The following is a 71111-nucleotide window of genomic DNA, read 5'->3' as shown; positions in this document are numbered from 1 at the left end:
TTGACACTCCACGCTGTAGTCATATAAGACTGTATGGAGGCAATTGCACAGAGACCAGAGACAAAAACCTCCTTCCTATGCTGTTACCAAGAAGATCAACAAGTTGCTGAACACAGATGACAAGGCAATAAAGCTTAGGTGTGGAGTTTTAAAAAACAAAAAGGAGAGGCAGGTGAGGATTCAGCCCTCTCCTAACCTGAACACTACGTGTGCTTAGACACCCTGAGTGAAATAGAGTGTTTCTTGCCAATGAGTGGTATGGCACAATGGAGTGCCATACCAAGAAATATCAGCTGGTCTGGGGGCAGATTTAAGAAGTACAGCAAGAGTGTGAGTTTCTCATGTTTCAGCCCCACGAAGCGGGGAAGAGAAGGAGGAAAAGGAGAAGGAGGGAGGGAAATTGATTCATTTCACTAAGCTTGGCAGGCTGGGTCCTGCTAAAGGGGCAACAGTGGAAGGAAGAAGCATTTAGCAGCCAGAAGAGGGACAAGTTGTGTCAACCGCATATAGTCTATAGTGCTGGACTGAACCATCTGCAGATTTTATGGATATTCAAGCTTTGCAACAAGCAGATGGAATTTGAGTTCTCTTAACCTTTGAGGAATGAGAACTAAGCTCTCACTACATCAAATTTGCAATAAGCTAAGGATACCTACATAAAAGTTGCTGCAATTGTATTTAGATGGAATTACTAAACAGTAACTTGGGTTTTTGCATTTGAGATTTAGGGTTGTGAAGGCCAGACTGCCAATGTGCCAGATTTTTTCCTTGACACGTGTAAGCAGTGTTTCAGATGTCGTTAATGTGGTTAATGGTCCTATAAACTTTTAGCTCGTATTAATAAGACTTGACTATAACAAACAAAAGCTATAGGAACACAGTGAAATACATGGACTGGATTTTGGACTGTTACTATTAACAGAAAGTACTAAATGCACTAAAAGTATCACAGATTTGCTGTTTTGTAGATCTGAAGTTTGGATTCATCATGTATCTTTTCATACAGAAAGGTCTCTTAGCAGCTGAATATATGCTTTGGAGGACAAAACTTTAGATAAACATAGGATAAACATTCTTCCCCAAGATGATAACAAAAGCCAAATAGTCCATAAAATAAAATCTGAAAAAACCCATTGTTGATAAAATACAGTGAGAAAATATTTCACATGTAAGTTTTAAAAAAAACCTTATCTCAAGTATATAATCTAAATTTTAACTTTGCCAGAAGTTTGTTGATTCCACAAGTTGTATGAAATTTTCATATTGCGTGGTCTGTGGCATCTGCCACAGTTTTCTTCCCAGAAATATTTTTCTAAATAAATTAAAAAGTATCTAATCAGAAGTAATTTCTAAATAACCTGTTTGCATTAGGTATGCCATTTAATAATGTCACTTAATAATGACATACCTAATATCATTATTAGGTTCCTCTCTTTTCATGGTTAACTTCAACATTTGCCCTTTTCATCCTACAGAAAGAAATCCAAATTTCACAGAACTTGTCTCCATTGATAAGGAGAATAGTCTCTGGTCAAATCAATTACAAAGAGAATCAAAATGTAGTACAACAAAATATCAAAACCTATGAAACATGGTAAATGAACAGTATGAGTACCATGGCAAGAACCTCCTGAGGAACTGGTTCTGTTAGGTCTCTGTACTGGTTACCTCCACTGTTTATCATCCTTATCATCCTGCTAAAACACCTTCATATAATGTACAGCTTTATTCCACTTAAAATCATTTCTCTAGAGGTTTACCGGTTGTCTGTGTGGTGAACTGAACACACGTACGCCACTCCTAGCAGAGAAAAGCTATTGCAGGTGCTTCAGACGCAAACCCGAACCAATTAATCTCTTCTGCTTTCTCAAAGCAAAGAGATCAGTTTCTGCGAGTTCCAAGAGATTGTCTTGTTTTCTACAGCCAATTCACCACCAAAAGCCAAATTTATGTTCTCCTTTTGGTTGCATCAGTCGTTAATTTACTTCCCCACCAATACTCACTTATTAGTTTATCTGCCCCAAAGTTTTTCTTGATAAAAACATTCACCAAACACAGTTCAACATATTCCACAAATAAAACAGGTTTAGTTAAGCCTTTGTTTACAAAAAAAAATTCCATTTAAAATAAGATCCATTCTTCTTAAGTCTTAAAAAATAAATGTTAGTCAGAACAATAGTACTAAGCATGAACCTATATAAGAGAGAGTAATATTATAAAACTTAAGGTTATTGAATTTTTTTCTCTTCGAAATAAAAATTATAGCTAAAGTTTCTGAACTTTGTATACAAGATATATATCTCTGCCATTTTTATGCACAGAAGAAAAAATTCTTTAGATGCCTGTTCACTCTTCTATGTGTTATTTTTGACCCTATTTAACTCATTTCAGCAAAATTGCAAGTCAAAAACATAGGGGAAACTCGTGTGCAAACATATTGCACCGGAGGGAATAAATATTCACTTGTCCTACCCACATTCATTCTCTTTTACCTGTCACTCACGTAGAAAAAAGTTTCTGCTCAGGTTCTTCAATGTTTTTCAGGCAAATAAATGGTCACTGAATCCTTTAGAAGACCATACCACAAACTACCTTAATCTAAGAAGAGAAAGTGCAATAAACTACAGGACTTACACGATTTTCTGTCCCATCGAAGTGAAGGTTAGAGCAGTCACTTATTTCTGTGCAAGAGAAACATATCTGAGCCCAGTTACCTCCCAAGAAATAGTTGGGAAAACCTCCTCACTGCCTTTATCATCTCGGTTTCCCCTTTCAGCAATCCCTCGCCACTCTGGCAGTACTCTTCCTTCAGGGACTGTGTTATTTGTACATGGGGGGTGTTGAGGGAGGTGTCTATTTAGCCATCAGAGTAACTGATGTGATTATACAAGGTCTCCTGGGAAAGGACGTAACTTCAGTAAGCAAAGCTGGGCAGGCTCCAAGCCGAGCATTTCTTTAAGATATTGTTCCATCCCTGGATTTCTGAGTGTCTTTCACAGAAAATCAGGACTGAAGCAGAACAAAATGGATGGAAAACATGGGAGCAAATGTATTTGTCAGCCTCACAGTGAGACCTCTCTGTTCTATAACAGGTTTTTTATAAAATGCTTTGGCCTTTATTTTTTATTTGACTGTTTCAGTTTCAGTTCTCTGCTTTAGTAAAATCAGAAAACATACGCTGCTGAATCTATAAATTATACTGAATGACTATGACTGAAGCTGGGTAGAGGCAGGAAAACTGATGACTGTTACCTCTCTGTATCTGTACATGTATATAAGGGGTGGGGTATAGGCACATATACATAAATAAAATGCCAATGCACATATATGATTCAGATTAATGATATATATAATGATATTCACAAAGAGTACGTGAGGAGCCTGCAAGAGTTCAATCACTCCTGAAACGTGCAACTCCTCCATGGCCGAAGCCACTGTTGGATAGGATAGGAGAGAGCCCTCACCTGTGACAGGGCACATACTGAAGCTGACTGCATGGTAAATTTCTGTCCATAAAAGTAAATTTTCTTATGCTTCAAAAACAGGGGGGGAAAAGAGGAGTCCTCTTCCTCAAGGAGGGACCCATGCCTCTCCTGCAGGAGAACCAGGATGTCTCTTACTGGGTGCACTCATTTCTCCATGTGGTTTTGCTTAGGGACAGAGAGTGTGATCTCGCTTATCTCCAAAGGATCCCGAGTGTTGTATTTCTGAATTAGTCAGGCTGATTAACTTTTTAAGGCAGAAGAAAGGCATTTTCTTTGCATTCAGTATTGGCTGTACAAGAAAAAAGTTTCATCCTCAGACACTAAAGAGGGAAGTTAAGGCTGATACATTAGTTTCAGATTATACTTCACTTTCAGGACATCTAATATTTCATCTAATTAAATGGAATGAATGAGAGGAAGGAAAGACAACTGACCCCTAGATGGAATATGAGATGGTACCTCTGCAGCATGAGGATGCGTTAAAAATGTGAGCTCTGTTTTGACCTGGAAGATCTGGGTGCTGGATCCTTCCCTACACTAAATACAATCAGGACCAATAAAACAATTTTTTAACCCATCCATATGCTGTCCTTGGCAGCTTTGGTTGAAGTGGAAAAGAGATTTTCAAGGAAAGTAGTGTTACAATATACTGAGACAAATGTTATTTTATTTTCTGTTGAATTTGGGTTAGTTGCCAATCTCCTTCTATCATTAAAGTTACTTCCTTTCAAGCATGTAGGACTCTGAGAAATGGGAGAAAGAAGTCATGATGGTGTGCCAGGTCCCTAATTTTGATGTGTTGGTGGAACATTGCTGTCTTTTGGCAGAAGCTTTGGTTCATTAGGCTCTAAATTTAATGACAGTGTTGCTGTAGCAAGTTAAACTCTGTCTTCAATGCTTTGGACAGGGCACTGCACAGAAGGTTTAATTTCATGGGAAGAAGCACATTTGTAATGATCAAGAAGACTATCCACAAATGAAATTAGGAAATCTCATGGCAGGTTTAAACACATAAAAGATTTATTAATCCACCTGGCTTCACAATTGTCACCGCTACCACCCTTTCAAGTAACATCACTTACAGAAAGTAGCATGTTCAGACAGTGACATGAATCTCAGACTTCATGACACAAATTCAGTTCATATTATCTTTTGTTCCCTGTAAGCTATCGGTCTGTCATCCACTTTGCGGAGGACATAGAGGCAAGAAGGAATTATTGTCATTTGCGCCTGAAGAAAGCAGGAATGGCAGCTCACGTTTATCTCGGACTTGCCCAGGTCCTTGCACTAACCTTGAGATGGGCAAGTTACTTGCCAGCTCTGGCCCAGACTGAATCAGAGGTAAGTTTAGCTCTCAGTAATTAAAAATATCCCAGGGTCTTTTCAAATGACACTTTCTTTTACAGGTTGCATCGAAGGTATATTCCTTGTGTGCACTGGGTTATCCAAGCCTATTGACTACTCATGGCAAAGAGATAACTGACTCAGTTCTAGCAGTCAACCAGTTTTACCCCAGCGATTGTTTGAGAAAGTAGGTGTCTTGCATCATCTGCGCTGCAAAGTGGCTCTGGGTCACAACTCCCTGTGTAGCCTCCAAAGAGCGGCAAATACCTGAATGATGCAGAAATGTTGAATTGCAGTAGCCAAACAAAATGCATGTCCTGCCTGACCAACCTGATCTTCTATGACCAGGTGACCCACCTGGTGGATGAGGGAGAGGCTGTGGATGTTGTTTGCCTGGACTTTAATAAAGCCTTTGACACTGTCTCCCACAGCATTCTCCTAGAAAATCTGGTGGCTCATGGCTTGGACTGGTGTACTCTTTGCTGGGTAAAATACTGGCTGGATGGCCGAGCCCAGAGAGTGGTGGTGAATGGAGCTGAATCCAGTTGGTGGCTGGTCATGAGTGGGGTTCCCCAGGGCTGTTTTGGGGACATTCTTGTTTAATATCTTTATCGGTGACCTGGACAAGGGGATTGAGTGCACCCTCAGTAAGTTTGCAGATAACACTAAGTTGGGCGGGAGTGTTGATCTGCTCAGGGGTAGGAAGGATCTACAGAGGGACCTGGACAGGCTGGATCAATGGGCCGAGGCCAGTTGTATGAGGTTTAACAAGTTTTAGGTCCTGCACTTGGGTCACAACAACCCCATGCAATGCTACAGGCCTGGGGCGGAGGGGCTGGAAAGTGCCTGGCAGAGAAGGCCCTGGGGGTGCTGGCTGACAGCCGGCTGAGCATGAGCCAGCAGTGCCCAGGTGGCCAAGGAGGCCACCAGTACCTGGGCTTGTGTCAGCACTGGTGTGGCCAGCAGGAGCCGGGCAGGGATGGGGCCCCTGTGCTCGGCACTGGGGAGGCCCCACCTCGAACACTGGGTTCAGTTTTGGGTCCCTCAGGACAGGAAGGACATCGAGGTGCTGGCGCGTGTCCAGAGAAGGGCAGTGGAGCTGGGGAAGGGTTTGGAGAACAAGTCTGATGGGGAGAGGTTGAAGGAACTGGGTTGTTTCATCTGGAAAGAGGAGGCTGAGGGAAGACCTCATCGCTCTCTACAAGTACCTGAAAGGAGGTTGTAGCGAGGTGGGGGTTTGGTCTCTTCTCCCAACTCATTAATGATAGAATGAGAGGAAATGGCTTCAAGCTGCATCGGGGGGGTTTAGATTGGATATTAGGAAAAGTGTCTTCCCTGAAGGAGCGATCAGGCACTAGCACAGGCTGCCCAGAGAGGTGGGGGAGTCACCATCCCTGGGGGTATTCAAAAAATATGTAGACACAGCCTACAGGGCATGGTTTAGGAGACATGGGGGTGCTGAGTTGGGGGTTGGACTTGATGATCCTAGAGGTCTTTTCCAACCTTAATGATTCTGTGATTTTACGTTTACTTGAAGGTGAGAGAAGCAGATGTCTAGGCTCCATTGACTGTGTTGATGAAATCTCCCCTGAGTATAAACAGGAACTTAGACATGTCCCAGCTTCTTTTAAATGCATGGGGAGAAAATAAAGATTCCTGCTGGACAGGGATGAGGCACCTTTGGCAGTGAGTTTTCCTTTCCTGTCCAAAGTTAAATTCTTATTTCACCTGCTGTACTCACAAGGCTGTTTGAGTCCCCACTCCTCCATCAGTAGGAAAAGTGAAGAACCTCCAACCTCAGCAAATTCAAGTTAATAAGAGCAGCTGGAGGGAAATAAACCTCAAGCTAAAAGAAATTTGAAAAAGTAGAAATGTAAGTGCTGCTATGAAAAAATCTCAACCTTGCTAAATGAAGAGCCAGAAAGCATTCCCCAATTGTAAAGAAAACATATGGAAATAGTCTATTAAATGCCTAGGTATTTAGAGGAAAAATGTATAGAGGTATTTAAAAAGCTGAGCAATATCTGCATTTGCAAATGATACAGAAATGGCTTAATGCAAGTGGGCAAATATTTGATGTTCATGGATATTGGAACTTAAGAAAAATTAATACTTAAAGGCAAGTGTAACATATTCATGTGATGTATGTTTGCTATTAGAAAAATAGAATATTCATTAAATGTAAAGTAATTCAATCTACAATAAAGCCGAACAATCAGCTTAAAGTGAGATTCAAATTGCCTTTCAGTTTTACCTTCACAGTGTAGCAATAACTTTGGGGTAAGGAACGGTTACTTAAAAATAGTACAGAACAATTACATTTCTTAGCTTTTTTAAAAATAACCACCAACTTATTTCTATAAGTTTCCTGACGATGCTGTAATTGGTATGTGCGTACATAACTATCTGTTATGATAAATTATGCTGGTTTATAGCAATTTAAGAAATAATGAATGGAAGGTAGATTGTGAAAAATTATATATCAGGGGCAGCAATCAGCCAGTATCCATCCAGGTTTTTACATACATTTTATTGCTATAGTAACAGGGACACAATAGCGAATACAATGGCAGCTTTAATTGGGAGAAAGCAGATGAGTTGCACAAGTGCAATCATTTTTGCATATATTTCTGGAACCTCATAGCATCACCAGATTTAGTAAAGATTAATTTCTGGTCCTTTCTGAGAAGTTAGATACGGTTTGGAAACCTTAACTGTAAATTCCTTTCGCATTTCACTATCACCTTTTTTCAAGGATACAGCGTGGGTTTTCATTTTGTAACTGATCCTGGTTTTTCATTTCATAAAGATGCAACGATCAAAACCACTTCAACTGCAGAATGTGGGAGAAAGGAGATGAAAGCTAAATAGAAAATCTTAATATCTAATGTGTAAAATAAACCCGAACTCTTCATCAGCCAAAGGAAAAACATCAGCGTTGTGACAACTTTTCTTCACTGTTGCTGACAATAGTTCATGTTAAAATTGTTCGGCAGATTTCGGATATACAATGCAGAATTATATAGTTATTAATCAAAAGAAATCCTACATACCCTGAGCAGCTTACCTACAACTTAAATAATAAATGATAGGTTTTCAACTGCAAGTATTTTGATTTCTAAAGCCAAGCAGCACAGACTGGAAAAAAAAAATTGCAACTTCTGTGTATGTGCTATTTCAGTATAACGATTTCAGTCAATTTAGAATTGCTTAACTGATATGGCTTTAAACAGATAAATTAAGGACCATATCACCCATTTTAGGCTTTCTCTTTCCTGTAAAGAAATCACTGTGATGAGATTTATCTCATAAGATTTCCATTTTTGGAGGGGTGTTGTTGATTTTTTTCTGTCAGTGAATTTGAGGTATGGAGAGTAACCTCCGCAATGTGTAACTGCCAGCTCAGGAGCTGTGTTCGTCTGCACGATGTCCCTGTGACTTTACAAAGCTAGCACCTTTTCAGAGGTTTGGTTTTTTTTTTTAATAACACTTTTACACTACAATGGAGACTGAGAGCTTCTGGTCAAGAGGGGAAACCCCCATAAATTGCTGTTTATGGGACGAGTATTAACATATGTGGGATTCGTAGCCCAGTCTGACCGAGGAAATGATGCTGCAGAGAGCTTTTAGTGATTTATGAAGGCCTTTTACGGCAGAGATTAGAATAGCTTTTCTAATATATTACATTGCTGCTTTATTTTAAAAGAATGGCTGAAGCCATTTTCTGATCCACGTAATAGCGAAGCCTAAATGGTATAAAGTAGTTAATTGGCATCTTTGTCAAAATAAAGACCCAGTATAAAGGAATCTAATTTCCTTTTATCAGAGAATGAAATTATAAAAAAAAAATCATGATGATGTAAAATTCAGACTCTTTTGAATGGATAATTGGTATTACAGAGTAACAGGAAATTGCTTTCTTTGTAAGTGTGTATTAAAATCATTCTGTTACGTACAGTAATCTTCAGCTTTCTAAATGGTCCGATGCACATTTCAATCAGGAAAATTTGCTTATCATCTGCTCAAATGGAAAAATATGGATTGCTCTTTTCTCTCTCCTCAGTGGTCTGTCAAAATAATGCTAAGAGAATTAGGGCAGTGAGGTAAATCAAGGTAGAAAATTAATATTCTTAATATTATTTCATCAAGCAGCATTAAGTATATCTAGAGATTTCCCGCACTGTATCAGACACTGGATATTTACTCTTTGAGAAACTTTTTTTATCCATTCTATTTCTGTTTTTTATGAAGAAGCAAAACACAAAAACCTGATTATCTGATGTAAATCAGAGGCAACTTTAGTTAGTTGAAGATATCACACCCTGGAATGAAGGTCCAGGCTGGTAAGAATAAACTATAGCCTTCAGGACCAGCCAATTTTAAGGACCTATACAGAGAGTACAAGTGGATAAGATATTTAATACATAATAAGATGACTGACTAAAGCATCTGTTTGGCAGCAGATGGTGATTTAGAGGCTGTATTATTGATCAGATTGGAATAGCAGAAAAAAATGAGTGTCAAATACTGTTTAGAAAATGACATCTTCTATTTGCAAAATAGTTGAAAGAAGATCTAAGCTGAACGATCCCTGACGGCTCGTTATGCCAGCTCTGCACTTTGAACTGCATCCTTTACTCCTTCCACCTCATCTGGAACAGAGGAGTTTGTCACTGCCTGCTATCTTCAACAGTTTTTGGCAGGAATTTTCACTTTTTCCTTTGTAATCTTGATAATTCTGTGTCTATTATATGTCTCTGTGAAGTCTTTGGCATCGCCACCTGTTATTTTGCGGTTTCCTGCCTGATGATGGTCCCTCTGGCTCTTGTAATGTCTGGTAGGAAAGAACTGAGCATACAGGGTTTTTTTTTTCCAATTTTTGTACATTTTCAGTTGATCTTGAAACTTCTTACATAACAGAAGGAGTGTGAGAAGAGGCGAACTTCATAACCAAGGCACCAGTTCACTACCACAAGGCTTTTCACAGAACCATAGAATCGTTACGGTTGGAAAAGACCCTTAAGGTCATCGAGTCCAACCGCTAACCCATCACTGCCAAGCCCACCACTAAACCATATCCTCAAGCACCACGTCTGCCCTTCTTTTAAATACCCCCAGGGATGGAGGCTCCACCACCTCCCTGGGCAGCCTGTTCCAATGTTTGACAGCCCTTTCGGTGAAGAAGTTTTTCCTAATATCCAACCTTAACTTCCCCTGGCGCAGCTTGAGGCCATTTCCTCTCGTCCTATCGCTTGTTACTGGGGAGAAGAGACCAACCCCCACCTCGCTACAGCCTCCTTTCAGGTAGTTGTAGAGAGCGATAAGGTCTCCCCTCAGCCCCCTCTCCTCCAGGCTAAACAACCCCAGCTCCCTTGGCCGCTCCCTATCAGACTTGTTCTCTAAACCCTTCACCAACTTTTCGACCTGGTATCTCAAGATAGTTGAAGAGCCTTAATCCTGCTGGTTTGGGTTGAGCATGTTCATTCCAGGTGAGATGTCTAAATCCTCAGACTGCCAGCCCAAATACCTGCTTTTTTGTATGGTCTACCATTAAATCTGGGAACAGCAGCAGAAACGATTTGGGGAAGGAAGAGTTTTATATGCAAGGAGCCACCATTAATCATAGGATAACTATATTGTTATTTGCATATTGAGAAATTGTTGTGTTCTTTGGGCCAAAAAGTAATTTAATTTAATGATATTAAAATCAATTAATTACCTTTTTAAAAATACGGGAATGCTTTCTTTCATTAAATTATTTTTTTAAAGGTTATGCTCATGCAGAAATTCAGATCTTTTAAATATCAGGTATCAAGAACTTTCTTTAAAGAACAACAGGAAATGACTAATACAAATATACAGTGAAGCCATTTGGTCATATACACAAAGGAATCTTCCTCCAGCTCTTTAATGGACTAATGCATGCTGAGTTGTAATGGGGCTAATTTGCTCAACACCTACTTAAGGAGAAGACGCTGGGGTGCCTGATTTTTCCCCTCTCTAGGGTCTGAAAAAGCAATATATTGCCTACATGAAAGCATCTGTGACACTTTGATAGATACAGTGAGCTGCAGCCAATGCATAATTGGACAATGCTAAGAGAAGTGTCTAAATTGCCTCTCAGAAGAAATGCTTTAAAAGTCCATCAAATTCAACAAACAGAACAGAAATATCTAGGATTTGTTTCATCACTCATCTCACCCTCGTCTTTCAAAGCTAAAACTAGAGCTTTGAATCTGTGGAAACTGGAACATGTGATTGGAAGGTCAAAGGAATCTTCTCCTGCTATTGAAATGTGTTACGTTCTGAGCATCTGCGCTTTGTCTCCCACAAGTATTTTTGTGTCAAAATAATATAAAGGCCAGAGGAAGTAATCATCTGAAACAACATCAGTGTCTCACCTGTGTTAGTCAACCAAATATTTATTGCAACACATGAGCTTCATTATCCTCCAAAAGGGAAACTTCAAGCAATGTCTACTGCAGTTGGCCCTTGTAATGTATCATAAACATGCAAGTGTATTTGCACATATAAATCCATAAATTAGGGGTTTTTTTTCAAGTAAGTCAAATGTCCTGTAACTGGGGCCATGCTTTTATGTTATTTTATGGGTAATTTCATTTCTTATTTACTTACAAGAATACAAATGTTTTCTGGGTACCAGACATAGAACACATAGAGCACAAGATATTTAGAGGCTGGTTTAATTCTCCTGTCTTAACCATAATGTTTTTATCATGCAGCTTCTTGCAATACATAAAGAACATGCAAAGAAATGAAAGTTGAAAAGCAAAAAAGATGGGAAGAGAAAAGGCAAGAGGGAAAAGGAAGGAAGTGCTTGTATCTGTCCACAAGTTTCATACAGCTTTTTATTCAGTTACTGAAACTGGATTCACTTTCTTTTTTCAGTGAGGGAGGTTGACTTTTGACATAAAGGATCTTTTCTTTTGCAAACAGAATCATCAGTTCATAAGATCAGAACTGGTGCATCGGGTAGAGATTATTTTTTAAGGTAGTAAAATCCGACCTTTTTCACACACACACAAAAAAGGCTTTATAGCAACCTTTACTTTGGTAGGTTAAAAGCTTTTATTTGTGAGGTGTTTGGCCCATGAGCACTCTTTGGCTTAGAATTCAAGAAAAAGCTAAAGGGATAATGTTAATAGCTGGGTCTGATTACATAAAAAAATGTTATACTGCTGAGATTTATGGGAACATGCAAGCATGCTTCCGCTCTTCACTTACAGCACCGGGCAACCGTAGGACTGTCTTCGCTTATTAATTGGGGTAGATATACCACATATCATCCATTTGCTAAGTGTTTGGGAAGGACAGACCTTCTTATAAGATTTCCAGGGATTTACTTCTCTTCCTGGTGTCTGAGGCCAGCCAGAGGCCTTTCTGTCTACTGTGGTAAAGGGCTCGGGAATTCAACTTTGCGTTAAGTAGGACTGGCACCAGCAAAAGGCCAGTAGTGTTATAGACCCAGTAAATACCTTTACGCTCTTCAACACCACAGAAAGATGGAATAAGATGAAAGATAGAATAACTCCATCCTTATAAGAAGGATGGAATGGCCTTTGGTTATGGAGAGAAGCAGTTTTACTAAACGACCTTTAGAAAGCCAGAAAGTGTCTTGTGAGGAAATGCCTTATTACTTCATTTACAGTGAACCTCTTTGCTTAAATCTATGAAATGTGGGCACTGTTTAAGCACTGGCCAAAAAGCCAGACTTGAACCATTGCATTTTCCGATGAGACTGGCTCACTGGACAGTGATGCTTGTTATGACATGAGTTGGGCAATGATGCGGCACTTGGAAATGAAAGCCTCTGCCAATCAAGGCCACGGGTTCTTTGCTACAGCTGGATGTAGTATTCAAATCCACTAATCAGCATCATCAAATCAGGAAATGGGGAGGCAGGTTTCACTTCACTTCTTATCTATTATTCATGGTATGCTGTGAAACACTGTGAAGTTAATTTAATTGCACTGCAATTAAAATACCTGCTTCTGTATACATAGATAAACATACAAAATTTATAACCTTAAATGAAGATGGCTGTTGTCACTGTCTCTATAATCATTAAGGTGAGTGAATGGGTTCTAAAATTGTATTTTTTTCTTTTACCATTGCCCCATTTTTAACAAACAGAAAAGCCTTTCTCTAAATGCTTGCTTATTTATATTCTTGACTCTGGGTAATTGCAGCAAGAGCAGCCATGCCTTGTTGGCAGAGTCCAATAGCCTTGACCAGATTCTTTTAGATACTCCACTGCATGGAGGCTGTGACGTTTAAAGTCAAATTTACTTATTTTCAAAGATATTTGATGTTACACGGGATTTTTGATTGAGCAGAGTGATTCATAACATGCTGAAATCATGATACACATAAATGTAAGGTTATACTTAGTAAAATATAGCACTTGCGACATACAATTCAATCCCAATACCAACGTCATCTCCATTACCCTCTCTACAATACATTCACCATCACGATGCTGGGCATCCCCAGTCACTGGGAAGAAGTACGGGGGTTGAAGCAGCTCAAGCCCGGTGCTCTCTGAAATTCCTTCCTTAGTTGCTCAGTTTTTACACTCTCTCTTGGGCTGAAGCACATATACGCTCCCCCCATGCTGTTCTCGCTAACTCAAGGAGGGAATTGGGGTTGTTTAGCCTGGAGAAGAGGAGGCTGAGGGGGGACCTTCTCGCTCTCCCCAACTACCTGAAAGGAGGCTGTAGCGAGGTGGGGGTTGGTCTCTTCTCCCCAGTAACAAGCGATAGGACGAGAGGAAATGGCCTCAGGCTGCGCCAGGGGAAGTTAAGGTTGGATATTAGGAAAAACTTCTTCACCGAAAGGGCTGTCAAACATTGGAACAGGCTGCCCAGGGAGGTGGTGGAGCCTCCATCCCTGGGGGTATTTAAAAGAAGGGCAGACGTGGTGCTTGAGGATATGGTTTAGTGGTGGGCTTGGCAGTGATGGGTTAGCGGTTGGACTCGACGACCTTAAGGGTCTTTTCCAACCTTAACGATTCTATGATTCTATGATGATTCTAAGGAGACATTCCCTTTTAATGAATGGAGGGAGAAACATTTATACCACCAGCCGATCCACTCAGCTGTTGATAGGCAATTACCTGAAGCAAAGGCCACCCCCCAGCCCCCTTTGTGTTGTGATAAAGTCGGCTTTCTTTGCAACAGTTTGTGGTCAGTCACACTCTATGTTATTCCCCGAGCTTTGTGGGCACATCGTCCTTGCCCATCTCCTCTGAGCCCTTCTCCGGTGGAGGGTGTTATTGGGCAGTCATACAGGAAGAAAATACCTTTGCCCTGGACTGAAAATGGGGTGAATGTAGAAAATTGAGTTGGGCAATATCAGTTTAACAAACAACAAGCTTCTCTTTTGGCAGCCACTTATATCTATGTGTGTCACCATGCACATAATGAAATAATACGACTTAATGAAACAAAATAAGACTGAGGTAAATTTTTATTTTAAAAACAACTCTTTTATTTGAGATGGTATTCAGCTGAAGGAGAATTTCAGTTTAGGAATTTTAAGCATTTATCAGTTTAAGCATGTTTCAGTTTGAAGCTGCAGGCTGTAAACGGATCAGAACATATAGTGCAAACATACTTTTAGATCCAGTATTCTCAAATAAATACCAACTAGTCACATGAGCAGCAGAATTAACAACACCTTAGTTTTTCCTATGACTTTGTATTTTGCTGGTGGATTCCCAGGTGAGTATGAAAGTGCAGCTTGCATTGACTTTATCCGTATTTGTACATTAATACCCTCTCTTTCCTATCTGGACTTTTGGGGTATTTGCCATCTGGATCACTGGCTGTTTGTTAAGGGATGAGCCCCCCGCTCAGGGGAAAGTAAGAGAACCTGCTACCCATTATATCTGATGTTCTCACAGCCATCGGATATTCTGCCTTTTGCACAGCTGGCAGACAAAACAATTTACAGGAGGAAGCTGAAGGGAAGTAGGGTGGACGTAGTGGACATAAGCACAAATTTTATATTGAATGGGATGTCAGAGAGCCTGAGAAATGAGTGATGGGCACCACAAATATGTAGGGAGGAACTGGGTGCCATTCTCCAAAGGTGCTGTGGTTGGGTCTTGTCGTTGCTATTTGGATTAAAATTTACTGTTGTTTCACTGAAAAGGGGGAGAACTTTCCTACAGATGCTGTTCAGAGGGCGGGGCGGGGGGAGGGGGGAGCAGCAGCAGGCAGTATTCTGGTGAATTTCTGTGTACAGATATTGAAGAACCTGACTTCTTACACAAACAAGATTTCTGGCATCAGCAGTTACAGGCTTCACTAGCAGCAGCAGCAAACAACATATCGAGTGAAGGACAAAAGGATGCCTTTCTATTTGCCTCATTATGTCTGTGTTATTACTCCAGCCATAGCCACACAGAAATAAACCTACCTGAAGTAGTGGCATGAAATCTTTGCTGATAAATTCTGCAGAGCATGCTCAGACTGGTAGCATAGGAGGACCATCATTAAAATACTATCTCCAGTTCTACTCTCCTCATTTCAAGAAGGGTATGTATATATAAAAGAAAATTTACATAAGAATTGGTCTTTCCAGTGACTACTTTAATTTATCTTTGCGGGCAAATTCTAACCAATGTTTGGGCAGCAAGGAGGGTGCCTGTTGTCTTAAGTCTAACCTGTGAACCGCTGACCTTTGAACGCTCCTGCATAAGCCCGTCTTCCCTGAAACCTGGAGATAAGAGAAAACCTCATTGCCCTCAATCTGCCCAGACCTCCAGCAGCTCTGCATTAAGGTAATGACTATTATCAAAATCAGCTTGGCCTATCTTGCCTTAGCTCCATGGAACCATGAAGCAGATAACTGCAAAGGATTTGCCCAAACAGCTATATTTTCCTGAGGGGTTGCCAAAACATCTCTATTGATCTTTCAGAAGTCTCTGTAAATCAATAAAACCACTTACTAAGTTGATGCCTTCAAGTATTTTCTCTGGAATTGGCAGGGCAAAAAGCCTAAACTTGTGCCACCACATTCAGCTCTGAAACCACTCAATATCTTTATCTAAATCTTTATAATGGCTGGGCGTACTGAAGAAACTCTTAGAAAGAAACCTGACATGATGCTGTAGAAGTTACAGAGGGCTCATCATTTGGTTCCCAGGGGTGGACAGATCAGAAATCTCTTGTTGATTTGCACTCATTTGTCACGCTATCGTACAGAATGACTAGAACCGTGTACCTGAAATAATACTGGTTGGTATAAACTCAGACTCACAGATCATACAAACAGCTGTTGATTAATGTGGGTAAGTCCTGTTTAGCCATAATATTTAAGTTTGAAAAGTGTGCGGCTACTGTTATAGATTCAGAATAATTTAGATTGGAAGGGACATCTGACGTTCAACCAATCCAACTTAAGGCAGATCCACCTTCAAAGTAGATTCAAGTTTGGAGCTAGATCAGGCTGGTCAGTATCTTGTCCAGCCAAATTTTGAACTTCTCCAAGGACAAAGATGGCACAACATCTCTGTCGATTCATTCCAAAGTTTATCCACCCTCACTACAGACTTTTTTCCTAACGTCTAATTACCATTTCCCTTGTTGGAACTTGTGCCTGTTGACTCCTATCTATATCACAGAATCACAGAATCACAGAATGGTGGAGGTTGGCAGGGACCTCTGGAGCTCACCCCGTCCCACCCCCTGCTTGAGCAGGCACCCCCAGAGCAGGGGCACAGGGCCGCGTCCAGGCGGGGGGTGAATGTCTCCAGGGAAGGGACCCCACAGCCTCCCTGGGCAGCCTGTGCCCCTGCTCTGGCACCCGCACAGGGAAGGGGGTTTTCCTCATATTGAGGTGGAATTTCCCATGTTCCAGCTTGTGCCCGTTGCCCCTTGGCCTGGTGTTGGGCACTATTGAAAAGAGCCCAGTCCCATCATCCTGACACCCTCCCTTTAGATATTTATAGGTATTGATGAGATCCCCCCTCAGCCTTCTCTTCTCCAGGCTGAACAAACCCAAGTGTCTCAGCCTTTCCTCATATGGGAGATGCTCCAGTACCCCGAGCATCTTGGTAGCTCTGTGCTGAGTACCGCCAGCTCTCGCTCTGTACACCTGAGTTAGGCTCTCACTTCTCAACACGCATTGGGTAGCTGAAGTCAAAAGTAAGATCCACACTTCCACCTTCCCTTCTTAAGACTGAACAAATCAATCAAAATCAATCTTTCAGCTTTTCCTCATGTGTCATGTGCTCCAACATCCTGGTTGCCCTCTGCCGTACTTCCTCCAACGTCTCTTGTTCTGAGGCATTCAAAACCGGACAATGCACCAATTGCATTTAATTTGCAACAGATCACAGAATCACAGAATGCTTTAGGTTGGGAGGGACCGTTAGAGGCCATCCAGTCCAACCCCCCTGCAGTGAGCAGGGACATCTTCGGCTAGATCAGGTTGCTCAGAGTCCCATCCTGCCTGGCCTTGAATGTTTCCAGGGATGGGGCATCAACCACCTCTCTGGGTGTGGAATTTGATACTTAATCATTTATGACTACCACTTGGTAGCAGAGCATTGGAAAGCTGTGGTTGAACTAGTAAAACATGAGATAAACTGGGACAGTATGTGCCCATTTAAAGCAAAACTTAGACTATTTTGTTGCCAGATTGAGGATGAAGTAGGAATTTTCCTTCTAATTATCAGAAATATTGGACATTTTGTCTTCCAGTAGATCAAATCAAACAATTTGCTGGGAACTACTTATGTATTTCTTAGGAACATAGACCTCTAAGATACTGGTGAAGTCTTTTCTAATGATAGTTTGCACTTCTGGAATGAAAATCTGTTTGTTATGTGGGCAAGGAAAGCATAATGGATGGTCTTTTCAACCTTCCCAGATTTAGCAGGCAATACGTGACTGCCAGTCATCCCTGAAGTGTGTATTCAACATACCAGATAGTCCTTTCTCATCCAAAATCCATCTCTTCTCCCCATCCATTACCATTCTCTTTTCCTGAACTACTGTTTCCTGTACAAGGTTTCTTTTGCACCAGCTGCTTCCAAACAATCTGACCTTCTAGTTGTACCATTTCTCATTCTTCTAATCTTTCATTTCGGGCTATCCTTCTCTTGCTAGAAATTGATGACACTTAGGGATTCCAAATGGGAGGGATCCTTATGCTGTTATTGGGTTAGTCATCACCACCTGTGGCGCTTTCTTACCTTTACCTTTCATCTGCGATGAGATGCTGTGACAAGGGAATTGGCTAATGGGATTACTGACACTCCGTCCTTTACTTCCTGTTATGTTTCTGTATCATGCTTGGTGTTGAGGAAATGCAAGCTGGGCAATGACTTTTTTATAATGCTACTAAAAAATATTAATAACTATGAATTTGTGAATTCAGCAACTGTTAAGCTACTAAAATTTGAGTTATTCAAACCTAGGAATAACTGAAGAATCCAATTCGTTCAGATATGAGAAGAAAGGAGAAGGGGGAGATGGCAGAAAATCGTATAGTTCTCCCTTCCACACGTAACAGCCAAGTTAGTTAACGCGCACGGAAGTTCTGGCTTGCACAGGCAGTCGTTGCATGGGCTTCCACCGCACAGGCTCAGCAGAGCGTACATTAAGCTAATGTACAGCAGTAAGAAGGAAGAAGGCTGGGAAACCACAGCGAAGGCTGACTGCAGTGAGACCTGCCCGAAACGTGGTGACCCTACCTGCCAGGACAGCAATATGCTTGCTGAATTAGGTCTCAGTAACTAGCGTTTTTCTGCTCGGTTCTCCAAGGTATCTCCGAGGTAAGCCCAAAGCGGAAGGGGACCGAAAGCTGGAACGGATGTCACTGATCAGCAGATGCTCTGGGATGTTCATTCTGAAGGCAGGCCATGTTCAGAGGAGCAGAAGAGATGGGCAGCTCTGCATGCGCCAGGCCCATTTTATTGTTCATCTCTCTGAAGCAATTGGCAGAAATTTTCCTTGGCAGGTGAGACAGAGACTTTGGAAAGTAAGCCTGTAGTCTGCCAAAGCAAGTCTAAGTCACACTTGCTATTAGCTGGCAGTAGTTAACAACAGTATTTAAACACAACGCCTCCCTGTTTTTAACTTTTTTCATTAATATTGAAAAATTTGTTCTACTCAGTTCCAGCATGAAAGACCTCTTCTCCATCATTTGTAGTAATAATGCTGACCTCTGCCTAAAGCTGCTACAGTTGTTGGGTGTGCTAGTCTTGTGGGAACATTCACCCTAAATAGGAGTTAGAAAAGCACATTTTGGCATGCCTTCTTGCATAATGTAAGTTGCGGGGATTCCTCAAGTTGAGGCAGAATGCTTGCCTCACTGATGGCTTTGGGAAGTGACATTGCAGAGGACGCACTTGCCAAGCACAATAACCTTTAGTAGATTCAGGGAAAAGATAACGTGATGAGATGCTCTTTCTGGTACATTTCTTTTCGAATAACTTAATTACATACAGGGTTTCTTTGTGTCCTGAATCAAAACTACGGAGACTTCAAACGTTGCAAGGTTAGCAGTAACTGAAGAGTAGGAGAGTTTCCACAAGGCCTTTGTGGTGCCTGTTCTCAGGGATACAGCGCTATCGCAAACAGGAGAAAACTCTTCATTACCAGTGGTCAGTTGCTAACTATTTCTACACAGGAAAGTGATAGATGGCAATGCAACACTGTTCTGCACCACCGCTGAGGCGGCAGCGCTGCTATAGCTGGTCCTCAGGAACTCGCTGGTGGCTTTACATGCACGCTGTTTCCTAACCGGAGGGATCCAATGTTCTTTTGGTTTTGCTGCTCTCTGATTTAAGTATCAAGCCTCATAAACAGAAAGGAATATTCTTTCACTGTGTTCCAAGCATGCCTGACCACCTCTCACGAAGTCCACGTATGTCCAAGCAGTTTCAGTGAAACTCTGCTTTGCCCCAGCAGCTGAATTGGCTTTTGGGCGATTCTAGCATGAAGAAGCTGCAACAGCTGGATATCCCCTTTCGCTTTTCAACCCTGCAATAGTGTGCTACTAAAAAATTGGCCAGACTTTTAAATTTGCACTGCGGTGAAGTCAGGTGCTTTTGTATTTTTCTGAGGTAAAATAATCACCAAGGATGTGTTTATGCCAGGTGTGATTCTGTCCAAAATTGCTGCCTCTACAATGGAAATAAAGTGTTCACCCTCAGAAGATTTTCTGATTCTGGACCAGGGCACAGCACCTGCTGTTGCACTCAAACAACATAATTTTAAATTGTAAAGATCAGATAAATAAATAATAAAAAAATTGGCATCCTGTTACATATTATTAGTATTTAAAATTTTCTCATATGGCTTTTGCAGTCTTTCCTTCTTTTCCAGTATGCAAGAGCAACGCACTCTCACCTCTTTCCTAACAAACGTTTCTTGCTACAGTGCTGTAGAGTTATGCTTGAAACTTCCCTCCTGGAAGATCCAAGCACACAGGACAATGGGGTTTTTCAGTAGGCAATACTTCGCCATCATTAAGGTCTGTCAGTCTGTCATATGTAAAACCAGGACAGTCAGCGAACAAGCACCAGCTGAGAACTGTGGCCGGCCTGAGAGCCCAGGACAGAAAAAAAAGAGATGATATTGTTTTCTATAGTTATTTACCATTAATTGAATACCTCGATGTTGAAGTGTAGGAGTTGGACATCTGTTTCACTTGACTGGCAGTATTCTAAAATGTAGTAAATGCTGCCATCTAACGGTATCTGATCGTTGAACAAAAGCTGTCAGCTGGCTCCAGCTCACACCGAACAGAATAAACAGTTTCACCTCAAAAGCGTCCCTGCGCAGCGCAGGCACAAGGAGCGGGTCTCAGGGAGACCCATCGAGGCTCTCCGCGCCCCGCTGCTGACGCTGGGCCAATGTTCAGAGTTACACTGAGAGGTCTGCACACCTTCTTTGTCAACTGTTTTCTGAACAGAAGCAGGTTCTGGAGGTAATACAGCTAGTTCAAACCATACTGTACCTGAACTCTAACTCTCAGCTTCCACGTGCCTTCACTTGTCCTACAAATAGCCTGGATTTGGTTATTACGTCATATTTTAATAGTATTTAACAAGGCAAATGGCAGTAAAAATGGAGTAATTAACCTATTGTTCCTGATATTCTTGGCCTGAAAATGCTAAATCTTTCCTGATTCCCTGTACAAAGCAAAACATTTTCCATTTTCTTGTGCTAATAGGTAGCTATTTCTGGAAAATTACGTTTGTGTGGTTCTACCCCTCTAATACAGATTATGTCTTGTAAACAAATGAAACTGAAGATACCTCTTATGAAACAGACCACAATGCGTCAGGCATCTGAACTCTTTATTGAAGAATCTGAAATAGCCGCTTCATTAGCAGTTCTGAGGCCACCGTGACAATTCACCTGACCAACCTAAACTGCAAAAAAACGCTGAAAGTAATATTAATACACATTGTTGCTACATTTGTTTTTCAGAACCAACGAAATAAATATATCCTCTAACTTTAATGAAAGTTGTCTCAGAAGATACACCATGAACTCCTTTTCAGACTACTAAATAATACTTTCTATGACATAGGGATGAAGTACAATAATGAAACTTTATGCACAATAATTCTTAACATGTTCTGGAAACAATATCTCTTGCATAACATCCTTTGATTCTGGTAACTATTATCATCACAATTTTCACACACGGCATGATACAGTGAACAAGTTAGACACAACTTTCATGCACAGGCACCTGAGGATGACATGGTAAATCATTTTAGGTGCACGTGTAAAGACACCTCAAAAATTCTTAAACATAAAGAAACCCACCCGAAGGCCCCAGGAGTATCAGGGTCCCGAACAACACAGAAACTCGTGGCTGATTATACTCAGGTGTCTTGAACGAGCTCTTACAGAAAATGCAGTAATTATTTAATTTTGCTACAACAATCAATTTTTCAAACCAGGCTTTATCTCTAAAGAGATACGCATTGTTCTACAGCCTTGTGTGCTTATAAATCATATTACAGTTACAACTGATCTTTTACAGATTTATTTTGTAAAGACAGAAATATGAAGTAATACAAAAAATGACAGGTGTAAAAATTAACTCACCTACTCCAGTAGCTGAGGAAAAAAACTCGATGTTTTGATTTTCCTCTAATATTTATGAAATAGTTGTTCAAATCTAAACCGTTTTAAGCAACATTTGCAAAACTGAACGATCACAATACTTAAAGGCTGCCATCATTATTCTAAATTTAGAGTATTATGATCTGGGATCAAAATATTTTCTCCATCTGAAAATAACTGATATCGCTTTAATAAAAAATGCTGCGGCCTGGGGCAACCTCATGTGTCCACGTTATCGCTATCTGTTTCAGCAATACCATCATAAAATAAAGGGAGAGATATGGAGGATGCAGACTGTGATTTATCTAGCTTCCTACTATTATTTTCATTAAGCTTTGATGCAATAAGACTTTCCTTCTCATGTGTTTCTTCTTCGAAGACGGCACTGTTGTAATGTTTATGACGGTATAAGAAAGATTTCTTTTTAAAAGAACGCTGGATCAAATACCTCCTGAAGGCCCTTTGAATGATACGGGCCGATACCTCCTCTTGTTTTCTTTTAAGGGTAGTAGTAATTGGCTTGTAAGAAACTTTAGATGAGCTGGCAGCCATAAATTTTTCTTCCATGTGTATTTCAAGACCACCCAAATCCTCGGATTCTCCCAAGACCCTTTTAGTGAAAGCAAGCAAGATATCCAAGCAGTGGATCTTATCTCCACTAACTATAGGGAGGTCCATGGATATGAGCTGAATTTTATTAGGCTTTGGAATGCGTAAGGGTTCTGCCAGAGCATCTGCAAAGTCTGAAAGGGCAGAATATTCAATAAACTGTGTTGCCTGGGGGTCAAATTTTCCCCAGGTCTCATAAAACATATCAAAGTCATCCTCACAAAGAGGATCTGTGCTTTCTTCAGTGGCAACACTGAAGTTCTCTAAAATGACAGCAATGTACATATTTACAACAATAAGAAATGATATAATGACATAGCTTACAAAAAATAAAATACCAACCTCCTTATTTGTGCAATTTTTTTTCTGTTCGTCTGTTAAATTTAAGTTGGGAGCACATGAATCAGATCCTTTTAACAGAGGGACCAAAAGACCATCCCAGCCAGCCGATGTTGTAATTTGGAAGAGACAGAGAATGCTACTATCAAAGGTTTGAAAGTTGAAAAGGTTATCAATCCCACCTTCCCAGCCAAGACAGGCAAAGTTTGTCATGCCCACAATGGCATAAATGAACATAACCAGAAAAAGCAAAAGACCAATGTTGAACAGTGCCGGAAGAGACATCAGTAACGCAAAAAGAAGAGTTCGAATTCCTCTAGCTTTTCGAATTAATCTCAGGATTCGGCCAATTCGCGCCAAACGAAAAATTCTCAAGAGCGTAGGAGAGAACAAATTTTGAAAGCCTTCGGAAAGCCCAATACCTTTGAAATGAAAAAGAAAACAAAATGTTGTCAAGCCACATCAGTGAAATTCCCGATTTAGGTGCATTTTGTTATATTCCATGCTTCAGGTGTTGAAAGTAACATCGATCCTATCACATAGCTTTCAACAAAAACATTATCATCAGTACTGCCATTGCTTACAAAAGAGCTTAGGCAAAGAAAGACAAATTGTAATACCTTTAATTATTAAAGAGGTATCCGGATTATGTATAGTTTGGAAACTGCATTCTCCCAGCCCTCTCTGATTCAGGGGGTGAAATTATGCATTGCTCAAGTACTTAAAAAAATCCTTTTAAATCCGTTCAGCTCCTGTGATGGAAGCTACGGGGCTTGTCTCCTAGCTGCTGCTAACTGCTGCTTCATCTCCAGGCCTAAGCCACATGCTAAATGTGAGACTGTCACTAATGCTTCGTACTTAAATGACATCAGAGAAGAACAAGAAGAAAATAAAGGAAAACTGCCTTTCAGTATCTGTCCTCCCTCACGCCTCATTCTATGATCCTGCTACCAGAGTAATGAGCTCCTTCAGCAATCCAGTAGCGATGTAAAGGATTACAAATAGAAGACCTAAGGAGTTCGCATTTTTCTGGGTTGTGTGGGATAGCACAGGGGTACCGTGCTCAGGGACGAAGCAGAGAACTCGGATCAGTTTTTCTTCCCTGTCCTTTATTCTATGACATAACCTGGGCCTGAGTAGGAAGCACAGACCAGATAAACTGTACAAGAAGCTAAAGCTGGATATGGCGCTTTGCAGAGGAACTGACAAGCATCTGGTCGTATTTGAAAAGCAAAACAAAACAAAGCCAATTTTGATAAGACTTTTCACAGTCACAAGTACCGGCCCAGATTTAGAATGGTGCTGAGCAATTAAATTTTCCTGAGCTTTCTGAATCAGCCCTCAGGATCCACCTTCTTAAAAGAAAGTCCTGGAAAGTGAAATAAATCTTTCCCATTTTTCATACAAAACTATTTTTAACCTGAATTTACTTTTACTTTGAAAACAACAGCTAATGTGATTACACGTGAATCAAAAGCATAAAAACAGTGAGACAACAGTTTAAGTACAATAACTCAGAGAAGATGTTACTGCATTAAATTCCCGTTCTGTTAATTACTCAGTAAAACTTGTACTTTAAAAAAATTTGAAAAATATCCATTTATCTTTTAGTACTCTGCAAATATGTAAGGGAAAACAAACATATATCCTTTTAGGAGGAATCACTTGGCGTATGGTCTGAAAAAGTACAATGGATCTGGAATTTGTTTATCAGATACATGTAAGTGGTTACTTCATACTGAAATTTGGCTTAGTGCTGGTAAGACGCATTACCTGATCTAATAACGACTGATACTTACTAACTAGTGAAAGGATCACAACAGCTAAATCAAAAATGTTCCAGCCACTGGTGAAGAAGTAATGTCTTAGGGCTAGTATTTTTATAACACATTCCCCAGTAAACACCGCCACAAAAAAAAAGTTGATTTTATTAAGAACGTCCTTGATGTGGTTCTGGCTACTTTCTGCCATCATAATGACCATATTTAGACAGATGAAAGTCACAACGGTAATGTCAAATGCTTTGTGCGATACTATATCAAACAGTAATCCTTGGAACACATTCTGTGGAGAGAACGAGAAGAACTGCTTAATGCTACTTCTAAGACCCAGGCTACATTCAAACATTGATCAGTAATTTGTGCTTAGAAAGAGAATTTAAGAGAATATAAATTTAACAATAAGCTACTAGAAGCATTTTCAGGTGATTTCTTTAGACCTTCAATGAAAACACTCAGCACTTGGCTAAGTGCTTTCAGGTATCATGCAACCACATTTCCTCAGAAAAAATGATACAGCAGGAAAACATTCAGAGTACATTGTGATTGCTCTTTTAATAGAAATTCTTATTGAAGCAGACATTTCAGGATAAGCAATTCTAATTAAAATGTCGTAAGTAAGAAAAACTCTGAATAGTTAGTATGTGAACCCAGGCCTGGAATTAAATTTAAGAACTATAAGAAATAAAGCATAAAATTATTTAAAAGTAAATAACAGCCATGGGGCATGTACTACTCGCTATTCATTCTCACCTGCAATCATCTAATCTAGTTGCAGAAGCAATATCATGCAATTTAAGTAACCAAGATCATGTTATGAATATCAAATACTTAATATGAACCTTTATAAATAGGTTGTACATTTGAATAGGTGATAAATAGGCTCTAAATCTCCTTGATTAATACCCACAAAGAAAGACTGGATTAGATGGAATTACGAAAAAGACAGTAAAATGTGAATAGTATATTGATTTAGGAAGATGATGGGCTCTAACGTGAACGTTATTTCCAGATGCCTGGCTACTGAGTTTAAATATGGTCGCCATCTTTATATCTTCTACCATATTCTACTTAAGATGGTCTCACCAATGGTCTTGGGATGGGTTTCTGAGGCTTCTTGGATCCAAGCTTTTTAAGAGCATTATAGTACTTTTTCTGTTCCTCAGTCAAAAATAGATCTTTTCCACCTAAGTAAAGGGAAAGAATACTGTTGTTTGGCTGAAGTTTAGGCAGTCAACTAAAGAAACACCAGCAAGTTTATGTAAAAAGAAAGTAAGTTACAGCTGTCGCGAGTGGGATCTAAGAGAGCAGAGAGACAAAATATCCCCACCATTTCTCTTTTTCCCCTTGTTCTTTGAAAAGAGGTACTGCAGAAAGCTGATCAGGGTTTGATCGTGTAAGTCTAGTCTAGGCACTGCTCCTGAGTCAGCTTCCTCAGCTGTGAGAGTGAAAACTTCTGAGGTTTTACAAATCTATTTCATATTTTAGAATTACATAAGACTCATCAGCAAGTAAAATACTTTCCATTTATATTTTTGGGAAAGGTAGGAACAGAAGTGTATTGGTGGGCTAGCAAGTAAACGGGGGATTATGATAAGCACTATGGGACCAAGATCTACGGGCAGGCTCCTGACAATTAATTTTTGGTGCTCGTTTTATTACCATCTATGCCACCTGTATTACTTAGCAATCACTTTGAACTGAGTATTCAGGAGAAGCCACTTGTCATAAATGCACTGAACGATCAGCGTTTTGTTGAACAAACATGCAACAATGTTCCGTACGGCATCTGCACTTTGAATCACTCTGGCAAGACCTCTGAAACGTCAGTTTAACTTCACTATATGAAACCTCAGTGAAAACCCCCAAGAAGCAGCAAAGAATTTAAAAAAGGAAAAAATGCCCACTTACAGTATGTACTGAGAAAAGAAAAAGGTGTTACGTCCACATCAACTTCTAGTAAGCATTCAGGCTGATAAACTACTTAACTAGTGTTTCTCTCTGTTGGGATTATTATAACCAGGACTTTGTTATAAAAGGAAATCATTATAGTGAAGTTGGACTGTTGCTCCTCAACCCCTCCATATCCTTCCTCTGTTCAAATGCAGGGAGCAGAAGAATTTCTTGTGGGCCTTATTGCCATCTGTCTCTGCCAAGGGCTGTGATTCTTTGTCACTTTGTGTATAAATCAGCCTATGGAAATAATAAATGGCTCCTGCAGAGATTCTGTCTTCCAAATCCAAACCTTGAAATCATAAACCTTCTGTTGGGCTTTGTGGTATTTTTTTAATAAGCAAGATGCTTATTCATTTTAAGGCTTCCAAGTGGACTAATTGACTCAATTTCCCTTGATATTCTGGATACTTTAAGGCCCTAAATGAATCAGGGAGAGAACTCAATTGACAAATAAGCTTGGCACAAAGAAGCTGAAGTATACAAGGGAAGGTTGACCTTTACTTTTCTTTGGTGGTTGCATTTTCCATTCTAAGATTTTGCCTTCCGTTTCTTCCTGAATAAAACAAACACGGAATCTAACAACTATGAGGAGAAAAGGGGAAGCAGTCAGTGCTTCCCAGGCTTTAAGAAGCCTTTAAATTTCTAGACAGCCTCTTTCTGGGGCCACGGCTTGGATCTCAATGCAGAATTTTTTAAAAACCCCAGTGAATTAATTTGTAGGGTTACTGTACTGACGACAGGATTTTCTAAATGTAGCTAGTTTTAGAAGTTCCAATTAACAAGATCTTTTCAAATTTACCAGGAAAAAAGTGGTTACTTCTCTCAGGATCAGCAGTGTTTCTTGATTATCCTTAGCACATTTGTTAGGTGTTTACTCTCAGCAAAAAGGGTTATCCCGTACTCCAAAATAAATCTTCAAAGCAGAAGAAAAGAATTAGACTCTCCTGTAGCAAAGTCTATATAGCTTTTTTTGGCTTCTCTTTCCTAAAACTACCCACTCGTTCCTCCTCATCCTCCTACTTGGAACAAATCAATGACTTGGCATGAAAATAGAGTTTACAGGTAAGTTACTAGAAGCTTTGAGGAAAAGGGGACTTGTATTTGCAAAACTTGGTATCTCAGTATTATGTTAAATTTCTCCAGTCAAATAGTCATCTGAAAATGTTAGACATCTAGATGTCGAACTAACATTCTCTTAATCAAACGGGCATTACAAGACGCCCTGAATTAGCTCACGTAATACTTATCTTTTTCCTTTGTTGGTTAAAATTGCTGATAACCACTCCAATAAAAAGATTCAGCATGAAGAAAGATCCAAAAATAATGAAAATGACAAAATACATATACATGGCTAAGAATGCTTCAAACTTCGGCTGTTCATCTATCTGTTAAAAAAAATCAAAACAGAAAAATAAGATTGGTAAAAATCAGATAATCTGAACTTCATCATTTCAATTTATAATAACAAATCTTTTTATTGACAGGAGGAATATATTATTTCTACATATTCAAAACTTTATTTAGATGTACAAGTAGAACAACTGTCTTGTTACTGTTTATGACAAACAGATATACAGCCAAATCTAGCTCTACCAAATGCTTAACAGATAAACAGTTCAAATCAGAAGTGATACTGTGAATGCCTAGATTAGAAAAACTGCTCAGACTAAACATAACGGTGAAACGCCAGTCCCTTGGATGCTATCCCAGGCAAGAAGCATTTTAAAAAGCCAGTTCACTATGATCAGCCCTACAAGGAATGATCTTCTGAATCAGCAGCTATTTCAATACATTCAAGAATACAGCTCTTGAATGAATAGGAAAAACACTAATTAAATTAAACACAGAAAAGTTAAAACACACTGTACTAGTGAGAGAGTGAGAAACAACACCTGGAAACGGGGACGAACTAGTAAGGATGTCAAATATAGGGAAGAAAACCTCCAGAAGTAACGGCTAAACGTGTGTGTGATTTTAATTCTACTGTACACATTTAAAAAAGAAGGACATTTCCCTCAGAGGCACAGTCCCTCCAAGGGCTTCTGAACTCTGTTCCCAAACAGACTTGTCCAAAACTTGCCACACCTTGCCCTCTGCATTCTTGAACTGGTAGGGGTTTGTGCGGTGTCGCTCGATTTTGATCAGTTTTTCTTTTGTCTAAGTTCCAGATATTTGGCACTCCAAAGACTATTGTTTCACTGCACACTCTGAAGTATTCATCTGCTTGTATTTCTGACTTGACTTTGCAAACAAAGCTGAAAAATAAATTGTATGGATAGAAAAGGGAAGAAGGGAAAAGAACTCATTTCACTTTAGTGACGTACCTTACGTGAATCCACTGCTGCATACATAATATCCATCCAACCTTTAAAAGTTGCCTGAAAAAAATGCATTTTTAAGATTATTATCACTAAAATAAAAATAGATTTTAATATTAGTTAGAGCTAATATAAATGGGTTAAGTGCTGTGGAAAAGTGAGCAGTGTGCTATAAAAATTCACTTCCAAAGACCTGCTTGGGATCATGAGTCACTGAAGTTTGCTAAAGAGAAAAAAAAATATTTCCTGAACAGAAAAAAAAGTTGCCATGAATCCTGTGAAATGTGTTTTAACGTTAACTCTTGTTAAATTGAATTGTTTGTAATTTGTCTGCTTTTTGAAAAAGGAGTAAAAGTTTCAGCATCACTAGCAAATATATCCTAAGAGGATAAAAACAATTTCTAGGAAAACAACTGACGGTTCCTTCCTGCAGTGTTCAGCAACGCACCATATCTGTGCATGTCAGCATATCTGTGCAGACTCGCAGAACCCTGTGGAGGATACAGGGCAAAGAACTTAATCTAGAAAAGATACAGGGATAACAGCCACTTTTAAAAATGCCTTTCTCTCCGCTGTGGTATTAGGGAGATCAATAAATTAGCATCTCAGCACTTCATGACAAATGTAATAAAAGAAAGCATAAAAGTATAAGTAAACTGCATCGTGCTTTTTCTTTCTCATCCGCTCTGAACTAACTTCTACTAGAGAAAAGGAGAATAATTTTAAATCCGGTAACATGCAGACTGTTTCAGGCTTAGAATGTTAATCAAAATTAAAACAACATTGAAAAGCCATGAAACACAGTGCTTGATTCTAACACAAGGTTGCATATGCTCAAGTGTTCTTTAATAGGAACTGAACAGTTTATAGATAAGAAAAATATTTACGGAAGCTAAAGAAATGCCCAACTTCAGTGAGATAAACAGACGCATAATGGTGGCCCATGGTTTGGGTGCTCAACACATTTCCTTGAAGAAAGCAAAACTGAGCATGTTTTTAAAGAACTTACCACTTGGAGAAGAGCCAAGTATCCCATCCCCACATTATCAAAGTTTACATCATTATTTGTCCATGTTCCATTATAGAAAGTACAATTATATTTGTTTTCAATTACAGTTGTATTTTCTTTTTTGAGTGTGCATTTCCAAAATTTTTTTCCAAGTAATTTTACTCCTGCTATGTTAAATAGGAGCCAGAAGACAATACAGACGAGCAAAACGTTCAAGATTGACGGGATAGCTCCCAAGAGTGCATTCACAACAACCTTAAATAAAGGAAATGAATGAAAAGAATGAATTATTCACATTCGACAGAAGACCTTCCCAGAAAACCACTTATTTTTAATTCTTGTCTGTCTATTGCAGATTCTCATCCATATAAAAACTAGTAGACAACAAATTTAAAGCCAGCCTTCAAGCCCAACTTCAATATTGTCTCAACATGTAATTCTGTGGTATCTATCTTGCCTTTTTGAGGAAGGAATTAAAACAGATGGCGACCAGAATTATCCTTGGGTAAAAGAAATACATAAAATAAGACGATGAGTTTGTAGTAGCTATGGGATCTAAAAACCAGGTATAGGGGAATGGGTTGTATCATCGACATTTACTACAATATCATAAATAACCCTCTCTTTTATCTTGGAGGGTTTTTGTAAGAGAACAACAGCTTGCTCTCCATAAAATGAAGCTCACCCAGTAACCACTGGCAACTGACTGCGCACAGTACATAAAGTAGAGAAGTTTGGCTTCCAGAGGACTGAGCTGTTTTGGTCAGCATTCTTCCTTCATTTAGGCTTGCTTGAGGACAAGGCGAACGCAAAGCCATGATGAGCTGTAAAGCTTTTCCAGACGTGGTACAGAGAAAATGGGATTCCAGCTTTTGGTGTCTGTGCTGGTGACGTCAAGGGACCTGACACAAGCAGTGATAAGAACTCGTATTGGCGAACCCAGCACGTTGGTGCTGACAGGCAGGACACGCTTGTTGCCAGTAGGAATTTGAGGACTATTATCTATTTCTTTTCACCATTTTTCACCACTCTGTTGTGGGGGATAGTGAAAATCTCTCTGGAAATATTTCACTGTTACCATTATGAGAAAACTCTGAGACTTTTATCCTGGTCTTGGATAATAACCATGTACTAGAAACACACAGACTTGAACGATGTTGGAAGGGACCTCTGAAGATCAGCTGGTCCAACATAGACCAAGTTGCGTGGCTTCTTGTCCAGTCAAGTTCTGAATTTTTCCGAGGATGGAGATTCAACAACCTCTCTGGACAATCTGTTGCAATGCTATACACCCATGCTGCCATCTTTTTTCCAAGGTAGCTAATTGGAATATCCCTCACAGCCAACTTGCTCTCTCTTGTTTTCTCACTGCAGGCCTGCCAGAAAACATTAGTTCCATTTATTGCATAACCTCCCATTAAGCAGTTAAAGACAACAATTAAATCTCTTATCTAATTAGATCCCAACCAGATCCTCCCTTTAACCTTTTCTTCTCCAGCCAGAACGAGCTCCACTCTCTCAGCCTCTCCTTTCCAGTCCCCTGACCAACTTGGTGGCACTTTGCTGGACACTCTTCAGTATGTTAATCTCTTTCTTACACTGGGGAGCCCCAGACTAGACACAATACTCCAGATTTGGTCTCACAGGTACCAAAACCAGAAGAGTGAATTGCCTCAGGGTGCTGGCCAGACTTGTGCTAAAACAGCCCAATATAGGGTAGACCTTCTTTGCTGCTCTGCTGACTCGTGTTTAACATGCTGTCCACCCCAGCTTCTGCAAAGCTGCTCATTTCTCAGTGTGCCACTGTTATGTGTGGTTATTCTGGTTCAGGTGCAAGACTTTGCCTTTGCTTCTGCTGAACTTCCTGAGGTTTCTACAGCTCGTATCTCCAGTCTGTCAAGTCCTCATTGCAGAAGAGCCTTGCCCCCAGTGTATTAACTGCGCACCCCCAATTTGGTATCACCTGTGAACTTGCTGAGGACAATTTCTACTACATTATTCAGGTTGTTAATTAAGTCATTAAGCAGTGTTGGTCCCAGGACTGACGTCTGAACGCTAGGAACCACCTGCCAGTGGAACTTCATCCTGATGATCTCTGCACATTGAACCTGGCAGTTCAGCCAATTTTCTGCCTAGCTTCTGGTTCACCTCTCCAGAGCAGATATAACCAATATCTGAGACCAGGGACGGCTCTTCCCTCCTTCAGCCATCTCATCATAGAAGACAATCAGGTTTGAGAGACAAAAATTGTCCTTCCTACATTCACGCTGGCTGTTTCTAACTGATTCCTTCTTGTCCTTCACGGCTTCCAGGATTTGCTCCATATCCATTCCAGGGCCTGAAGTTAGTGTCTCATCACATTCTGTGATCTAACACAGGTCAGATGATTTGCATTATACAATTTTTTACTTCTCCCCATTGTCTTTAAAGATTCCAGACAGTTCACTCAGAGAAGCTTTTAAAAGAATTCCCTCTCCTATTAAGAAAATCCCTGCCTATTTAAGTTTGAAAGGATTGTTTTCTTTCAGACCCACCCTGGAGAATCTGAAATGTGGCACATGAGCCTGTCTAGATAACTGTCAGGATGAGCTGATATAAGCACAGCAGTCTAAAGAAGAGGAATTAGGAAAAGGAGCTACAAAAAGTGAAGAGTTTCCACTGAAGCAATGAATTAATGAGTCCATTTTTCCAGGTCCCAATTTCTTGCCTCAGGCAATGAGAAGAAATTAAGACAGGACTGTGGTTGCTACATTTCTTACACCATGAAGACCGATAAACTACAGCTTTCACAGTACAGGTTTCTTCCTCACATGAGTTTGTTTTCTGTAATAACTATATATATAACTTCTTTTCTATTGACAAGTAATTAAAAATGGTTCTTATTTTTTCCAAGCATATTCATTTTTTCAGAAGAATTTGCCAAATACACTGGATGAAATTTTTCCAAGTCTGAGATAAACCAAAGAATGGGCTTCAGAAAAGTACAAGTCTAAATAAATTGTTTAGTTTGTTCTGTGAATTGCACCGAAACTGGAGACATGGAAAAATGTTCCAATGTTCACATTACCATACATAATAATTCCTTGTGGAAGCACATTATAATTCAGTTTTCTTATTTCGCTTGTACTTCTAAATTTCTGTGAGAGTTAGGTATAATTTCAAAATAAGAACCATAAGATGTAGGTAGGCAGTCTGAACCACCTTAATGCCATCAAGTCCCAAAACAGAGATCCAAGTCGTAATTTTCACAAAAACTTCAAAAGCAGCTATTACAGAACAGGCACACGCCCCCCGCCCCCAGCGTCCTTACCTTTATCCCTTCAAATCTTGACAAAGCTCGTAGAGGCCTCAATGCTCGAAGAGTCCTGAGAGATTTCAGGGCACTCCCAGAGGAACAAGGTGATGTGTCTTTGGAAACAGTATTCAGTCCCCAGGAAACAAATGACAGCTGCGTTCGTTAAATTGAAACTGAGATTATTAAATGGTATACCAAAATTTATTTCATCTGTGTCAGTAGCAACCATCGGCTGAAGGCTACAGTATCTTTGATCAGTAAGTCAAATGAAGAAAATACACATTTAAAGTAACTGTAATATAATTTTACTTCATTCTTTCCTAATATTTTTAAAATAGTGGAATTCTTTCATGCTAATTTTAACACTTCTTTTTTTTCAAAACCAGTTCCTATAATTTTCTGGGAATACCAGCAATACAACCAAATTGGTAACGATGGTAATTTCATACACTACAAGACCAGAAAGGATTATTTAAATAAAACGGTCCCATTTTCTGCACAGTTATTCTCAGAAGTGTATACAATAATTCCTTATCATAACTTAAGATGGTGATGTGGAAACAAAAATTATTTTTAAAAAGATATCCAGTCTTCATTTTAAATTTTCGTAAGAAAGAAAATGAACTGAAAACATTGGAAAATTGTTTCAATATAGGGTTTCTTTTCCACTGTTCGTGATTTGCCTGTTCCTTCCTATTTGAGTTTGCTGTCTCACTGTCCAGCCATTGGATATTTTCATGCTATTCCCATTTTGGACAGCACTGCTATTAATATTACAGAACTGTAATTGCTAACGTCATGCCATATATTCTTTGTAAATAGTCATAATATTAGATTTTTCGGTTGAAATTTCCTAGCACTTCACAACTTTCAGTGGCAACTGTTCAGAGGCCAGCAAACAGCTACTCTATGTTACCAGAATTCAGCTGTTTAGATGCCCTTATTTTAAAATATGTAACTTCAGTATCTTCCCAGTGTATTGTTGACAAGCAAAAATAGTTCATTTTCATTTTGCAAAATTATATTATTTAATTTTTTCTGAATTCAGAACAAATATATATATATTGAACACTGCACTTCTTCCATCTCACTACTGAAAATGTCAGCATTTCTCTTTATAGCTCTATAAAGCATTACTGGGATTTCTTTGGTTGCAAAGCAAAACATTCTTTCCTATGCCTTTAACCCTCTGGTAAATGATTTTTCCAACAATACTTTTCAACTCACCCTTTACCATCTACACTTCTTCTCCTTCAAGGGAGCAACTCTGTTTTTTTCCATTTCTAAATGCTGGAGCTGCCAGCAGCTTCACATTTTTCTATCTTAACTTATTTTAGTTTTATTTCTGATCGCAAATTGCACTCTCAGTACACACAAAAGGTTTTTATAATCAACATGGTCCCCAGTAACAGTGACACCTAATAAAATTTTTTAAAGCAACTTCTGATTATTAATTACAATTTCCATTTAAGTTTGTCCTAAAATCTCTTGATTGCAAGTTTTTTTCAGCTTTTGGAAACTGTCTTTTACACTTGTGGCTATTCAGAGTCAGATTTTACATGTAGTTCTCGATATAGAAAATATCAAAATTCAAAATGTAAGGCAAGCTGAATATAATACTTACACATACAATGATGAAGTCAAGCCAACACCAGGCATTTGTGAAATAACTGTGCAAACCATAAGCTACCCATTTCAGAAGCATCTCCATAAAAAAGATGTAGGTAAATACTTTATCAGCATACTCTAGGATCATTTTCACTTTTTTTCTCTCCTGCAGGTGAATATCTTCAAATGCCTGGAATTTTGGAATTCAGTTTTAAAACACTATAGTAGTTTTATGGAAAATTATTTTTAAGTTGCACAAGAATACCCAGTTTGGCTCATTATAACCATTTCATATCCAATTATGGGCAGCCACCGCTTAGTTTTATACTTAGAAGTAAAAACCTAAATTGTAAAATAAGTACAAACTCTTCTTCAGGTTGGTTAAAAAATCACATACTTTCAGTTGTTTACCCTCAGCATTTCTTCAAAAATATCTGATAAGGGTCAACTGTGGCTACCAAGAGTCTTGGCTTCCCAAGTTAGCGGATAATTTTGAAGGTGATGGTCTAAAATTCTTCATAAGAAAGCTTGAATTAAACACATTAACCACTGTCTTTCAGACCAAGACCTTCCAAGAGAGTCATCTTTAGTCAGCCTGCAGAGTTGCAGATACAGAAAAATATGACAAATACAGAAGAATATGACAAATACCTTATCTGGAACTGTTCATTCCTGGAGTTTCACATTTTTTCACCTAAACCTTGACATTACTTTGATGTCAGTAAGTGTTTAGGAAAATGTTTCATGGATTGCTGTAGTTTCTGTCATTGTTTCCTTGTGTTTAATATATTTGCTGCCTTGCTTATTTATTTTAAGTTTTTGATATTGCCAATCTGTTCCCAATTCCTTTTAACACCTTGCATTATTTCCTCACCAAGCCTCTGGCAACGTCTTTATTCTTCCTTTCATCTATTTCCCTACCTTACAGCTCCACCTCCACGTCATTTCTTTTTTGCTGCCAACATTTCTAGTGATCTATTCATCCATTTTCACCACAACCACTACTTCCCCCTTACAAATCCATGTCTGACATTACTTTTACTTAAAATTTTTCTTACTTATGTAGATAAATCAGACACCACCCTGTACCATACCCTTTCCCACACCTTACAATTCCTAGATATAAATGACTCAATCTCCTCTTGTCTCCTTCTCTTTCACACTGTCTCGGAGCTCAGCCTGTCTCTAGAGCACATCAGGGCATTTAACGTCTTCCCTTTCTCTTATCCTCATTCAAACCTGTGTCCCCTTCTCTGACACTGCCTCTGCAGCTAACTTTCTGTCTTATTTCTTGCCATGAGATGAGTAAAATAGTTGAAATGAGAAGTTTAAGAGTCTGTCCTCTCAAGAGGAATACCCTATCTCACATCCTTGGGAAGTCAGAACACAACATCTTTATTTTACAGAAGAGGAAATGAGGCATGGAGACATCAATCCATTTGCCCCAAGTCACATGGCTGTAGTCTGTGACAAAGGTCAGGAACCAAACTGAGGGTGCCAAAGCTTTAATCCATCCAGTTTCAATCTACATCAGCTCTTCACTTAACAGCTCTTGCACCTACCTGACCATGAAATCTCTTATTGTGCCGTTATTTTTTAATAAGCTCATTAACAGTCAACACCCTCTAAGGAAAGAGCAGGCTGTGTCACATGGGAGCCTGGCCCAGATGGTCCAACCACCTTTGGTTCAGGGGAGATGGCCGTAAAGACACCTCAATGGTTTTGCAAGGATTAGCCCAGCTACTGTGGGCTTTAAGTTACAGGTTATCACCAGACACATTAAACTATTTAATGTTTCTTGCAGAAACACCTGAGCACCCCTGCTATGTGTCTCCAGTGCTCTGGGAGAAGATTAGTTAGGTATTATAGCAGACCTGATTTACTCCCCTGTATTTATGACATGCTAAACCCATTCTAAAAGGCCACCAATAAGGTGGAACAGGGGCATAACAAGGTGTTCAGATCAAGTGAGACCTGAAACAATAAACTAATGTAAAATCATTGCTGTGCTTCCATTTTATATTCCCACTGAAAAAAACACAGGGCAGAGATGCTCCTGTGTTTAGTTACCAACAATCTGGTAAAACTTATGCATTTCTGCTCTGCAGCATAAGAAAACAGTAATACTGCTTCTGGAGCTCAGTGGTCTTTGAAGCAGTGGTCATTCAATTGCACTACAATTAGGAGAAATGTCCACAGAGCAGAGCTGTCACTGTGTCCGCAGGACTTGTAACTTGTTTGTGGGTGACTGAGAACGCCCAGCATTCATGCATAAACCTATTTACCATTTCCTACCTTTTTTTCTGAGCAAGTTTGATAATCAGTGCTGTCCTTTTTCAGTGTTTAACCATGGCTACCTTGATTTCTATCTACTAGTCAAATCACCCTTTCCTTAGTAGAGATGCTCTTTCAAACTTCTAACTACTAACTCTTCCTTTGCTCTGAGCACTCACCACGCACTTTTCCACGCATTCTTTCTATGATCACCATCTCATTTAATTTACTTTCAAGCCATGGGTGTGCCTGATGGTAAGGCATCCCTTCATTCTAGCTGGTTCAGGAAATTCCATCTCAGCAAACAACTTTATAAACAAACAGAAAATGGACAAGGCCCTTTTTGTAAGAGGACAACAGCATCTTAGAAATGGGAAAGTTCTCAACACCACAATATATCTCTGATGAAAAGAAATCGTTACTGTTTTGTTATTTTGCATCTGGATACCAACTAGTTATGTGTTCAACTTAGCCAGATCCTACACTACATTAAATAATAACTCAGTGTCCTTCCTTCCTTCAGTTTGGTTGCATGTGAGTACAGAGGAGCCCTCATGGGAACCCCAGGGAGCTCCCTTGGAGATTTTGCTGTAGAAATTTTAAAGCAGACAGTTCAAATCTAGGGTTTAGTGGACAACCTAAACTTAATGTGCACAGAATTTAACAGATAAACAGATTTTATTTGGAAAATTCTGACATGTACCGTATAGATCAATTTCACACTACTTGGTTGTGCTCCTTCTGTACTACATAATGTTTTATTTAACAAATTACTTTTAGTAGACTTAGTGAATATGTTTTCAAATCAAAGAAAACTTCCCTTATTCTTCAGTAGAAATTGATATATTCAGAGTAGCAATCAAATATTAAGTCACCTGCCAGTTTACAGCCATCTTCACTTTCAGATTCTGATCATCTTAACGTTGGGATGATTTTAAATCTAAATTTTTACTGAGCAGTTAGTCTGCTTTACAAATTTAGAAGTACTTTTATTTTTTCAAGCTTTCCTAAGTAATTTCAGACCCTGCTTTAGCCTCCTAATTAAGCACACAAGTGTGTGAAGAACTATGTTTTATGAAGAACTATGAAGACGACTATCATTCCATATATTTAAATACCTTATCCAAGCAGGGGAGAGCCTTATAACTTCTAAGGGATATGTTTATTATACTCTTGTCTCTCCCTGGGGAAAGGAATGGGAGTAGAAGAAATAAATTAAATATAAGAATATGATTCTTTTCCTTTACTGACAACAACCGATTCAAAATTTGAGTAATTAAATTAGATTTACCAGTGCTGCGCTGCTCAATATTATCATAAAAATGATAAAATTTTCAAACCAGCTATGCTTAACAATTCTGTAGCAAGTTTTTCTAAATTTCCACCAAGTTCTGCCTGGAAACTTAGTGATATCCACTACACAACACGGGAAACATTCAACACAACCTGAAAAGAGAAAGAACAGCACATTGGTTCCATGGAAAATGTGGAGACATGGAATTTAAAAAGTGTAAGACATCCTGAAATAAGCTTCTACGGACTATACAAAGAATGTGCCATTTTACCTTCAGGGTGATGCTGTGGCTGAAATGATCTAAAGCTAAAGAAAAGAAAACATTTGTAGGCCAAAACAATCTCTTTTAATAGAGCAACTCATACATGGAAAAAGCAGAGAAGCTTTTGTGCCCACAAAAAAGCCATTACTTCTATCTAAAAAGACTTGCTTATTTTATATATTCACTGTTTTGCTCCAGAAACACACTTCACTAATCTGTAAAAGCAGTAGGATTGAACCATGAGAATCAACGGAGTTTAACGAAACATTCAGGCAACCAAAGGCAGGTGTCCACATTGGGATGAGCTGTACAGTCCTCTGAATTCCATTAGCTGTATTGACCAGATATTCACCCACTGTACTGGGAGCCCAGGCAAACTCAGCTGAAGTGCCTTTTAAGAGACCAGGTACCGACATACACATCCCATCCGACCTCCAGCTGCCCCTTCAGAAGCACTTTGAGTGCCTTTGCTCATATGTAGGTACCAACAGTCCGATGCCTCAATGTAAGACTCAATCACACTCCAAAGATGGCATTTTGCTACCTAAACACAGGTGTTTAGAACCATTTTAGGCCTTGTCAGATATTCTACAGCTCCTGTGACAGTTCTACCAGCTTCATGCAGTTGTCTTGCGTCCTCTCAGGTGTCTCACAGGGTACTAAATGCCTGTCTTCAGGCATCCCAACCCTGCTCCAGTTCTGTGCTGGCTTCAGGCATATTTATTTGAGTTTTCATGTTTACAAACAAGTGTCTCAGGCAAACTGTCTCTGCCAATTTGGGAATGTCCCAAACAGGTATCTCTGAATACTGGTTCATTTGGGGTCACTGCAACAAATAACAGATTCTTACTTTCTGCAAAACAGTCCTTAGGTAGGTGTGACTTTTTAGGCTGGGCAAACATCTCCAGAAGAGTAACTGGATCCACAGTGCTGGCTTCAGAATAGCTACCAGCATCACATTTCTGCACAGGAGAACGGCAAAGAAGAGAATTTATTTGCTTTTCATTAATAAGGTTACCAGATTTAATATAAATGAAACTTATCACCTCCCCCTCCCCCCCCAAAAAAAAAAAAAAATCTGCAGTGTATAATTATCTTAATGTTGCTGAACTACCAAAATAAAACTACAAATAAGAGGACAGAAAAGGCTAATCCCTACTCTTTGTTTCCATGGCTTTAATTTAATTAGTTTCTTGGTTTCTTCTAGTCGTCTACATTGGACTTGCAGGAAGGGAAATGTTTAGACCAGATTATATTATGCTACAACTTTACTTTAGAGAAAACTGATTTCTTCAAGGCAATCCAATTCTCTCTTCATTTTCAGAGATACAAACCATGTCTCAAAAGGCTTGAAGACGGGAAGGCCTAGCAGGAAAGAAATGTACTTATGGTCTACGCATCTCGAGGAATTGTAGTTATTGATAGGTAACCTACATAACTATAAAACCAAAGACAATAAGGAAAACAAGTGTAAAGAAAAAGGAATAAAGCTAGCTATCAGCCTTAAAGTGTAAGTGCCCTGAGCGACATGGAAAGGGAAGGCATGGAGATAGGGGTAGAGATAAGAATGTGAAGCCAGAAGAAGGGAGAACTGCCTCTGTTGACAGCCATGCTGCTCTACACTAACTTAAAGCCCTAGGAAATCTTCAACACAGACAAAAATGAAATTATTTAAATTCATGGGCATTTTTATATTAATATCTTAATAAAATCAAATGTTGTGTAACAAACAAAACAAAACCTCTGGCAACTTTATCTAAAACCAGAAAATGCTAAAGTGGTTTGACTTTTGGAGCTAGTAATCCAGAAAGTTGCTGAACTTCCAGTTAATTTTCTGAGTCACTGGAGGCAAACCATGATTCTTCACCTTTTTTGATGTGGAACTGTACTGTATTAGAATAAACTAAGTTTACAGACCAAAAAAGTATGGTTGTTTCAGGAACCATTTCTAGAGAACAAATTTTTGCATCCAAGGATGACAGCAAACATAATTAATTATCCATAAAAATGAATAGTATGTATCAGATATGTTTAAAGTAAGTGTGTTTCTTGATTAATTCCTGTTTACTTATTCTGTACAAAATAATACATTAAGTTACACTGTTAGCCATGGCTGTTTATGAGAGACAAACCTCCACGCTTTAAACTATTATTACCTCTAGCGAGACGTACCTACCACCTTCCCAGGGATTATAATTGCCGCTCTTCGGAAAACCCCAGCTTGTCCCGCCTTGAGACAACTGCTGTGACAATTTTAATCTCTAGCATATTCCACAAGATGGTAAAAGTTATAATTACCTCTTTTTGCTCTTTCTTTTGGTGTGTTTCTGAAAAACCGCTCATAGTTTCAGAAGTCCCAGAAATCTGACTGAAGCTGCTTAAACTCTGGCACTGCGCTCTGTGTCTTAATCTGTCTCCCTGCGTGAAATAATGCGAACTGGTTGATTTTCCACATTTTTCTTCCTGACAGTCATTCTCCAAAGTCAAAATTCTTTAACAAAATCTAAAGCTTCCACAAAATCTAGCATGTTTGTATTTTTACAGATGATTAAATTGAATTGAATAAAAAGACTTCAATGAAAATCATAAGCTACTTTCTGTAAGAGGCTTTCTGTCTTGCTTTATGTTCATCATAGAACCACACAGTCATTAAGGTTGGAAAAGACCTCTAGGATCATCAAGTCCAATCCCCAACCCAACACCCCCATGACTCCTAAACCATGCCCTGAAGTGCCACATCTACGCATTTTTTTGAACCCCCCCAGGGACGGCGACTCCCCCACCTCTCTGGGCAGCCTGTGCCAGGGCCTGACCACTCTGTCAGGGAAGACATTTTCGCTAATATCCAATCTAAACCTCCCGTGAGCAGCTTGAGGCCGTTCCCTCTCATTCTATTGCTAGTGAAGAACGTGCAAAACAGCTCATTACTCTGCTGTACAAGCCAGCTTCCATTGGTACCTCCTTTAGTACAGAGCTGAGAAGGGTTCATAGTTTTTTTGTTAACCTTCTAATAAAAGAGTGCAGGGAAGGTATATTGGACTCTCCTGTTTCTTATTAGTACTGCCTGTGAAAAAGGCAGGCTTCTAAAATAAATTACCTTGAGGTCCTTGTGCGCTGAGCTGACCTGACACTACTACTGGATGTTTCATACTCAGCTGCAGCACTGTCAGTGGGCTAACAGGTATCACCCTTACCTTCTGTAGGCAAAAATATTTACACAGGAGTAACAATCTCTGAGGATGGCCCAATGATTCTGAACTAAAATGTGTTCATGCAGATAGATCATCATACAAAATCCAGCATTTGTATCCTTTATAAGTAATCACATCACATATACCAGTAACAATTTCATTAAGACACATCACCCTCCTCAAAGGAAAGTAATCGGGTAAAATTCCATTTAATTAAAAGTGTAACACATCATTCGAAAGAAGAAAAGAAAGCAATAATAAGGAAAAACAAATCAAGAAAGCAAAATGGGAGAAAACAGGAAGTGCAAAAGTGGGCAACATCCAAGTAATACGGACATGCAGCAAGGGACAGTATTGGATGCAGTGACGACACAAAGGGTTTAATTCAGTTGCTCGCCCTAAACTGTGTTGTGTCTTTTAAGATACCGAGGGGTGCCTAAGCCATACTCATGGCATAGTTAAATACAGCACAGGATCTACAGGAACTGACAGACACCTTTCTGGAGGTGCATTTAGAAGTCATATGAGATAATCCAGCACCTCAAAAGGCACTTGACATCTGTGAGGTGAGTAGTATGCGGAATCTTGAGATTCAGATATCTAAATGGAGTAATCTGATTGTGGCTGATACCTAGTGTCATCTGAGGTGTTTCTACATACCCCGGGCCTCCAGATGCCAAAAAGAGTTCCTACAGCTCCTGTGCCTCATTTTTCAGTCCCATGTGGATGTGACAGACACCTGAAGTCTCTCAAGTACCCCTAAATGCCTGTGTACAGGCAAATGAAGGGCACCGTTACTGACTACCATGGCAGTATAAATGCCTCACTCACATGCAGGAAGCCTTGAGCTTAATCCTGCCCGACACAACAAAACCAGGAGATATAAAGGGGAGTCCAAAGTATCATACAGGTGCGTAGGAGATTAAACAAACATGAAGAAATAATTTTTATAAGGTGAAGCTTTTATTTACATTCCCTTTGGATACCACGCAACTGAGAAGCAACATATCAGCAACACAAGAGGCCTGCCTTCCAAAAATTCCAGGTGCCGTCTGTACGGCAAAGGAGGTAAAATGAAAGAATGTCTGTCTTGATCAAACTTCATGTAGCATTTGACAGCAATAAATGGAAACGAAAGAGACAGAAGCAGAATTATGGCTGTCAGTGAGGAGAATGATGAAAAAGTGGATATTCAACATCTTATTGAATAACTAAGATTATTTGGTAGCTCTTGCATTTTGAAGCTACTAGAAGAACAAAGAAAGTAAAAAGGCAGAAATGACAGAAGGGGTAAAATTTACTGTTGAGTCTTCGAGATTATATTTACAGATGTAAGTTACAATATTTTTTCAAATATTAATATTCCTTACCTGTTTTCTGTATTCTACTTCTGTGCATACACTGTGCTCATCACCTTCATCAGTGTAAGTCTCTGCTACTGCAATGGGAACACAGGTACTACGACTGGTTAAAGCTTCTTCGTATTTGCTTGTTACTGAGGAACTCTCTTCAGTGTTGTAATACCAAATGTCAAAGCAGTTGCTGTCTATATCCTTTCTGACATCTGTCATGGCATAGTTATTTTCCTCTATGCCTTTGGCAGAAATTTTCACCAAAGCCTTCTTTTTGGCTGTTGTTTTGAGACTTTGTTTCTTTATTTTGTTACAACGATCCAAAATTCTGCCTTTCACAGACTGCAGGCTCTTGTGAATCCGTGCAATGGCAATCTGACATTTAGTCATTTGTCCAGTTTCCTCTTGTCCCGCTGAGGAGTCAGTACTGAATGAACTCAGCAGCAAGGCAATGAATAGGTTGAGCACCTTCAAACAGTAAAAGTAAGTTGGAGACACTGCTGCTAACAGAAAAGACATTTCAGAAAATTCTCCTTGGAATAAAAAATCTCAACCTCGCTTTCATCAACCATTGCAATGAAATTATTTATTATTATACTGGAATATTAATATAGTATGATATGGCTCCTTCTGGAAGGAAAAGCAAGAGAAAAAGGTAGGAGTGAGGGTTTGGGTATATCAAATATATTTTCACATGCTCTGATGTTCGTAATGTACGAGGAGGTAGGTATGTTGAAAAACAGCAGGCAAAGACAGATTTTAACAACACCACCATCAAAACGGATCTGGTATAGACCAACCAACCAAGCAGATGAAAAAGATTTTCTCTTCCAGTATATATACATTAGATCTAGTATACACCACACAAATCAGAAAATCTGGGTAAACTTTTGATAATATAAGTTGGGAAGCATTAAAAGCACTGAACAGTTTGGTCATTTGATCTTAGCGGCACAAAAGATGAGAAATCAGACACCAAATTATCAGAAGCAGAGCACTTCTCCGGGTAGAAAGAATAATTTTGTGTATTTTGCTTAGCAGCCACCTCTTGTGAGAGAAAGACAGGGGAAAAGGAAGAAAAGACAGAAGAAAAACATATATTAAATAACATCCAAAAAGGAGAATAGTGTGAATATTCTTCAAATGATAAAGTTTGCCTTGAAAAAAAGATGACAGTGTAACTGGATACATTCAGTAGGGACTGAAAAATAGCTTGAAACTCACCACCAGGTTTCCTATCACCAGGACGAGCAAGAAAATGGGAAGACATAACTCTTTTCCAGCCACTTCCATACAGTCCCACATGGTTTCAATCCATTCTCCACATAATATTCGGAATATAATCAGGAACGAATGACAAAAATCCTTCATATGCCAGCGTAAATTCTCACTGGTGCTTATTTTATAGTAAAAATCCTTATAATAACTGCCCAAAACCTGCTTTCCTACTACAGCAAAAATAAACACAGTGATAATCAAAACCAGAGTGAGGTTACCCAGAGCACCAACTGAATTTAGAATTATTTTCATAAGAGTATTTAAGGCTGGCCAGGACTTTGCCAGTTTGAAGATCCTGAGCTGTAAGTAAAACACAAGAAAACAATGTGAGTGGCAAACACTGCATAGATCGCACAGCACACAGAAAAACCAGACCCTGCATTTATCAGGCTGTCTTTGCTTCAGTCACACCATCACAATTTATCCCCCAATAAAAAGGTTCTTAATTGTTCCAAACCAAAAGCGCTGTGCTTAAGCTCAGAAGGTTAATGCTACTGAGAACAGAGAAATGCCAAAGGAAGCTCTCAAATTGTTTGTGCTATGTTAGATACGAGCACATGTAAGTCTATTAGTATCAATAGCAGTAACAGTAACAGTAATAATAATCAAGTGGCTTATAGCTACCTGGACGAGACTTACGAAATGACTCCATTTTGGACTAAATCAAATGTAATCAGCCAAAAATTGAAAAAAGAATTTTTTCTACCTCTCACCCAACAGACTTAAAATAGGATCTGAGAAGCCAGATGGGATCAATTCTATGCATCCTTATGAGTAAAAAGAACATTTTAAGTCAAATTAGCATTCAGGGCTGTTAAAATCTCTGTCATGATACCCAAGATGAAACAGAATTCAACTGAATTTCTAGGTGTGATGACTCTGAAAAGCTACAAAGACTGACAGAAGTAATTAGTAAATTTAGCATTCTAAATACACAGTAAGGACATAAGCAGAAAAGTAACATTATACGTAGACATCTCAGAGCTACTCCTCTTTTTCCCCTAAAACGGAGGAAAGCTTTGAGGAGACCTCAGGGCCAAGTCTGAGCCTTGAGGAAAGCTCCATTATTTTACCGATCTCAGCTCAAAAGGAAAAGCTCTGAAGGAACCTTTGCTATCCTTAAGCTCATGCAAACACTCAGACAGTACCTCTTCCTAACTGAAGATCTGAAATGTAGTTGAGCAGCGTCACTACAGACCTAACAGGGTGACCTCTCTGCTAGGTCAGATCCCCAAAGGAGCTCACTGTGCCAGAGGATTTGTAGTATCCAATATACATAGTACGATAAACATACTGAATGTATTCTTTTTTATTCATTTAATATTCACTCTAATTAAACATTCATGTTGGCTTACTCCGTACTAACAAAGAGAACCAATTTAACAGATTCATCAGGAAAATAATTTGAGGGTATTTCACTGTAATCTTTTAAAAACCTATGCAGCACATGTACTTTTGAAAAAGAATAAAGAAATAATTACCATCCTGAAAAATGACAGATTTTCTTTAAAGCTTATTAGGCCAATCATAACAACTATGCTATCAAAAATATTCCATTTTTGCTGAAAATAGTTGTAAGGATCTAGGGCGATGATTTTCAAGATCATTTCTGCTGTAAAAATCAGGGTGAACACCTGAAAAGAGGAAAAAGAAATTCAGTAAGAAGTCACTGGAAAACTATGTCTCCTTATGGGACCGTCCCAGTATAAATATGGGGTTATAACTCCATATTGACTCTAACACAGACCTAACTTACCTTGTCACTTATAAAAATCATTTGTTGGTAAACGCATGGCAGGTCGGGGTGCTCCAGAGCCATGAACAAGGTATTCACAATAATGCAAACCATGATTAAGAGATCAACAAATGGATCCAAAATCACCAATTTCACCTTCTCTTTGACTTCTCTCCAGAATGGACAACAATTCCAAATCAGATACTTTTGAGCAAAACGTTTCAGTAGTGCAGGGCATTTCAGTTTGGACTCTTGCAGTTCTGAATGACAACGAGGGAAAGTGACACATGATGGATTCCACTTATGTGGAATTTCATGGTATGACAAAAAAGACAGTCACAGAAAAGATCGAAAAGCAAAATCAATCTCTTGCGCAGAAGGGCACCACTGAAAAAAATTGTTTCACTCATTCTATACAAACCAATCACAAGCTATTCAAAGGTCACCATCAACAAATTCATAATTACAGAAACAGGTGATATTACCCACCTCTTCATATGTTTATTATACTGTTGAAGGATGATACAGGATGTGCATTAAGGAGAAATAACTGTCTCTGGAAAAACTGACAACTTGTTTTCTGTGAGTTGCATCTGTGCAGTCATAGATGCAGCATGGCTTGAAAGAAAGTCCAGGATAAAATGAAAAAGGGCATCCCCCATATCTCAGTGTCCATAGCTGAGGACAGGGTTATCAGGTAAGTCAAGCTGGAAGGGACCTCAGGAGATTTCTAGTGCAACTCCCTTCTCAAAGCAGGGTCAGCCATGAGGTCAGAGGCTGCATGACCTGTTCCCCCGTCTGACTGTCCTCGTGGTGAAAGCTTCTCCTTACACACAGCTTGAAGCTTTCTTCTTTCAGTTTATGTCTGTTGCCTCATCTTCCCACCAGTCACCACTGTGAAGAGCCTGGCTCCATCTTCCTGATAATGTCTTCCCACTACTGGAAGGCTGATATTAACCTCCCCTGAAAACCTATCCAGGCTGAACCAGCCTAGCTCTGGGCAAGTGCTCCAGCCCCTGACTTGGTGGCCCTCTACTGAACTCAATGCATTTCTCATACTGGGGGGCGTTGGGAGGCAAACTGGGCACAGTATGTGGTCTAACAAGTGCTTAATAAAGGGTGTAATCACTTTTCTCCTGGTTATGCTCCTTCTAATACAGTCCAGGATACCGCTAGCCATGGCTGTTGCAAGGGCATGTTGCTGGCTCATGCTCAGCTCACTGCCCACAGGGACCCACAGGGGTCCTGCAGAGCTGCTCCCAGCCTGTATTGTTGCAAAAGGTTCTTGCAGATAGGCAGAAGTTTACATTCGCTCTGATCATATTTTCATAAGGTTCCTGTCGGCCCATCCCTCCAGCCTGTCTAAGTCCCTCTGGATGGCAGCCCTTACCTCCAGTGTATCAAGTGGTTCCCCCCCAGTTTGGTGCAATCTGCAAAATTTAAGAGCAAGGCCTCTGTTGCCTTCTCCAGGTCACTTTGGACACGATGTGTCCTAGGATACACCCTGTGGTACTCCACTTGGTACCTGCCTCCAGGTAGAATACAACCTGTTCACCAAACAATTGAAGCCCTAACATCCAACTGCTTTTCTGTCCAGCTGGCTGTCCGCCCATGCAGACCCTGACACCCTAACTTGGGTGAAAAATACTGTGGGAGACAGTGTTGAAAGCCTTGCTAAAGTCAAGGTAAATGAAAACATTGCTCTCCCCCCATTCACCAACCCCAGTCATTTTACTGTACAGAGCAATCAAGTTGGTCAGGCGTGATTTACCCTTGGTAACTGCAACTTACAGCTGCAGTTATGTGAGATATGAGAATATTTATTTTACTGAAATTTACATTTGATTGCAGCACAATTTCCCCTAGAGACTTTTTAAATAATGCTGACTGTTTGTGACATTTTCATCTCTTAGGTCCGGTTACACGATCACCATAGGAAAAACACTAAAGAATGACTTACGCAAATTATCTGTAATAACAGTGGCTGCGCTCATTAACCTCTGTCTTCGAAAAGGATCGTTAATAGAGTCCACTGACAATTCATAGGACAGCAGTATCTGCCTCTTTGGTTAGAAAGACAACAGAAGATAATAAAACAAGGGAATATGAAGAAACGGCAATATAAAAGTTATGTCCGGCATAAGATCAATATGCGTTTTTAAATACACCCTGTAATGAAGCCTTACCGTGCTGAAAGAGTGTAAACCAAAATGAAACAACAATATCATGTGTTTGCCTTTGAAGGCAAAGGAGGTTTCATCAAAAACAGTAATATTTTTCAAGAAGTTGTTTCCTTCTGAAAATATTTAACAACAGTAACGCCATTATATAAGGCATATAGACTCATGAACAGGGGAGCAAAGGGAAAAAATCATTCTATCTTTCCAGTGACTGATAAAAAGAACATACAAAAAGAAGACTGATGATCAGTTTGAATAAATTATTGGCTACTTAACTATGAATTACTGATTATTAATAATATGTATTTATTAATATTAGGAATAGTTATTTAGTGAGTCAAAATGATCCGTTTTCCCAGCCCTATTAAGTCCACCAAGATCTATACTAATATTGAACTGCCTAAAACTAGGAATGGGACTACTTTTGTTTTCATTCAAAGTTACAGCGTGCTGAACTCAGTGTTCCTGATGTGCACTGAAGAACAGACACGACACCTGTATCTTACAGGACACGCTGAATTATTATGAGACTGCGCTTATGACACATTAATAACCCCAGACACACACTTTTTAAAGACTAAGCAGAGAACTGTAAAACACGGGCTGCAAAGAATAGGTGAGGCTCTGAGGTAGAGGAAAACACAGAACAAAGATTCCAGTCTGAGGGAGGACATAACTAGAACTATCAGCTCGCAGGGAGCTACTGACTCCCCACATCAGTGCACAGTACCTTAGTATCCCCTTCCAGCATAACTTGATTTGCTTCATTTTCTTTTTATGGTGAGGGTATACAAGTAAAAATATCATAGAATCATAGAATCACAGAATGGCTTGGGTTGGAAGGGACCTTTAGAGGCCACCTAGTCCAACCCCCCTGCAGTGAGCAGGGACATCCCCAACTAGATCAAGTTGCTCAGAGCCCCGTCCAGCCTGACCTTGAATGTTTCCAGGGATGGGGCATCGACCACCTCTCTGGGCAGCCTGGGCCAGGGTTTCACCACCCTCATCATAAAACATTTCTGCCTTATATCCAGTCTAAATCTACCCTCTTTTAGTTTATAACCATGACCCCTTGTCCTATACATATGTCATATCATTATTTCAAACTTTTATGATAATATTATTTTTATGAACATATTCTATAATACTGTTATTCAGGGAATGAAACTGATATTCTTGGCTTAGGTGTTTAATAATAATGATTACATTTTGCCTTTGGGATCTTAATGACTCGAAAAGCTAAGCAAAACGTGCTGATAGAATTGTCATAAAATAAACATAAAATTAATTTAAAATACAGTGCTAAAATGTTCATTCTTCTATTTGTATTTTTTCAGAATCTAAAAGACTCAGTTAGACTATTTTAATCATGTTCCAGTTCCCACTGCAACTTGTCCTTTCATTCCTTTCTGTAATGTTTGGTGTCTCAGAGGAGAGAAACCTAGAAAACTTTGTGCGCCAGCCTGACTAAAGTTCTCAGCCTTCTTGTTGAAATTCACGTCTGTTCAGAAGCATTCAGATCTAGTGTTTTTAGAAAGGTTAAGAGCATTAATCAACACTGAACAGTTACTACCGCTCATCTATCTTTAGCTGAAGTAAACAACTGGTGATGAGAAGTCCTCTGACAAATTGGGATTTAAAATAGGGATACACACTAGAGAAATAGTCAACTTTTTATAGAACTAATTGTGTCCTACCAAAAAGTTTCTCTCTCATACGCTTTTTTGTCTTTGACTCAGCATCTTTAGCCGCTTTTTGTGATTAGAGAGTACGTTGTTTGGAGTCCTCAGTTGCAGCAGAGCCAGTACTACCAGTAGTTGCCGTAACATGAAACAAACTGCCATGCTTGTTGCAGATATTTATGAGACTGAGGTAGAACTTTACATCAGAGCATCGCACACTGCTTGGATCATGCTCTAGGCCTTCCTTTTTTTCTTTTTTTTTTTTTTTTCAATATGAAATGTCAACATTTGCAGGACAAAGTGAGAACTGTGATGGAGGGGAGTGAGAGGAAGCGTACACGTGAACTACTCATCTTGAAGAACCCTCATGACTGATAAACAGCTTCTACTGATGTCAAATGACTACCTGTAGGTCTATGTAAGACAGCATAAGACTACAACCAGGATCTCACACAGTCACAACTACCTGGAGCTGGGTCTTGGAATATTTTCATGCAGATAGTGTAGAGGCATCCATTAGCAAGCACAGCAATGTAGTTTAAACCCTGCAGAATATACTCCCAAAAAGTGGGTTCCACTTAACATTTCGTGTACCAGGTTCTAATGCAATCCATTATCTGTTTCCAAAAGTTCCTACACAGAGATACTCGTAACTGTGCCATTCTCTGCACATGCAGAGGGGAAGGGACCTTGGGAAGGGTCTGAAAATGTTATTTCTGAAATATAAAAATACAGATTGCTTTTGGCATCCAACCTGTGCAGATTTTGCAGCCTTGGAGAAGGAAGGTCTAGGAACTAAACCAAATTTATCTCCTAGCTGAGTCATCTCCTGCAACACAGTCCCAGACTTAGAGGAAAAAAATTAAATGGGGATAATCAGACATAAAAGGTGATTTTTATACTCACAGAATATATGACACCTGCTATGGAAAGACTTGCTTTTTCCTCAATAGGTATAATAATACACTACCATGGACTGTGACAGAGTGCTTCCATTAAGAACAGCAGAACCAAATTAGGTCACAAAATGGCATAGTATTCTTAACACAGCAGGGAGGGGAAATGTTAATGACACTCTATAAGAAGCAAATACTATACTAAAGGAGATGACAGATGGCAGTTGCTGCCAAGTGGATGATTTTTGACTCCTTCAGCTCAGACACATAATTTAATATAGCTAGGATCACAGAATTTAGAAGAAATTCTGACCATGCTGACTGCCAGAATGAAAACCTAATCCTTTTTAGCTTGGATGACATGTCTGATAAAAACTCCCCTACAATGACTCTTTTCAAAAGGAAGTTGGGCCGTAGCACTGCTACTGGAAAGTTTCCATTTTCTATGAGACGCGTGGAAACAGTTCTGATGTTCTCCCAGAAGCAGGAGAGAATCTGCCATGAGATGGAACAGACTATCATGGCGGGGGGGGTCATATAAAAGATTTTGGGAGACACAGGGGTGAGGGATAATATCAAAATGAACAGTGTATGCTTTGGTGATGATTTCCAGCTCCCCACATCTAGAGACCCTGCTCAGCCATGGTAAATGATCACCAAAGCAATGGAAGGAAGAAACATATCTGAGAAGAAGAATGAAGACCGGTGACGGTGAAATTCCAGCCTGCATTATCAAAGGTGGGGCTGGGGACCAGGGTTTCAGTCAAGGTGTTGTTTGGACACAAACATCTACTTTTGCACCACCTGTTTTTCCGGTGGACCCTGTTTGGTCTAAGTCACAAGCCTGTACTGGAAAGTGGCTGTTGCTGAACCAGTAAAAGCACATTAAAAGCTTTCTTCTTAGATATTGTTGAAATTAACTCAGTAATATGGATAATTGCCTGAGAATTATTTTGGAAGATTCAGCTCAAGATTAAAATACCTAAATACAGGCATCTAAATGTGGATGTTTACGTAGAGCCAGAGAAAAACTGAAGTTGGCAGGGTCCTCTGGAGTCCTCCTACTCCATCGCCCAAAGCAGGGCAAACTTCAACTGTAGGGCCTTTTCCAGCTATGTTCTAAATATCTCAAAAAATGAAGATCCAAAAGTATCTCTGGATGAGCTGTTCTAACATTTAACCTCTGTCAGAGTGATTTTTTCCCCCCCTTAATAACTAATCAGAATTTCCTTTGTTGCAGCTTGTTCCCCTTGACTTCCCATTGTGAACCTGTAAGATCTTGGCTCCTTCTTCCTTTTATACCCCTATTAGATATTAGTAGAGAGTAATAATCAGATGCTTCCCTTTCCCTTTTCTCCTTCAGGCTGAACAAACCCAACCACTCCTCCTCACCCATCATGTGCTACAGCTCCTTACTCATCTTGGAGGCCTCCACTGGCTTTGTGTGATATCTCAACGTAATCCTTCCACTGGAGAGCTCAAAGCTCGACACAATACCCCAGATGCAGTCACACATGCTCTGGTCATGCCAAGTGAAGAAACACACATGGCCTAAGCATTGAAAAGGTAACAAATCTATACTCTACATGGATGCTGGACCATTGGCAACATGATAGCAAGGACTATCCATGAGATATACAGTATTTTGCCAGTGACAAAGGTACAGTGAAAAAACCCCAAGTTTAAGCAGAGTAAGAATTACAAATCTTAATAGCACTTTCTTACTGGATTTAGAAAGGGGCAATGAGCAGAGGGATCCTTTCCAAAGCCAGAAGTCACTGCTGTAATCAAGATGTGAAATAGCACGTGGGATTCAGCCTAATATTCAGACATCTGCATTTAATTTGTCCATGTGCACGATGTATCTAAAAATCCTACTATAATTGATTTATATTTTTGATAAGTTAGATTCACTTAACCACAAGTGTCTGAAGCCATTTGAGATGGTCTGTTGAGACATTTAGTATCTGAGACAACCACAGTCCCAGACTAAGCAGACATGACACATCGTGTCTGTACCCTTACGTAGAGCAGGTGCAGGCCAGGTAAGACACTCTAGAAATCCGCTAATATCACTAGGCATCAATTTCTGACCCCAAAAATTAAATTTCCATTCAGTGCAAGGTTCAGAGTTTAGAACCTAAATAACATGTAAACACCAGCAAATAAAAACCTGGCACACAATCCAGCTACCTAAATCTAGGAATTTAGTAACGTTTGAGATGCCATAATGTATTTGAGCTACCCACACAGTGCTGGAAGATGTGTCACAGACGCTGAAGATATCCAGGATATAAACCTGTCCAAGAACATCTAAAATGGCACTGGATGCTTATAGTTAGAGAAGTGAATCACGGCCCTAGCATTAGAAGTCTTCATACTGAACGGAATCCACCCCTGAATATTTAGGCCAGAGAATTAGCTGTGTGCACGAAAAAAAGAAGGTTAGGCCATTAGGAAAATTCTAACACTTTCAGGATATTATATGTTTGTTTATGCAGCACAATAAAGATGCCGACAGATCTTACCACAGTTATAAGCGCAGAGGGCTATAACGTGTCCTCAGTATGCTACTGATGGCCACTATGAACTTTCCTTTCAAGGCCAATCAGTGCTGTCTCCCTCTGCTCCCAAAATCTAACTTTTAGATTGCATTAAAAAACAAGTTGATCCAATGCATGCAAGAAGGAAAAAAAAAAGAGGGGAAAAAAATGCAAATAAAGAAAGCTTTTCTGCTCATCAAATTGTCATATCACATGCAAGTCCAATGAAACTATTTCAAATACTTACAAGCTTCTTCTGGCAGCGACCAGGCTGTGAATGAAATATATGCTCCTCTTTGCCATGATCACCTAAAATTAAGTTTTGCCTTAAAGTAGGTTTTTCTTGCTTCATCTCTTTTTCTTCTGAATTTTTAAAGTCAGCAACAGACATTTCACATTCGACATGTAAGGCCTTATTACCCTCTCTAGCAGCCAACTTCTGTAAAAGAAACAGCAAAAAGTTGGTCTATTAACACAAGACAAATGGACTAGGATCATATACAGTTTAATTATGATGTTATCTGACTGCTTTGCACTAATAAATCTTACCTTTCAAATATTAAACTACTATAAAAAGACAGGAGTACAAAATGCTATTCCCAATACTGACAGATAAAGCAGGGTTCCTTATCAGCTGCTATAATTGAAGTTTGTCCTTGCCATTTCAGATATTGTATTTCATATCTGAATTACAGAATATTAAGGTGTATCCTTTTACTTTCCTTTTCTTGCTTTGGAAAGGACCTTGAGCCCAAAGACAACAGAAGACTAAGGGCTCAAACTAAATCCTAAAATGTTAAACCTTTCTTAACTGCTAATCCTGCTGAAAGAAAAACAGAAGAAAGAAAAGCCTAAGTAAAGCTTGGCAAGCTGGAATTTCAGACAGAGAAATACTGTATGCCTGTTGACAGCTGTACAGGAGGAATTTGGTAAACCAGTGATGCCTTTCATTTAACAATGAAATTGGAGAGTTGCTAGAGAGTATTTGTTAAGTCCTCTTACAAGTCTGACTTTTCTGATTGTTAGCAGTAAATCAGAGGTGTCTTTTATAAAAAGTTAGAAGATAAAATGTTGTCTTACAATAATTTTCAATCTACCTTGTTGCCTCAGCTCAGAGTTTCGCTTCTCAGGAATAAAATAAAAACAACATGGAGACCCCTGGTCCCCCACAGGCCAAGGAATGAATTAATCTGGGCAATACTGTGCCAAGAGAAAACACTGTAGAAATCTGATGTGCGTCTATTAGCTCTGCAAACCAACAGCAAAGAAATTCTCAGTCTCTGGGTGTCCTTCTACATTAATATGGAGCTAATGACATTAGCCTGGCCAAAGACTATTCCTGCTCCTGATAACTGTATACCTTCTGTAAGCAATCACTCAAAAATCACTCAAAAAGAGGCATGACGCTCCTTAAATAGCTAAGCACAGTGGCTCTCAGAACGCTCGCGTTTTTAATCAGTCCTGCAATCTATCAGCATCAGAACTTCCAATCTCAGGGAACTGTAGAAATGACAACTCTTCTTATGGATGAAAATTTTTCTACTCATACTGCCTTCATCCGACTACACAGTGATAGCAAGAAGGAATATCCGGAGAAAGGAATTTTGTACACAGCAATAGTGGTAGTGTACAAGAACGGGGCAAACCACAGAGCATGGGCACTCAGGCAGTGCCATAAAGGTTGTATGCTTAGCAAGCCATTCCTACACAATGGCAGGTCTGCAAATCCTACAACTTAATGTGATTTAAATTGGACTCATGCTGTTTGTTTGTATCACAGAGATGTTTACATATATTTAAATACATGTATACGTAGACATGAGCATTTATAAAGAGACAGAAAGAGAAATGAAGCGTGAGAAAGTATTGTAAGAAGCACATGTTTAATTAAAAATCTTATTTCTCTAATTCACAGAAGAAAACAAAAGGAACCACATATTATGTATTACATATAATAATTTACAAACCTGTTCTTTCTCTAGAATTTGTTGGGCATCCTGAAGTAATTTTTCCTTTGCCTCTGTTTCAGCAACAGTAGCTCTATTTTGCTCTTCATATGCCATAGTTACTACAGCCAAGATCAGATTGAAGAGATAAAATGAGCATAAAAAGATGACCCCCAGAAAAAACAAAATGCAGTTCTTTCCGGATGTACGGATAGTCTGTGAGGAAAAGGTAAAGGTTGTAATAAATTCTTAACAAAGTAACATTTACAACAGAATTTAAACATAACTTTAAACAATTTATTTGTCTATACAATACAAAAGGTCAACATACTGCACTGTTTTCTTTAAACAACAGTGGGATCTACCTCTGGTTTAAGTTATAGAGAAGGTCTAGAAATACATCTAGTCAGGAGTTCCCCTGGCCTTCAAGTAATTAAGTTTCAGCTCTTAAAAACTTCCCTGTGAGCACACAGTGTTTTCTCTTTATATAACAGACCGCCAAATGACGCCACGTACTGCAGAGAACAACGAACAAAATCCGTTCTTAAAATTAAATGAAGTATCTCCCAGTAAATTGGGAAAATGGTGAGTTTAAGTTATGAGAAGACAACTTCAGCTGTAAAGAGATATACACGTGACTAGAGAAGAAATTAATAAAACTCAGTAATAAGGATGAAAGCTACGATTATCTAAACAATCATGAAAGATGCTCTAATCAGTGAATCAGAGGCAATATTTAGACTGATTGCTTATTCTTATATTTTTTAAATGGCAGCAGAGGAGATGGCTCAAAATCAAGCTCTGAGACATTAAAAACTAAAAACCACATGGCCTCCAAACAGCAAAAGGAAGATGTATCCATTTTAAAAAAATCTCAGTTAATAAAGGTTGCTGGAAAAAAGTTAAAGTGGACCATATGAAAGCTATAGAACAAGGCAGAGGATAATTCCCTTCTAGCAAAGGCACCGCATAGATATAAGGGATCCTGAGAGTTCTCTACATGCAATTTTTGTATCATTTTTGTCAAAAAACAGAATTTAAAAGTTACATTCAACTCTCTGAATCAAAAAATAAAGGCTCCAATTTTTAGTACCACTTGTCAAAAATGATCTGAAATATATATGTTGAGCGAAAAGGTTTGGTGAGGAGTCAGGACCTCAAAAGGAAGAGAAACAGAGTATGTAACAAGTCCCCATCATTGCAGCAGTGAGCTCACTGGCCAGATCTGCCCTATCCCCCAGTCCTTTGGCAGTTACATACTAACTTGTAACTATTAATCACTGACCCAAGTGTTTTCTCCAACAAAACTGAGCAGTCACAGCAGGATTGCTCCCACCCAATGTCTCTCGCAGAAGGTGTTACAGCTTCGTCACTTGAAGCTACTTCCTTAATATTTATGTTGATTTGAAAAGAAATTTGGTACCAGTAATGTTAAAACAGGCGCAGATTTTTCTAGTGAACATAAAGCTCTAAACTGCATGCCTAAAGTCACTCTAGCAGGTAATAAAAGTACCGACCTGTCTGTAGAGACGCTCCCAGTAATCCTGTGTCATCAGGCGGAATAAAGAAAGGAAGGCCCAGCCGAAATGATCAAAACTTGTATAGCCAAAGTCAGGATTCCTCCCAATCTTCTTGCAGCTATAGTTTTCTGGGCACTCTTTCCTAACCACAATAGAAATGTTAAACAGTACTTACTTGCAGTATTAGATTGTACCTGAAAGCATCCAGTACACAGCATCAAATATTTTGTTCAGTTTATCTGAAAGTCCATTTCATTACATAATATAATTCTGCCAGAAGGGCTGACTTATATCAGCCAGTCCTCAAAACCCATTTGTCTAGTTCTGTCTAGTTTCCGACTAGACAGAAACTCTCCGCTGAGGTAGAATGCATTCACACGAATACATTGAGAGGGGGGGAAATGGAAATATGTTTACTTTTAAGTAATTCACCAAGATGAAGAAAGGAGAGTTTATTAATATCTCACAACCCTTTACTGATCTGTTCCCCCTCTCCTTTATACCATTTTACGTTACCACTGTATCACCACTGGTCAGCAACAAAGCACGTACATAATTGCTTGCATCCTAGTACTTTATTTCATTCTTTTTCTGATGTGAAATATGTGGTTTTTAATTTAATAACCCACACACATCCATTCCACCCTCCTGAAAAATCATCACCATTCCTTCGGCCAATAATAAAAGCACCGTACATCCGGAGGCAAAAATAAGAAAGTACTAAAACTATTTTGTTCACTTACGCAGGATTTGAACTGAATCCACAGAGCAGTATTTCAGTAGATTTATTCATTCTGTAGCAGATATCTAATAAAAAAATAATATAATCATAATAATCATTATATAATCATATAATAATCATAAAATCAGAAGTTGTTGGTTCCTACGGTACTGTGAAGTAAACCATATGTTACTGCACTTTGAAAAACAGCCTGATGGACCAAATCTCTGTGAAAGACCCCTTTCACAAGAAAAGGCAGACAGGGCTGTTTCTCAGCACATCTGTCCCTATGGCAACTTTTTTTTTAAAAAAAAAATATTAATTGTATAAGTCACAATATTAGATTTTATTTTAATTTCAGTAAACATAAGAATCTCTTTGAGAAGGAGGCAAAATACCTGAACAATATGATGGGAAAAAAAATCATTCCCTGTGCAGTACCACTAAAATTAGGAACCCTGTGTAATGTGCATAGGTAAAGAAGCAAATGCTTATAGAAAATTTAGTCCCTTCTATCCCACAGACTGCTAATCTTTATCCAAATCCCACATTCACTAATCTCTCACTCAATTGTCCCAGAGTCTGCATATTACTACTTGTGCAAATGGAAGGACATACCTTCTTGTGAGAAATACACGCAACTGTATTTTAACATCTCTGCGAGAAACCGAGACATACATATGAAGATACGCAGATTATGTATGGGGAGAAAAGAATAAAATTTACCTGCATCATTTGGTACATATATCTTGGCATCCTCACACAACGTGTCATTGTATGTAGCATTATTGAGGACACATTTGGATGTTAAATTGCCCATAAAAAGCTGGAGGCCTATCAGAGCGAATATACTCAGGCAAAAAACAGTCAAGATCAACACATCAGTAAGTTTCTTAACAGATTCAATGAGTGAATTTACGATGACTTTCAGACCTAGAAAAATAAGATTTGATAATATGTAAAAGGAGAAGAGTAATGTGGTAGCATTCTCGTATGACAATATACAACAGTTGCAAGCACATTGAAAATAATCAGTGTAAATGTTTTTGTAACTTCAGAGTATTAAAAGAGGTGAAATAAAGCATAGGAATGAGTATTTTCACTTAAATTTCCTAATCATAACTTATTTGTCTTTCTCTTCCTTCTCTAACACTAATTTTGCTAGCTTGATAATTCTAAATTCAGATGGTTTCTAAGCAAATGCTTAGAAGCTTTAATGACTATGGACAGATTTCTGTGCTTGATTAACATTAACCAAGTACTTCACATTGTGCCAAATACACATTACAGCAAAGGATAACTTCTGCTGACCCCAGGGAATCCTGCCATAGCAGATGATGCCTTACAGATGTCACCACTTTAAAAGCAAAAGAACATTTATGACCCTGAGAGGGGAAAAAAGTATACAATGGGGACCAACCAGCTAGAAAGCAGCTTAGCAGAAAAGGATCTGGGGGTGCTGGTAGACCGCCAAGTTGAAGATGAGCCAGCAGTGTGCCCTTGTGGCAAAGAAGGCGAATGGTACTTTTGGGCTGTGTTAGGCAAAGCATGGCCAGCAGGTCAAGGGAGGTGATCCTTCCTCTCTGCTCAGCACTGGTGAGCCCACACCTGGAGCACTGGGTCCGTTCGGGGCTTCCCAGTACAAGAGAGACATGGACATACTGGAGAGAGCCCAGCAAAGGCCACAAAGATGAGGAAGGGCCTGGAGCACCTCTCCCATGAGGAAGGGCTGAGAGAGCTGGGACTGTTCAGCCTGGAGAAGAGGAGCCTCAGGGGGGTCTCATCAATGTATATTAATACCTGAAGGGAGGGTGTGAAAGCGAGTCAGGCTCTGATCAGTGGTGCCCAGTGACAGGACCAGAGGCCATGGGCACAAACTGAAACACAGGAGGATCCCTGGGAACATCGGGAAACGCTCTTCTACTGTGAGGGTGCCTGAGCGCTGGCGCAGGTTGCCCAGGGAGGCTGTGGAGTCTCCCTCCCCGGAGATATTCAAAAGCCATCTGGGCACAGTCCTGGGCAACCAGCTCCAGGTGTCCTGGCTTGAGCAGGAGGGGCTGGACCAGATGATCTCCAGAGGTCCCTTCCAACCTCAACCATTATGTGATTCTGTGAAAATGGGTCATATATAAACTGAAGACCAATATTCTGGCAGAATAACTGAATTTGAAATATGGTATAGGCAGAGAATGATATCCAGAACCTTTTCTAAAAGTCTTTCACAAGAAGAAGGTAAAATTACATTTAATCTCTGTTCTCCATGGTGGATATGAAAGGAAAAGTATTGACAGGTGGTTTTGACATTAAAAATGAAACGTCCTATGTTTAATTCCTGTTTAATTACACAGAAATGGTAAAGTAAATATATATTATATATTATAACAATGGGATATATAGCCATTTATAGATTTTCAAATGAGTTTTTACAGTTAGATTCTGAAATCCACACTTTGGTATCCTAATTACTGGCATGACTTACAAAAATATCTGGACAGCATAGGCAAAATACTGCTGATGAAAGTATTATGCTCAATCTAGATAGTGGCTGTGGTCAGTAAACAAACAGATGAAAAAACTCTGAAATATTGTGAAGTCAGCATTCTGGGAAATAAACCAACAGAAGATGAAGCTGATGGAATATAACATGAGACCAGAAATATGGTGGTACAGCCATCATTACATTAAGACAACACATTGAACAGGGTGTGCTGCTCAGGAAAGAAGAGTAAAAAGACAAAGGCACTGAGGTAAGTAAAACTGAACATTAGTGATGGGATAGAAAAAGCTGAAAATACAAAAATTTGCCTGCGTCAAAATCATTTTGAGGAAAGATGATAAAAAATATTCTGTTAGGATGCTGCTGAGTTACTACAGCCTGTAAAACAGTCACACCTTGGGATCCCATTAACTGTCACAAAAAGTGACCAGAAAAGGGAAGACAAGAACAGGACAGGAATTAGAAATAGCACACTGCTGAAGTGGAGAGAAAATTAGTGAGACATGTTGTTCCTTACCTGGTATTACTGAAATAGCTTTCAAAGTCCTCAGTACTCTGAAAGTTCGAAGAGCTGAAACCTTGCCCGTACTTTTACACATAGTAATATACCTACAAAATTAAACCATCGTATAACTGAATGACAAAGATCTAGCTTTTTCAGAGCATATGCATACTGAGCACACAGTAACAAACAAGTTAGAAAATAAATAGGTCAAGTATGTCCTAAGGTAGATGTCTAATCTTAGGAATCTAAGGCCATCTCTAGGTATTGATATGAGAATTTTGAAGAGTGCCTCTGAAAAGAAACACAGCAAGTTTTTACTTCGTGTGGATTTGGATGCTTAAATTTTGAAGTGTTTATTCATCAAAATGTCAAGTAAAGATACAACCCTCGCATACTGAGGCTATACATGAAAGTATATGTTGCAGCTATCTCAAAGCTACACAATATATACTTTAGGAGAAGGGAGTTCAGCAAAACTAGGTTTACAATATGTCAATTCTGTACCACATGGCTGGCTGTCTTTTATTTAACAGTCAACTAGAACTTGAGTCCTGAAACTAGTTTCAATTTAAGCATCTCAACAATTTAAAACTTTCAGAAAATTATGTTTTTAAGAGTTGCATATTCTATACAGCACTTTAACAGGTTGTCCCATATTTTAAAGACTTCTTTCATGTCAGAATGCACATGAACGTGATTCATCTTATGACAAGGTCATAACTGGTAACAGAATTCCTTAAAATAAAACATCTCAATAGTAGAATCTGAGAAACACTGGATGGAAAGGACCTTTGGAGGTGATCTAGGCTACCTCCCACTCAAAACACAGCTTTTGTCGGCAATAGATCAGAACACTATGGCTTTGCCTAGCCTGTAAGATTAAATAATTCTCAAGTACCTTAAGTAATAACTGCACTTGAGTTAACTGTTAATTTCCAAATACTTTTATTTGTTTCAGGATAGGACCCAAAAACCAGAAGGAGACACTATATTACAAAGTGCTTATATCTGCTTGAACACAAATTAATTAGGAGTATGAGTAGGGAAGTAGGACCATAAAATAGAATTGTTCATACAGCTGTTGGACTACTTGATAGTTACTGATGATTAACGATGTTTAAACTCCTTAGTGGCTTACAGACTACCCATAAGAATACTTTGTTCATATACATATATATGTGTGTGATGACATAACCTTTTATTTACAAATGAGGAAAAACCAGTCAAGCATATGACAGCTGATGGCAGCCTTTGCTACAGAGCCCATGAAACGGTGGGGTTTAAGACCCCGAGAGAAGTAACTAGGATGAACAGCAGAATAAAAATCTTGGACTTTAGACAGCAGATTTAAGCATTTTCAGGGATCTGAAACTCCCCCAAAGGGAAAAGTGGCCCCCTGAACAGCTGGTTGATCTTCAAGGGTATTTTCTTCAAAGCACAGGAACGATGCACTCTAGTCTGTAGAAAGTCAAGCAGATGTGGTGGAAAACCATCTTGCCTGAACAGGGAGCTCCTGACTAATCTCATATCCAAAAAGGAAGTACGCAGAAGGTTAAAGCAGAGAGAGCTCTGGGAAGGGACGCTAAGACATTGCCAAGCATGCAGGGATGAAGCAAGGAAAGACAAAGTTCAGCTGCAGTTGAAGGTAGCAAGGCATGCAAAGGGCAGCAAGAAAAGCTACTTTAAGCACATCAGCAGTGAAAAGATGACTAAGAAAATGTGGGCCTGTTGTTCAAGGAGGCAGGGAACCTAATGACATAGGACATGCAAAAGCTGAAACTGCTCAACGCTGCCTTGAGTTGGTCTTTACCAGTGAGGTCTGCTCTCAGGCCTCCCAGGTCCCCGAGTCTAGTGTCAAAATCTGTGGAAGTGAAATATTATCCATACATCTGTGGGCTGTGATCACAGGGACAAAGTTCAGCTGGCAGCTGGTTACTAGCGGACCCTCATGGGTCGGTCAGTCCTGGGGCCAATACTTTTTAACAATTTCATTAACATCCTGAAGAATGGTATAGAGTGTGCCCTCCACAAATCACAGATACTAAACTGGGGTTAGCAGTCAAAACACTGGGTCGCAAGGCTGCTCTGCAGAGTGAGCTTGACAGACTGGAGTTACGGGCTGTAGAAACTTCATGAAGTTCAGCAAAAGCAATGGCAAAGTCTTGCACCTCAGTCATCACGACCACAGGTAGGAGCTGAGGGCAGACTGGATAATGAGCAGCTTTGCAGAAAAGGACCTGGTGGGGTCAGGGCAGACGAATTGAACATGAATGAACAGAGTACCCTTGTGACGTGGAACGCCTACCACTTACTGATCTAGCTCATATGTTGAGGAGTCTAGCTCATACATTGAAGGTGGTGATTTCTGAGACTGAATCTGGAGTACTGTGTCCACCTTTGGGCTCTCCAGAGTAAGAAAGACATTTTACATACTGGAGCAAGTCCAACCAGGGCTCCAAGTGAGGCAATAGTTAGATGGTTAAATTGTTAGGCTGGATTGGATTTGTTGAGCCTGAAGAAGAGCAGGCTAATGGGGTGATGGAGCAGGAATCTTACTGCTGTCTTCAGCTGCCCAGTGTAAGGGCTTAGAAAAGATGAAGCCAGGCTGTTCTTGGAAGCTCACCATGAAAGGAGGAGAGGCAGCAGATGTAAGCTGCTGCATGAGACATTTCCATTAGAAATCTGGGAGGAAAAAACCCCACTATGTGGTTAGAATGGATTGGTCAGACAGGTGGTTGAATCTCCATGCTTAGAGAAACTCAGAACTTGACTGGACAAGGTCCTGAGCAACCTCATCTAAATTAGTCCTGCTTTTACCACAGAGCTGAACCACGTGATCCCCAGAGGTCCCTTCCAATCTCAATTACTCTACACCTCTAATAAATTAGAACGAGACAACTGAAAACTAATCAGAAATGCTAAATGAGAGAGATTTGCTTTGAAAGCCGAGGCTGGGCATGGGTGAATCTGTTCACTGCTTCAAGTAAGCCTGCTTTGCTTTAAGATTAACATTCCACATTGGAGATGCAAATTCTGACTTGGTTTCTTCCTCATTTCTTGTCCATCTACCTGGTTGGTTTTGATGGGAATTTAAAATTGACCACAGCAGTGATCCATCTGGCCTACTACCCTGTCTGCAACAATGACCCACAACAGATCCTTACAGGGGAGTTCAGAATCAAGGAAGTGATGCTTCCCAGATTCAATTCTTCCAGCAAATTTATAGCTCAGGGGCTTCCTGAACAAGACATAGTAACTTTGTGTTAAAAATAACTCTTAGTGTGTTTTCATCCAGGATTTTGTCCAGAAGCCTTCTGAATGCAACTAAGTTTTTTGCATCCACAACCTCCTAGGGGAATATGCCTACACGTAGTGTGAAAAACTACTCCTTTTTTATTCTGCCAACTATTTATCTGACAACTTCATTTGGTGCCTTCAGCTCTCGTTGTAGGAGAAAAAAATAAATTATTTACTTTCTTTTTAGCTCTGTGCCACAGACTTCAACCGTGTTCCTGCTCTGTGTTTTTTTTCATGAGAGTTCTAGTCTATTTAGTTTCATACTGTGTGGAATACAAGATATACAACTTCTCTTTATCTTTTTTAATTCTGTCATCTTTTGAGATGTCAGGAGCAAAACTATATATAGTCCTGAAGAAAAAGACAGGCCATGCACTGAAATAACTGCGTATTCTGCTTCTTTCTTTATTTCTTACCCATAATGTCCTCATTTTCTATTTCCTTCTCTGATCATGACTGCACACTGGAGCGGTATTTTCACAAGATTATCTATTTTAACTTCAACATTCTCTTTCTAACAAGCAAAAGCTATTTCAGAGCCCATAACTGTGTATGTAAAGCTAGGTCTGTTTTTCCTTGAGCATCACTTTACATTCTTGGGATTTCATCTGCTATTTATTGCCATGTCATTCAACACCTTGTGACCCACTTTGGATCCTTCTCAAATGAGTTTCATCTGACCCAGAGTACAACCAAGACAATATAGAGGCATGCTTGGTTTCAGCTGTCTATGCAATTGCCTCTTAACAAAATTTAAATATGTGCTACATTGAGAATAATCAAACAATTCTAAGACGAGCTTTGCATTTACGCCTTGTTTTAGTGTCTATGACTGTTTTCCTCTTTGCAGATAAGCAAAGGGTGATTCAACCACAGTAACTCTTAAGCAGGTAGGATGCCAACTGCTCTAAAGAACTTCAGCAATACCAAATAGTATTTTAGCTACATGTTTGTCCCTTGAGTGTAAAAGAACAACTGAGTTTTACTTACGTTACAACGGTAACAAGAAGATCCAAGCAGTTCCACGGATCTCGAAGAAAGGTAAATTCATTCCAAACAAGTCCTCTTGCTAATATTTTTATCAATATTTCACCAGTATATATGCCAGTAAAAAGATATCTGAGAAGGAAAGTGCATAATAAAGTTACAGGAATAAAAATATTAATGAGATTGAGACATTCAGGCACATTTCTACCTTTTCTATGATTTAGTCACTGGACTGAGATAAAGGTAGAAAATGTGAACTAAAATAGGACAGGTTACATATCTTTCAGAAACATCGTGGGTATAAGAAGATGCCTTCCTGAATTTTAGTAAGATTTCCACATAAATCTATAATCACGCATGTTCACATAAGCACGCCATACTATTTCTGGATGAAGAATAGCTCACATTTCCTTATGAAAAAGATTTACGACTGAGTTTATGTTCTAAAGCAGGCTGGAAAATGTCAAAGCCTCAACATTCTGGCAGAACAATAACAGCAAAGACTTATTTTAGCCTGTAAAGTTTGCACATTTTATACATTCATTCTGACAAATACTCTATAACTGAAAGAAATACTACATCAGATTAAGCTATCATTATTGCCACGCTTACCCCAAGAGGAATTAAAATTATAGAACCTCTGAGGCTCCAAGCACATTTCCAAGATTTAATTCTAGAACATTAACTCAAGTTACACTGGATACAGTGCACAATTTCAAAAGGTAACAAGGCATTATAAATATATGACTTACTAAGATGAACAACTGAACTAGGGGTGTCCCCAGGAAAAGCACGAAAGAATGGAATACATATATTTATCCCTTTATACTTCTTGCATGAGCTGGCCATAACAGACATGCAGGTTATTGCCTTAGAATGAGAGATATTAAGTTAGAATCCTGGTGCACAGTCTCTCTAAAAAGCTTAATCCTTAAAAGGAAAAATGGGGCAACCTTCTATGCTACAGCAGATGGCAAAATTAGCCAACAGAGAGAAAAGGGCATATGGTAAGTCCCTAAGAAAAGGCACCAAAGCTCTGTGGAAGACTGTGTGATATAATAATAATCATCCTAAATCTTCCTCAGAGGTCTGTCTGAGAATTTTCAAGCCCCAGAATTAGACCACCACATTATTTAAATGTTTCAGTCCAGCATGTTGATAACCTTAGAAGAAGAGTGAACAAATGGCAACGGAGAGACTTACTCAGTCCAGCCGAGTCCTTCTGGAAGCTTAGTTACAGCCATGGAAGCACAATTGAGTATCACAGTACATGTAATAAAGCCAACAAATAATGTGAATAATAAGTTAAGGAAAACATGCTACATTATAAAACAATGAAGTTCAGAAAAGTTGCTGATTTACACACAGAAACCCATACAGATGTTAAAAAAATTAGTTTGGGTTTGAATATGCTCAGGACTTCTCATATGTTTTCCAAAGAAACTGATGTCAGATCAAACTTCTGCTCAGCTGGGTCAACTTCCTGGTTTAAAAATAACAATGAATTATCTGCATGTGGAGATAGTTTTGGAAGTTAGGACATTAGTGGGACATAATATTTTTGACAGAAGACAAGAAGAACATAAATAACTGAAAATAAAGAATCTGAGTCCTCTGTGCTCTGTTGTTATTTGAAACTCTAGAAACCTCCATTTCTTCCCAGAAGGAGCATGGAATAAAGAGAAACAGGCCACAAACCTGTAATAAATAAAGTTATTAAGCCTAGGAAACCCAGATGAAAAAGCTTAATTACCAATAACCAATGTTCTTTGAAAGTGGGAGTCCATAGAGACATTATTACAAGAGACACCTATGATCTGCCATGAGTTCAGAAAACGTTCTCGGTTTATGTGGCAGGTGATGAAAACATACATAAGAAAAAACATCCTTTCGTGAAAGTTCACTTGTCACCTAATAAAAGTGGCATTTTTTAAAAAACATTGGTCTTAAATTTAGGGTTTATTTGAAACTGAACAGCAAATTTAGTCATTTCTAAAAGCATGAACATGCATTCAAAGTCAGCCCTAAGTTCCCATAAAAGGACCTATTTCTACAAATTAATAATTCCAAATGAAAACAGACGTTTGGCGGAAAGAGCAGAAACTACACAGCCTACGGTTTTGCACCATTCTTCGAACTACGTTTATATTCTTGCAAAAATATAAAAGATGGGTGCTCTTCAGAACTTTCTAAACTTGAGTGTGACATACATTTCTTAGGATTACCTCAGACTCTTTCAGTAAAGTATTACCACAAATCACATCCTTCATGTTTTAATAACTAGGGAGTCCCTGGTTTGTTGTTTTTTTGGTGTTTTTTTTTCTGTTGTTTGTTTGTTGTTTTTTTTTAATTTAAGCTTGTCAGCACAGTGGAGATTTAGAAAAAGTCCTGGAAATGGGCTAAAATATCATACAGTAGCCTCTAAATGTTTTTTTCATATCTGCAAATCTGACTTTAAATATAAGCTTTTTGACATTTTTACTTGTACCAACACCATGTAAATACATTAGCTGTTGTAAAACAAGATTTAACATAGCTTTTAAAAAATCTCTATCACAGCCACATAGCTTACATTTACATTAATATGAACAGAGGAAAAGAATAACAGAAAATGGTACAGTATAATTTAAAACTGAAATAAGGGAAACCAATAAAAGGATATGAATGGATCAGAATTTTAATTGCTGCTTTTCTGACTGGATTAAAAGGATCAAATATACACAAGGCAGGCGTGGCAGTAAATCTGAAAATAGTCCTCCTTTTATTTATCACCATAAAAGTCTATTAAAAAAAAGATTCAGAATAGGTGAAATATTTTAATGAAACAAAATTTTCGCCAAAAATTAAATGTTTAGGTTTTAAAATCTGCATCTATAACTATATTTAACTGCAATTATGAGTAAAGCTTTCCTGTATTCTTACTTGGAGCTGTGACCTGACAATACTATATGTTGAAAGCAAGACACCAGCCATATAAAAGTTCATTATTGCCTGGGAGGAAGAAGCTGTAATGGGAATGAATTTGAAGAGCAAGCGATCATATTCAATTAGTCAGAGTAATTAAAGGATACTGTTCTGGGAATGCAACAATGGTGTTAATCCTACTCAAAAGTGCCTTCCGCTTGCATATAGGCTACAAATGATCATTTACAAAATACATATTGTGTAGGACTGCCAGAATCCGGTGCAGTCAAAGCAAAAATTTTAATTTTGGAATATCTCTAGATTATCAAGTAACACTGTAAATTCCCTCGAAGGCCCATGCAGCTCAGTGCTTTTGCCATATGAGGTAAAACACGAAATCTCTTAAATCAAAAACACAGTTCACTAACTTATCTAAATTTCTTTAACCGAATCAGCCTCAGTTTCTCTTCATCAAGAGTTTTCACTTGGAATAGTTTGAGGAAAAAAAACCTCTGGAAGAACAAAGCTTTCTGCATGTTCTCTGATTAAATTATTGCACTCCGGTGACTTGCTGGTATACATAAAAGACAGCAACATAGGACTGGACGGAAACTTCTGCTCTTCAGGTCAAGTCCCCCTCAACAGTGAGCAATCATACAACAGACATTTCATTTAGAAGGGATTCCGAGAGCACCTACTTTGCACACCCCTACAGGCAACACAAACCACTTTGCAATAGCATGGAGTATATACAATGTATATATGGTACAATAAACAAAGCTGATGACATATAAAACAGAAAATTGATTTACTGTAATGAAAAGGTATGGTTTTGCTACACAGAGTACCTGAAATATCTCAAATGTCTCCCCTAATTTGTATATTTGTAATTCAGCAAGAACATCTGCAGTAAGTCCAGTGTGACCTACCTTTTGACAGCTGCTGTTTGTACAACAGAGAGTTCAGCCCCACAGACATCAGAGAAACAGAATATATTTCCCAGAATATATTTCCTATCAAAGTGTATTTATCAGGTGTATCATGTTTTCATAATTAACTCTGATTACTGACTGGAGATTAATATACCTTTTCACTACATGGTGTGGAGCATACCTTAGCACTCCTGCCCAAAAACCGCTAGCAATGTTCAAAGATCTGTCTACAGAACAATCAAACACCAGCATCTCCTGAACAGAGCTTTTACTATCTCTTAAGAGTTCAGCAGACAAAATTAAATACAAAGAAATGCTTTTGAAATTTTTAACCTTGTGATCACTGTAGTATGGATCAACATCTTCCAGGGGTTCCCCGATGAGCTCCACAGGAAGATCCCCATATAGAGATGGCAGTTTTTTGCAGGTTTTCAGATCAAGCTGAGGAGCAAGTTTATCTTCTTCAGCTCCTTGGTCCTTATTCTTCTGGTTAACTTTGGCTTGCTGCTTTTTTTTCTTAGCAATTCGTTCCTCGATTGCTACCAAGGACTCAGGAGTGAAACGTCGAAAGCTGTTGGCTTCTGATGACCAAAAAAAGGGATCCATTTTTCCTTCTATATGTTTGTTTCCAGTGCTAGAAGTAACTTAAAAGAGAAAGCTACTGACAATTAGAAAATTACAGAAATAATACAAAAGTTAAAACTAGTAGCCATTAGATAAATTATTTCTTCCCTCTGTGAAACCCCGTATGAAAACTGAACAGAACAGAACAGACAGAATAGAATAGAATAGAATAGAATAGAATAGAATAGAATAGAATAGAATAGAATAGAATAGAATAGAATAGAATAGAATAAACTATTTCAGCTGGAAGGGACCTGCAACGATCATCTAGCCCAACTGCCTGACCAATTCAGGGCTGACCAAGTTAAAGCATGTTATTAAGGGCACTGTCCAAACGCCTCTTAAACACTGTCAGCCTTGGGGCATCGACCACCTCTCCAGGAAGCCTGTTCCAGTGTCTGACCACCCTCTCGGGAAAGAAATGCTTCCCAATGCCCAGTCTAAACCTGCCCTGGTGCAGCTCTGAACCATTCCCACGTGTCCTATCACTGGGTGTCAGGGAGGAGAGCTCAGCACCTCCCTCTCCACGTCCCCTCCTCGGGAAGCTGTAGAGCATGATAAGGTCGCCCCTCAGCCTCCTTTTCTCCACATTAGACAAGCCCAAAGTCCTCAGCCACCTCTCATAGCACATGCCTTCCAGCCCTTTCACCAGCTTTGTTGCCCTCCTCTGAAGGCAATCAAGGACCTTCACATCCTTCTTAAATTCTGCTACACTTAAATCTGCTTGTGACCACCCCTGTTCTATGTGCTTATAAAAGCCAGGGATCTGCGCTTCCTCAAAGCAAACTTCGCTAGGAGGTGATCTGACCACTGACCAACCCACGTGAAGCTCCATACCCACTGACTGTTATGCAGAATTTAAACAAACTAGAGACACTATAAAGGACTACTACAAACGAAATAAGTAAATCTGGTATCGCCTTCCTCACAACTGCATGTCAATAGGAAGATCAGTCTACCCTAGAATTTTGCAGGTGCCTTAATGACCTGTGACTCTGCACTAGAGCATCCGCTGTTTCTGGAGACCTTGGTTATGTCTATTTGTTTAATAACTACTCTTTTCCACACATCAAAGGAAACAAATTCAATTACTATTAACTACTCAGATTTTGATGCAAGTCATTGACTTGTTTATTCATGCTGACAGGTATGCGTCATTTCTGCCTCCCATACCAGCCTGGAAAAAGGTAAATGTGGTGAAGCAACTTCACCTTCTGACACATCCCCAAATATTGCAATCCTTCTGGGGATCCGAGTTATCGAATCATAGAATGATTTGGGTCAGAATGGACCTTTAGAGGTCATCTAGTCCAACCCCCCCTGCAGTGAGCAGGGACATCTTCAACCAGATCAGGTTGCTCAGAGCCCCGTCCAGCCTGACCTTGAATGTTTCCAGGACTAGCAGAGTACCTTCAAGAATTTGTTTTCAATTATTCTGTTTGAGTTTAAATTACTGACAAAGGGGAAGGGTGGCAAGGTAGCGAGAAGCACTGAGGTGACTTAAGGCAAATCATCATAAGTATTCAGTTACTAATGACTTCTGGCCCGAATTTACCCCATTACTTGCAGATGACGGTAATTTACATGACCGCTGTTCTCATCCGCAAAAGATGAAGACAATTCTGACCCA

General features: G+C 39.3%; 1 protein-coding gene across 1 annotated transcript; it reads right to left on the bottom strand.

Moving 5' to 3' along the window:
- Positions 1-21158: 21158 nt before the first annotated feature.
- LOC142052360 (sodium channel protein type 5 subunit alpha-like) lies at positions 21159-69520 on the bottom strand. Its single transcript, XM_075082262.1, has 25 exons — positions 69191-69520; positions 67684-67802; positions 66225-66314; positions 65025-65153; positions 60750-60841; positions 58462-58668; positions 57758-57821; positions 57012-57156; positions 55516-55710; positions 53796-53987; positions 48208-48310; positions 46269-46507; positions 45994-46146; positions 44459-44812; positions 43253-43702; positions 39542-39653; positions 38427-38581; positions 34878-35051; positions 33269-33406; positions 29959-30213; positions 28956-29009; positions 27875-28016; positions 25762-25862; positions 24697-24961; positions 21159-23319 (listed from the first exon to the last, which is right to left on the bottom strand). The coding sequence occupies exons 1-25, from the start codon at positions 69461-69463 to the stop codon at positions 22169-22171; spliced, it is 5352 nt and encodes a 1783-aa protein (XP_074938363.1). The 5' UTR covers positions 69464-69520; the 3' UTR covers positions 21159-22168.
- Positions 69521-71111: the final 1591 nt, after the last annotated feature.

The sequence above is a fragment of the Phalacrocorax aristotelis genome, chromosome 2 (genome assembly GCF_949628215.1).
Source record: "Phalacrocorax aristotelis chromosome 2, bGulAri2.1, whole genome shotgun sequence".
Lineage (NCBI taxonomy): Eukaryota > Metazoa > Chordata > Aves > Suliformes > Phalacrocoracidae > Phalacrocorax > Phalacrocorax aristotelis.
Note: the sequence above shows the minus strand (reverse complement) of the source record. Positions and strands in the feature narration are given on the sequence as shown.

Bases quoted from the DNA above. Each gene is read 5' to 3' on its own strand.
- LOC142052360 (XM_075082262.1), bottom strand. From the start codon at position 69,463: ATGGATCCCTTTTTTTGGTCATCAGAAGCCAACAGCTTTCGACGTTTC. The intron at 60,842-65,024 runs GTAAGTAAAACT...TTAATTTTGTAG, and splicing joins CTTCTTGTTACCGTTGTAAC to GTATATTACTATGTGTAAAA. The intron at 57,157-57,757 runs GTAAGTGAACAA...TATTGTGGTTAG, and splicing joins GGATTCAGTTCAAATCCTGC to GAAAGAGTGCCCAGAAAACT.